The sequence below is a fragment of the Acomys russatus genome, chromosome 11 (assembly GCF_903995435.1).
Source record: "Acomys russatus chromosome 11, mAcoRus1.1, whole genome shotgun sequence".
Classification (NCBI taxonomy): Eukaryota; Metazoa; Chordata; class Mammalia; order Rodentia; family Muridae; genus Acomys; species Acomys russatus.
Window position 1 is genome coordinate 40276603 of NC_067147.1, and position 70016 is coordinate 40346618.

The following is a 70016-nucleotide window of genomic DNA, read 5'->3' on the forward strand; positions in this document are numbered from 1 at the left end:
CTCTTGCAGAGGCCCAGGGGTTCAATTCCCAACACTCCCATGTGGACCCACAGTCATCTGTAACTCCAATCCAGAGACTCTGACACCCTCTTCTGACCTCCCAGGATACCAGACATGCACGTGGTATGCAAATAAATGTGGGCAAAACACTCATACATGTAAAAGAAATCTCTCTGAGGTACCCAATGACCCATCCAAAGAGTCTTAAAACGTTGACTGGGTCCTAAGTCACTAATAAAGGCATTAACATATGAGTTATAAAACGTCATTAATTAAAAATGAATTATTCCCTTTACTGTGGTTAGCATGTGTGGAAGTCAGAGGACAATTCTCGAGACTTCTTTCCTTGCACCATGAGTCCCAGGCATTGAAGTCAGGTCATCAGGCTTTGAGAGCCTTAACCCATTGAGTTCTCACTGGACCTTGATTATTTAAAATTGTTTTCTACTATGAAAGTGAAAGAGACTATAAAACAAATGAGACATTTGGCATTGTACTTTTGTGTGTGTGTGTGTGTGTGTGTGTGTGTGTGTGGTCAGAGGAGAGTAGTTGGGAGTTGGTTCTCTCCTTCCACTATGTGCATCCCAGGGATTGAACTCAGGGCGTCAAGGCTTGTCAGCAAGTGCCTTTTAGCCACTGAGCCGTTTCACTGGGCCAGTGTTTTTGATACTATAAACCACTTAATGTCAAAAGTGATAAAAACCTTTTCAACATGTGGTCTCAACTTAGCCATCTTATCTCCCAAAAGCAAATGTCAAAGTCAACATCAAACATTTTAAGAACTCCTGGAATTGGGGATGATTTAATCCCCTGGCCCTTATGAAACTCAGTCTTGGTGGCAGACTTGACACGTTTAACAAGTTTTTGAATGAATTTCCTTGATTTACTATGTAACAATAGCTCAATAAGTGTGAGTTTGAGATGGTAAATACATGATTTTTCAAGTCTTTCACCTACCATCACAGGGCACCAATCCAGATATGTAGGCAATGGAAATTTTAACATTACTTGGTACAAATCTACTTAGTGTGTCTTAATGACATTAAAGAAGCCATTTCAACAGTGGCATTTGTCATCAGCACTACTAAGAAACACAAAGAACTGAGGTATCATTGAAGCCCCAGTGCCAATACCCACAGCCAAAGCTTAAGAGAAAACTGGCAGTCCTGTAAACTTCCCCTCCTTCCTTCCTATTAAAACAGAACCTCACGTAACCCAGGCTGGCCTCAGACTTGTCAGGGCAAAGGATGACCTTGAACTTCTAGGCCTCCTGTCTCCACTTCCCAAGTGGTAAAGCTACAGGCATGTGTTGCCATGCTCACTTCATGCAGTGCTCGGGCTTGAACCCAGGACCTCATGCATGCTAGGCAAGCACTCCAGCATTTGAGTTACAGGCTTCCTGGCCTCAAATGGCTTTCCATTTTCAAGTTTCTTCGCTTGGCTGTAGTCCAGTAAGACAAACGGATTTTAGAAATATCCTCTCCCCCCACCCTCACCAGGGCATATTACAACTGCTACATTCCCTATTGTGGATTAATTTACCATCAGTAAATGATTTTGCTATTAAATATACCACTAAATATGGGCTGGAGAGATGGCTCAGTGGTTAAGAGCACTGACTGCTCTTCCAGAGGCCCTGAGTTCAATTCCCAGCACTCACACGATGGCTCACAACCATCTATAATGTGATCTGATGCCTTCTGGCCTGTAGGTGTACATGCAGGCAGAATACTGTCTATATCATTAAATAAATAAAAATACGCTACTATATAACCAACTTTTACAACAGAATCTGAGTTTAACTTAAATGTTTCCTGAGGAAACAGGCTAATTTTCACTCATTTCCACCATGTTTTCCCTTCAACACAATCCTTGATACACACCCAATTTGGCAGCTTATTATTTTGTATGCCTTTTAAAATCTTTGAGGGGCCTGAGATAGCTCAGCAGTTAAGAGCACTGACTGTTCTTCCAGAGGACCTGGGTTCAAATCCCAGCAGCCCACACGGCAGCTCACAGCTGTCCGTAACTTCAAGATCTGACAAGCCTTACACAGACATTCCTGCAGAACACCGATGCACATAAAAAAATTAAATTTTAAAACCCAGAATCTTTGAAAACGTGGCAAGTGCTCTACAAACTAGACCGAATGCCGTACTACTACAGACATAAAAACAATAGACATTTGCCCGTTTTTCACTTGGGGGAGTCGTTTTGCTTTTTCCATTTTTGGAACGGAGGTAAAATGATTAGTAAACATGGCTGGAGCTCTTTGATGGGGGAGGGGCTTCAGCACAGCGGAGGGCCTCAGGAGCACAAGGCCTGCCACGTGTCCAGGGGCCACGACTGGGATACCGTTAACTCCGCAACCATCAGGGATGAAATGCTTCTCAGCTGCCATGTCTTCAAGCGCATCAGAGTTTAACTTACAGAAGCCTCCTCTGAGACGTGCCGCCTGGGAGTCCCGCGGTCCCTATTCAGAAGCTCAGTTCACGTGAGCACAATGACCTGGCCGGTGTCAAGTCTGGCTATTGTGTTCCGTGGCTTCCCAAAGGCACACACACGGCCAGCAACAACAAACCTGTCTGGACCTTAGTCTGGGGACAGCATGAAATCAGAAAACATGACTACTCACCAGAAAATTGTCTCAAATGCTCCTTAAAGCAACACATACAAGCAACGGGTTCCGTCCATCTCCAAGATGGCTGCCGGTGGTAGTCATTGCAGACCAGGTTCCCGTTCGAGAGCCTGGCATGCAAAAGGGAACCCCAAGTCTACGAACATGGGAGTTTTACACATCTTTAGTCCATGCCGCTTGGAGCCGTTTCTTTACATAACAGGCCGTTTGAAAAAAAGAATCCTGGCCAGCAGTGACCCAGGCGAAGGATTCTTCTGGAAAGCAGCAGGCATCATAGCACATCACTTCTTCCCGATAAGACTTTAATTTCCAAGAACCTAGGCTGCCCTTAAAAAGTATCTGTTTTCTGGGTGTCGTGTGAAATCCTTAACCTGAGAATTCCATACTCCTGTGCTTAATGAGAATGCCCCTGGGTAGTAAGTCAGCATAATATGTAGCAGAGAAACTGAACAAGGAAAATTAAAACTTAGTGACATTTAATTAGAAAAGGACCAATGATTTCATGTTTCTTTTATTAAAAACTACAACAAATTTTTAGTAAAAGGCACTAAAAGCTGCTTTAAAATTGTAAAAAGAAAAATAATCAGATTGCAATATAGCGAGGTTAGTATTAACAATGGCATACATGCTCAGCTTTAGAGGACTCTTACATAGGCAATGTTTAAGAGATCTCCAAAGTCAGCCAGGCAGTGGTGGTGCACGCCTGTAATCCCAGCACTCGGGAGCCAGAGGCAGGCGGATCACTGAGTTCAAAGCCAGCCTGGTTTACAAAGCAACCCCAGGAAGCCAAGGCTAACACAGAGAGACCCTATCTCAAAAAAACAAAAACAAACAAGAAAAAGAGTTCTCCCAAGTCAGTTACAATTTTAATCCTGGCAAGGTGGTTTACGCCTACCATCCCAGCACTCCTGAGACAAAGGCACTGCATGGCTGCTGAGATTCAGGCCAGCCTGAACCACAGTGTAAGACCACATTTCAACAGTGTTTGGTTTGGCTGTTGTGTTTTTTTTAATTAGACATTTATAACTGGAGTTAGTTGGAGCAAGGGATTAGACAGGAGTGTTTGGCTCCTCTTCACGCCGTCACGGTTCTGCAGAAAAGTCCGGCTTCTTTTAAATCCATCCAAAATGGCTGAATTATTAGACACCAGGCTCTGCGTCCTGAAGATATTAAAAAAGGACAGGATTACTGTCTTCAAAAGGGGCCCAGAGTGCCACTCAAGGCACTGCAGTTTCATCTGTCAGTCTGAGGCTACACTAGCACACTTAAATCTAAGATGACCTTTCAAAACCCTAGTGAACTTTTACATGTGAAATGCCACACAGTAGCACTCCCAAATATTTGCCAGGTGCTTTCTGATCATCAGATCTCAAACCCGTATCAGTTCTCAGCTAACGTGCTGGCCAGAATCAACAAATGCCCTAACGGAATCAGTTTTGATAGCTTGTATAGTTTCTTGTTCAGAGTCACAGGAGGGACCATCAGCTCTTTCAGTTTTCATATAGACAATGTCCTTGTCCTGGGAACAGTGAGCTAGGTTCTTATTTATCTAAGCACATTTGTCTTGCTGCAGCACATCTGTTAAGTGTGTCCCTTCCCACCAAGCTATGTCCTCGGCACAGCCGGTAATTTGATGCTTGGTTTGGAGGGGCAGTTGTTTGTTTGCTTTTGTGGTGCTAGGGGTTGAGCTCAGGGTCTCATCCACGTGAGGCAGGTACTCTACCCTTGAGTAGCTCCCTAGTCCACGTGCGTGCGACTCTGAATGCCACACTTCTTTGACAGTTAAGAATGAATGAGTCAGGCCGGGCGTGGTGGCGCACACCTTCAATCCCAGCACTCTGGAGGCAGAGGCAGGCGGATGGCTGTGAGTTTCAGGCCAGGCTGATCTACAAAGTGAGTCTAGGACAGCCAAGGCTACAGAGAGAAACCCTGTCTCGAAAAACCAAAAAAAAAAAAAAAAAAAGTCTACGCTATGTTCTTCTGTTCAGCTTGTCCCTGTTAATTTTGTTTCTAGTTCTCCTTAAAGAAAGTACCAACTATGTCCTGTTCATCTGGCCCTGACACCAACAGTAAGAACCACAGCACAGAGTTGATGTTCAAAGGCTATTTTCCTTCTCCTTCTGAGTATCTGTAATAATTATAAGCCTCTCAAGAAAACCATATCGTAGCTGGGCATAGCGATACACGCCTTTAATCCCAGCACTCAAGAGGCACAGGCAGGCCGATCATGGAGTTCAAGACCAGGCTGGTCTACAAAGTGAGTCCAGGACAGCCAAGGCTACACAGAAAAGAAACCCTGTCTCAAAAAAAAAAACAAAACAAAACAAAAAAACGGGCTGGAGAGATGGCTCAGTGGTGAAGAGGATCCAGGTTCCATTCCCAGAACCCACATGGCAGTTCACAACTGTAACTTCAAGATCCAACACCCTCACACAGATATACATGCAAGCAAACCACAAATGTACATGAAATAAAAATCAATAATTTAAAAAACCAAAAAAAAAAAAAACAACAATAAAAAACCAAGATAACCATATCATAATCAATTAAAAAAAAAACTTGCTGGGGCGGTGGTGGCACACACCTTTAATCCCAGCACTTGGGAGGCAGAGGCAGGTGGATCGCTGTGAGATCGAGTCCAGCCTGGTCTACAAAGTAAGTCTAGGACAGCCAAGGCTACACAGAGAAACCCTGTCTTGGAAAACAACAACAACAACAAAAACCAAAAACCTTGGGACTGGAGACTAGCTCTCTGCTCATGCAGGTGACCTGATTCAATCCCAAGTGCCCATGTCAGGTGGTTCACACGTACCCGTAACTTCAGTACCAGTGGATCTGAGGCCTCTGGTCTCTGAGGGGACCTGTACTTAATGTACACACCCCCACATACAATATATATCATTAAAATTACAAATACATACATCTTGGGCCAGAAGAAGTTGGGCCAGCAAGATAGGCAAGCATTTAAAAGTGTGTGTTGTGCAAGCCAAATGTTCTGAATTTGATAGCCAGACCCCACATAAAAAAGCTCCAGGCCCTTGAGAGGCTGTGACACCAGCAAGTCTTCCTGGGGGGAGACGGGAAGTGGGGACAGGAGCTTGTGAACACAGTGCAGGAGCAGAAACAAGAGGGACCCCTCCTCAAGGTGGAAAGAGAGAACATGACTCCCCCAAATCCTCTTATTTCCACATGAACACTGTGTACACACACCTGTGGAAACACACAAAGCAAAATAATTGGAAAAAGAAAAAATTCTTTGTGGAATTGGATAGACCAGTGGTTCTCAACTTTCCTAATGCTATGACACTTTTATACAGTCCCTCATGTTGTAGTGACCCCAAACCAAAAAATTATTTTCATCACTACTTCATAATTGTAATTTTGGCTGGGCGGCGGTGGTGGCGCAGGCCTTTAATCCCAGCACTCATGAAGCAGAGGCAGGCAGATTGCTGTGAGTTTGAGGCCAGTCTGGTCTACAAAGTGAGTCCAGGACAGCCAAGGCTACACAGAGAAACCCTGTCTCAAAAAACCAAAACCAAACCAAAACAAAAACAAAAACACCATCATTGTAACTTTGCTACTGCTATGAGTCATGATGTAAATTAAGTATCTGTTTTCTGATGGTCTTAGGTGACCCCTGTGAAAGGGTCATTTGCCCTGTCCCTACAGGAGACCTCCAGGTTGAGAAAGGGATGGTTCAGGTGTTAAAAGCACTGGCTCCAGCTGGGTGGAGGTGGCAGCGGCAGACAGAGCTCCAAGTTCAAAGGCAGCCTGGTGTACAGAGTGAGTTCCAGGGCATACAAGGCTACATAGAGAATCCCTGTCTTGAAAAATCAAAACCAAAGCAACCAAAATTAAAAACAAAACAAAAAAACACTGGCTCCTCTTGCAGAGGACCTTAGTTTGGTTCCCAGTATCCATAGAACAGCTCACAACCATTTATAACTTAAGGGGATCTGATGGCCTCTTCTAGCCTCTGTGAGCACCAGGCACGCATGTGGTGCACAGACACATATGCAGGCAATGCGTCGATACATATAATTTTTCCTTAAAAAAAAAAAAGCTAGAAAAAAATAACCTTTTCAAAAATAGCCAGGTATGGTGGCCCACACCTTTAACCCCAGCACATGAAGGCAGAGGCAGGAGGATCTATGAGTTCGAGGCCAACCTGGTCTATATAGAGAGAGAGTTCCAGGACAGCCTGAGCTACACAGTGAGACTCTGTCTCAATAAACAAACAAAAATAAAAAAACGTCGAGATAGGTGCGGATGTGACTCATGCTTGAAACCCTAGCACTGAGATGTCATGTTGCTGTGGCAAAACAACGTGGATGAAAACAACCTAAGGGAGAAAGTTTACTGGGTCAAAGTTCAAGGGCACATGATGATGCTATCAGGGCAGCGAAGGCTTGAGACAGCTGGTGACACTGTGTCCTGGAGGCAGTCAGGGAACAGAGTGCTCAACTCACTTTCTCTTGTTTTCCATTTCATCCAGGAGCCCAGCCTGTGGGATGGTGCGGCCCATGGTTGGCATGGGTGTTCCTATCTCAATTAACCTAATGTAGATTGTCTCTCACAAGTTTGTCTCCTAGGTGATAATGTTAACCATCATATCCTGAGCTACACAGAAGGGTCTGCCGTGTATACTCAAGGCAGCTTGGGTACACAAGACTTTTTCGAAACTCTGAACTAACATCTCACCTCCCCCAGCCCCATCCCCAAAAACCTTGGGAGGGTAAGGCGGGGAGGTCACAAGTTGGAGGCTAGCCTGGCCTAGCTCTGGCACAGGACTAGAGTTCTGTTCCCAGCACCTTCACTGGGTGGCTTTAGTGCCTCTAACTCCAGCTTCAGGGCATCCAAAGCCAGCTTCCGGCCACTAAAGGAAACCTGTACACACATGGGCATATATTACACACATGCTCACATTAACAAAATGTAATGCAAAAAACCACAAAACAAAACAAAAAAAAATCAATCTCAAGATAGCTGTGCATGTATCAGTTGCAGGATAATCCATGATAAACCGGGTGGAAACGGACACATGGCTGTGAATGCCTTGTTAAAAGATTTGCCTATATCTGTGGGAGAGTATTTTGTCTGCATGTACATTTGCACGCCAAAGGATGGCACGAGGTCACACAGGGATACAATTATACAGCTGTGAGCCACCATGTGGTTGCTGGGAATTGAACTTGGGTCCTCTGGAAGACCCAGTGCTCTTAACCTCTGAGCCACCTCACCAACTCCTAGGAATTTTGTTAAAATACTTGTAGTTGTGCTGAGTGTGGTAGTGCACACCTTTAATCCTAGTATTCATGACACAGATGCAGGCAGATCTCTGAGTTCGAGGCCAGCCTGGTCCAAAGAACAAGTTCCAGAGTAGCCAGGGCTACACAGAGAAACCCTGTCTTGAAAAAAGAAAGCAAAGGCGGGGGGGGGGGGGGGAAGCAATAGTATCATTACAAAATTTATAAAATACCTTAGGGAATGGAAAGATTGTTCAGTGGGTAGACACTTGCCAAGCTTGATAATCTGAGTTCTGTCCACACCACCCACACAGTGGAAGGACAGGACCAACTCCTTAAAGCTGACCTCTAATCTCCACACTTTGTTATAGAACTCACACACAAAATGTTGTTTAAATTTATTTACCATTTAGGGTTTTGGGGGGATGTTGAATCCAGGCTGGCTTTGAACATAGCTATGTAGCCAAGAATGATCTTAAACTCCTGATTTCATCTCTCAAGTGCTGGGATTAAAGTCTTGTTTCCACATCCTGTCTATGCAGTACTGGGCTTTGTGAATGCCAGGCGTGCACTCTACCAGCTGGGCTACAATTTCCAATACTTTGTTCTTAAATATATCCTAAGTCCATATTCTGTTTGTCACATGAACAATGTCATTTAAACAAGTGAGGAGAGGTTAAGCACATCCTTTCCTTAACACATATAGATCCAGGAATAGATGAGAAAACTTCCAAGTCTATGTTCTGAAAGTGCTTTGTTTTCTTTTCTAGTTTTAGAAATAATTTCCAGCAAAAATTTGGTTCCCAATAAAAAGGAACTCATAGCCGGGCGTGGTGGCGCACACCTTTAATCCCAGCACTTGGGAGGCAGAGGCAGGTGGATCGCTGTGAGTTCGAGGCCAGCCTGGTCTACAAAGTGAGTCCAGGACAGCCAGGGTTACACAGAGAAACCCTGCCTCGAAAAACCATAAATAAATAAATAAATAAATAAATAAATAAATAAATGAATAAATAAATAAGAAAAAGGAAGCCATAGAGTCAGTTTTCTTTAATGATGAGACCCCTGTAGGCCAACCACTGTCCAGGGCATGCCCCACTCCCTAGAGTAGTTGGGCAGCACAAACTAACTTGATGGGGGGAAAGAGGAGGAAGAAAAGAGAGGAGGAGGAGGAGAGGGAGAAGAGAAGGATGTGAAGAAGGAAGAGAAGGAGAAGAGAAGAGGAGGATGGAGGAGGAGAAGAAACTGAAACTTAAAAGTTAGGTGGGCCGGGCATGGTGGCGCACGCCTTTAATCCCAGCACTCGGGAGGCAGAGGCAGGCGGATTGCTATGAGTTCAAGGCCGGCCTGGTCTACACAGGACAGCCAAGGCTACACAGAGAAACCCTGTCTCAAAAAGCCAAAAAAAAAAAAAAATTTAGGTGGGAGGCATGGTAGCACTCACCTTTAGTCTTAGCACTTGGGAGACAGAAACAGGTGGATATGAGTTGGAGGCCAGCCTGGTCTACAAAGTGAGTTCCAGGACAGCCAGGGCTACACAGTGAGACCCTGTCTCAAAAAACAACAAAAGTTGGGTTGGGTAGGGTAGAGAGAGAGGAACTGGGGGAAGGACAGTGAACATGATCAAAGTGAATTGCATAGGCCTGGAAGGAGATGGCTCAGCGGGTAAGAGCACTGATTGCTCTTGCAGAGGGTCTAAACTCAGCTTTCAGTACCTACATAGTGGTTCACAATCATCCATAACTCCAGTTTCAAGGGATCTGATGCCCGCTTCTGACTTCAGTGAGCACCTGGCATGCATGCAATGCACACACAGATATGTACTCAGGCAAAACCCCCATACATGTACAAATAAAATAAATCCCTAAAATATGTGTATATTGTCTGAAATTCTCAAAGAATTAATACAAATAATTTTGGTTTTGGTTTTTTGAGACAGGGTCTCTCTGTGTAGCCTTGGTTCTCCTGGACTCACTTTGTAGACCAGGCTGGCCTCGAACTCATGGTGATCCACCTGCCCCTGCCTCCCAAGTGCTGGGGTTACAGGCCTGTGCCATGGCCACCAGCTCCAAGTAGTTCTACAATATGCAACCTCATTGTAACATGATACAATTTATCCATCTCCCGCCTTCCCCCACAGTCCCCCCCTCCCCCCGCAACACACCCACCCACCAAGGCTGTTCGAATTGTCACACGGGTTTTTCCCCAGCTTTCTCTAGGAAGCTCCACAAACCCAGAATCTACTAACTGCTGCAGGAATAGCTAGTGCATGGCCCCTACGCATCCTTACCTCGGGGAATCGATCCCGCTGTCTCCTGCCATGCTGTAATTCTCTGTCCCTTCCAGGTGACTGTGCTCTCGCTGTGGCTCCTGAGCCAACACTGGCACATGCGAGGTGTTGAAAAGCTGTAACTTGTCTGTGAGATGATCTTTGACTTCCTTATTTGGAGGGAGCTGTCCCCAGCCAATTGGGTGGTTCCCCATGTCACCAGGAGAATCTTGCGGGATCTCAGCCCCAAAACTGGTTTTCCTGGCAGCAGATCTCTCAAGTAAGCTCCCAGCAGCAGCAGCAGCAGCAGCAGCAGCAGCAGCTGAGGCCTGGATGTGGGCAGTGGTGGCTTCTCCTTCATAGTTAAAACCAAACGGAGTCCCTGAATTCAGGCCAGGGCTGTCAGTGAGATCAGGCTTTGGGCCTTCCTTTGCATTTGGAAACCACCCAGTGGCCTTGTACCAGGGATTCCTTTCAAGCGCCAGGGGCTCACACCTATGGGTTTTGCTGTCACACTCTGTCAGGGCTCTCCCTGTCACCCTTGGTCTTCCCAAATGATTCCACTTGACTCCACCTGCAAAGGAGTACTGAGCGCGTTCAGGCAGTGTGCAACAGAAGTCATCAGTCTCAGAGACGTCATCGTCCTCTAGATACAACGAACTGCAGGCCCCGTCATCCGCCCCGCTGTCACTTTGATTCGAGGCCACCTCATCATTGTCAGAAAGCCCTTCTTTTTCCATATTCACAGTCTCTGCCTCTGGGACAAATGCCGTTGTGGTTAGCTCTTCTGAGTCACCATCTTGTCTTTCATGTGTCCTCAAATGGTTTGCACCAACCGGGCCATCTAAGAGGTCAAGGTTTTGGAACTGGTGCAGTGTCTCAGCCACTGCTGTATTTGCAGAGGATTCTGGGTCTAATGTGGAGGGACTTTGTGTGGGCAGGACCTGCTGCATTTCTTTGGTCCCCAAGAACATGTCCCAGTCAGAATAGCTTTTCCTTAAGATGTCAGGGTTGACCTTGCTTCCTTCATCATATACCCCGCCTCTCAACATGCTTTCCCTGAAGGAACAGCACCAAGGGTGCCTTGGCCAGACACTACATGGAGGATAATCTACTGGGCCCCCTCTGAAGTCGTCACTGACAGGATGTACAGGAGCCTCTGTCACACGCCTGGTTTCAGCTTCCAGTGTATCATGGCATTGCTCTGAATATGGCGGTTGCGTTTCACCATCAAAGGCTCCCGAAGGTTCTGAAGAGCCCGCCCTCTGGAAAGGCCTTTCCTCTGGCCCGATGGGACTAGGTTTCAGACCACGGGTTTTCTGAACATTGTGCCTTTTGGATCCTGCATGTCCTCGGAGATACATGCCCTGGAAAGGATTACTGATGTGCTTTTTATAAATGGCGTGGGGGCCTAGCACAGCTGGACTCCCACTGTGCAACCAATGAACTCCTTCACTGGAACTGTTCATCATTCTGGGAGCAGGCTGGGCTGCAGGGACCTTGGGGTGCTTTTCCAGTCCAGTGCTTTCTGGCTGAAGCTCACTTCCCTGGCTCGATGCTCTATGCCTGTCCCTATGAGAGCAGCCCCGCCTATGGGGCTTGGCAGACGGGCCCCCCCTTTTCCAAATTCTCTCTTTCGAAGAATGCTTATGCCTGATTGTCAGGACATCAGTGGACGTGCCCTGGCTATTATATTTTTTCTGTTCTTCATATTTTTGCATTAGGATGGTGTGTTTGGTTAAGTTGTCAACAGTCAGCACAGGGTTAATTCTTTTGATTATTGCATGTTCCACATCTCGGGGGATGTTGCCGACGCTGTCTTCATCTCGGACAGGCCACTCCTCGGGTGGGAACTGCGCAGAGAAACTGCGATACTCTGCTTTAGGCTTTTGTTTTCTAGATAAACCGCGCCACAAGAACCCAAAACCAAATCTTTTGCCTTTGTCTTTGGTGTATGGTAACGGTTTGGGGCTCGCACAGATGTGGGTGTCTTCAGATGCTGAAACTACCTGGTTCTTTGTCGAAGTTGTGGGGTCCTCAAGACCTTCCTGCTGTTTTCCAGTCACTTCTGCGGCAGTCAGTGGGTCCTTAGAGTCCTGTACATTTGTATCAAGGAAACACTGACAGGATGGACAGTGAGAAACATGGGCCTCGCTCTCCTGGGCCAGCTCTGCACAGCAGCCCATGCTCACCAGATAGGTGACAGAAGTGGGCCCCGAGCACCCTTCGTCTGACAGAGGCGCTCTATTTCCCTGCATGGGTGTATTTGTACTGAAATAAGTGCTCGGTGTAACTATGAAGTAGCCTTCCCCAGTGTGGTAAATCTTCCTCTGTTGAATTAGAGCCCCCAGTGCGCTGTAGAGAACATCTGAGGGTGGAACAGCAACACCTAGAAAAACAAAACAAAACAAACAAAACAAAAACAAGTGAGATCAGAAATTCAGAATGACCACATATTTGATTAACAAACTTGGAGCTGATTATATGCAATACATGCTATTAAAATGCTAGCCGGTCAGATGGCTTAACAGGTAAGGGTGCTGCTTGGATGCAGGCCTGGCAACCTGAGTTTGATGCTCAGTCCCACAAAGTATCAGGAGAGAACAAGTCCCAAGAGTTGTCCTCTAACCTGTACACATGTGTACACACATGTACGCACGCACACACGCATGCACTTTTTTAAAATTAGAAGGAGCTGAGGATAGTGATTCATCTCTGTAACCTCAGCGCTCAGGAGACAGACACAGGAGAATCACCACAATATCACCTTGGTTTATATATTGAAAATTAGGCCAGCCTGAGCTACAGTGAGACCCTATCTTAAACAAAACAACCCAAAAACTAATATGTTATTGCTTTAAAAATTACATGTGTTGGGCTGGAGAGATGGCTCAGAGGTTAAGAGCACTGCTGTTCTTCCAAAGGTCCTGAGTTCAATTCCCAGCAACAACATGGTGGCTCATAACCATTTATGGTGAGATCTGGGGCCCTCTTCCGGCATGCAAGCAAAACACTGTATACATAATAAATAAATAAATCTTTTTTAAAAATTACATGTGTTATCTGTATTACCAGTATTATCTGAAGGCCTGGCTAGCAATCAAGACACAGACACTTGTTATATTTTAAAATAGCCTTAGTTAACCTGGGGCAGGGCAGATATCAACCCTCTAAACTACCTCCCATAGTGGGGCAGGCATGGGACCCCTGCCTCGATCCTATGCCGTCTGCTTCCAATAACTTCTATCAAGCTACCTCCCATCCATAATCCCAAATAGTTGCTAATATTCTTGATCTGAGCCGAATTCTCCATCCACGCCGGCCATGTGCTTCTCCTCCAGCTAACCCATGGTGGCCTTCCTCTCTTCACTTCAGGTCTCCTTCTCTGGCTGGCAGTATTACTTCTTCCCAGAATTCCTCTCTCTCTCCTAGCCCCACCTATCTCCTGCCCTGCCCAGGTGGGATGGCTTTTTATTAAAGCAAAGCTGTAATTAGCATCAAAATACACCAGACCATGCCCCAACAATATGTAATTATAATTAAACTCCAAAACACTATATAAGTTGGTCCTCATAAAGACATATGGATAGGCTAGTGGTGATCTTTTTTCTAACTCTTGAAGTTTGTCCTTATCGGTGTGAGCTACTGATCCACACTGAGTTGCGTTCACAGGGTTGTCTCTGCCTGGCAACTATGGCTCGGCTTGGGTTGATATCCTCATCTGTAACACCAAACTCTCCTTTAAATGCTCCTCTGGGGCTGGAGAGATGGCTCAGAGGTTAAGAACACTGTCTGCTCTTCCAGAGGTCCTGAGTTCAATTCCCAGCAGCAACATGGTGGCTCACAATCATCTATACGTCCTCTAATGCCTTCTTCTGGCATTCAGGTATACATGTAGATAGGGCATTCATATACATAAAAAATTTTAAATGTTTTTCAAAAATTAAAAAACAAACTGGGTGGTGGTGGCACACGCCTTTAATCCCCTAGCATTCAGGAGGCAGAGGCAGGTGGATCCCTGTGAGTACAAGGCTAGCCTGGTCTACAAAATGAATCTAGGACAACCAAGGCTACACAGAGAAACCCTGTCTTGAAAATAAAAAAACAAAAAATTAAAAATAAGTAAATGCTTCTCTGTCTCCAGCACTAATTCCTCGCTCGCCCAGTCTTTGGTGGTTTGCTAACAGCTTCTCCCTCTTCAAGGTCTTGAGAGGACTTCTTTAATGGACTTACAATCCTTAAAAATCCTGTTCAGTTTTTCTTTTTCTAGAATTTGCGAGTTAGCACAGATTTGGAAAGCTCACAGGACTCAGTCTCTCATGGCCATCCAGCTTAAGTGCTTTCACACAGGAAAAGAGCTCTTCACCAGTGCTTTCTTAAGGTCTGTTTCAGAAGACCTGAATGCTCTGATCTCTGATCCTACTCAGGGCAACGTGGGACCGTCAGAGACCCCGCTGTCCACAAATAACCGCACTTTTAGATATGCGTGCAATTCTGCATAGGCAGCAATCAGCTTAACCTGCCCAATGAAGGCCTTTCCAGCTAGGATAGTATCCTTTTCCAGTTCCAAGAGTCGTGTCAGGAACCTAGTGTCTAATTCACCTACAATGAGCTGCACGGCTCCTGCCTTGACAACAGCGTTATCCATCTAGTTCTATGTTGGGAGGTGGAGAGCCTTGGTGGTGTTGAAGCTTTTTGTTATCCGCTGTGTTGCAGCTTGCTAAGGCTTTGTCACCAGGTGGCAGATGAGGCCAAGTGCTAATTTGAATGTGGTGTTCGCAAGAAAAGGAGTCTGTTTTTTGTCTGATTGGTTGCTTTAGTTTTTCAAAATAGGGTTTCTCTGTGTAGCCTTGGCTGTCCTGGACTTGCTTTGTAGACCAGGCTGGCCTAGAACTCAGAGATCCTCCTGAGTCTGCCTCCTGTGGGAGAAGTTTTAAGGGTGAATGTGTTTGATTCACTGGGGCTAGGAGTGCCAGGGATATACTTCATCTACATTTTTTTGTTGTTGCTGTTGTTTTCAAGACAGAGTTTCTCTGTGTAGCCTTGGCTATGCTGGACTCACTGTGTAGACCAGGCTGACCTCGAACTCACAGCGATCCACCTGCCTCTGCCTCCCGAGTCCCGGGATTAAAGGCGTGCGCCACCACGCCCAGCTACTTCATCTACATTTAACAGCACAGCTTTATCATGAGAGAGGGAAAGCAGTACTTAATTATCCTATGAGTTGGGGGGTGGGGGTAGAGTGGGGGGTGGGGGGGAGGGAGGGACTCCAGGTGTGGTCAAAGGTCATTGGTTGATCGCCAAGACACCAAGACACCTCAGTGGCATAGGGTAGGTGTTTCCAGGAATTCCCAAGTGCACACTGAACAAGTTTCTTATCAGGAAAAGGCTATGTGACTCTCCTTAAGAGAATCTGGGGTTGCCTAGAGCAGTCGGAGAGGGAACCCAACAGAGAAAGAAGTTCATCATCTTGTACTGAGCTCAGGGGCTACCCAGAAACGCCAGGTTTCCACCTTAACAACAGGGTCCCACACTGACTATCACCAGATATAAATCAACTTAAAATTTGAAGATTCAGTAGGAAAACAATTGCCTGGGTTTAATCCCCAACACTGAAAACAAAACAAAAAACTATACCTTGAGCTGGGCGTGGTGGCGCACGCCTTTAATCCCGGGACTCGGGAGGCAGAGGCAGGTGGATCGCTGTGAGTTCGAGGCCAGCCTGGTCTACAAAGTGAGTCCAGGATGGCCAAGGCTACACAGAGAGACCCTGTCTAAAAAAACCAAAAAAACAAAATAACAACAACAACAAAAAAACCCTATACCTTGAGAAAGTATTTTTGATAAACAAATATGGAAAAAAAAATCTAACGAGAGCTATATAAAGAATATACAAGCCAAGGCTACACACAGAAACCCTGTCTCAAAAAAAATAACCAAAAAATAATAAAGTTTGTTTATAAATAGAAACCTGTTGACTCTGTTTCTTAGCAATTAAACTTTATTATGTAACCCAACTAGCTTATAAAAGAAGGAAAAAGGTTAAAGGGACGAAAGAGTGAACCTTCCGGTAGCCGTTCCACGGGACGGATCTTTAGGTGTCTCTCTGGCCGGCGTGCTGATCCAGCTTGTCGCTGCCCCTGCACGCTCTCCCCGCTCCCGACTTTGTTATTCTCTCTTCCCCAACTCCTTCAGTCACGTGGGAAGGACCGGCTCCTTCTCCAGGTGAGCGTCCATTAGAAAGACAATAGTCTAGGTGGGGTTCCCAGGTCTGTTTCCTGAATTCCAGACCCAGGATGGCTCCACTCAGTCTGTCACAAGGTATTCATGGGGTGCCCCAAGGGTAAAGCCCGCCAAGACTGCTCCCACCTGTGACAAAGCTTACTCCTTCCCACAGAAACCAAACACAATGGAATGAATACAAGTGGTAAAAACCAGTTACCTGGGTAATGCTTCATCAAGTGCTCTGAGAGTGATTCCTGCGTGACAGTCGCTTGAGCTGTGTTCATATCAGCTATAGCACAGCAAAGAACTTCAGCCAAGGGCACAAAGCAACACTGGGCTATGGGACTCATTTGCACCGGGAGGACGTCACCTGGATTGGAGGTCAAAAACAGAGTAGGTGACAGATCCGCCATAGCATGAGCCATTCGGAATTAGTGGACAGAGAACAGTTCAGAGACTGAGGGGGCTGGTGGGCCTCCTCAGACTGCGTCGACAGGGTGTGTTCAATGGTAGAAACTGTAGAAGGCAAAGAAGGTTATGTCATGGTCTCTTTTTGATGTCTGTCAGAGGTCAGATATTGCTGTTCGGCGGTTCACATTTTTCAAAAGCATACTTCCATGGCAGCTGGGAAGCCCTGGTCCAAAGTACAGCATCATTTGCACCTCAGGTGTAGATAAACCATGCCAATTTCTGCAAGGTATCAGGCAATGAATGATCTAGTAGTGTATATGGAGTTCTGTATACCAAAGCTAACAGTTGATAACATTCAGGGCTGTAGATGGAGCTCAGTTTGTAAAGGGTTTACCTAGTATTCACAAGACCCAGGGTTCAAGGACCAATATGGCATAAGGAGCATGGTGGTTCACACCTGTAATCCTAGCTCTGGAGACATGGAGGGTGGAGCATCACAAGTTCAAGGTTAGCCATGAATATGTAATGAGTTTGAGGCCAGCCTGTTCTACTTGAGACTCCATCTCAAAAACAAAAGTGGATCTAGACCACTGGTAGAGCATTCGTCTACCATGCTCATCTCCTTAGGCTAGGCCTTAGGCTCATCTTGAGGTACTTTATATACACTAAGAATAAACTAATGTGAGGAGGTTCCCAGGAGTCTGTGGGGGTGACCCTAGCTGAGACTCCTAGAAGCAACAGGGGATATGGAGCCTGAAGTTGCCATCTCTTGTAGCCAGGTAGGACTTCCAGTGGAGGGAGAGGAACACCAACACAACCCATAAAATCTTTGACCCAAAATTTGGCCTGCCTACTAGAAATATAGGAATAAAGATAAAGCAGAGATTGAGGGAATGGCCAGCCAATGATTGGCCCAACTTGAGTCCCATCCCATGGAAGAGAGCCAACCCCTGATATTAATATTTTTATTATTATTATTATTATTAGTTTTTCGAGGCAGGGTTTCTCTGTGTAGCCTTGGCTGTCCTGGGCACACTTTGTAGACCAGGCTGGCCTCAAACTCATAGAAATCCACCTGCCTCTGCCTCCCGAGTGCTGGGATTAAATGCATGCACCCCCATGTCCGGCCTCCTGATACTATTATTAATGATACTCTGCTATGCTTGCAGACAGGAGCCTAGCATATCTGTCTTCTGAGAGGTTTCATCCAGCAGCTCATGGAAACAGATGTAGAGGCCCACAGACAAACAATAGGTCAAACTCGGAGTCTTGTGGGAGGAAGGATTGAGGGGCCCAGAAGGGTCAAGGACATCACAAGACCTACAGAGTCAACTAAGCTGGACCTATGGTCCACAGAGACTTAACCACCAACCAAAGAGCATGCATGGGCTGGATCTTAGCCTCCTACACATATGTAGCAGATATGCAGCTTGGTCATCCTGAGTCCCCTAACAACTAGAGCCCGGGTGGGGGCTATCTCTGACTGTCGTCTGCCTTTGAATCCCTTTCCTCTAGCTGGGCTACCTTGTCTGGCCTCAGTGGGAGAGGATAAACTTAGTTCTGCTGTGACTTGATGTGCCAGGGTTGGTCCATGGGAGACCTCCCTTCTCTGAGGAGAAAGGGAGGGGGGATGGGGTTGGGAGTGTTGTGGGTTCCTTTCTCTGCGATCTGCGAGGCTGGGCTGAGAATCTGGTCACAGAGTTTTCTTCAGCCTTCTGTAGGCTAGTTGAAGAGGGCTCTGTCCTGAGAACCAGTCACAAAGAAGGCCTTCTGTGCAGGGAGGGAACACAGGGCAACCACATTCAGCTGGGATTGAGACACAGGAATCCTAGTCCCTTCCAGAGGGGGATCGGAGCCTCTGGCTTGTAAAAGGCCAGTTAACCGACCGCATTTAATTAAAATAAAGACATTCAAGAGTCAAAGAACTTGACTTTAGGGGGGCTGGAGAGATGGCTCAGAGGTTGAGCACTGACTGCTCATCCAGAGGTCCTGAGTTCAATTCCCAGCAACCACATGGTGGCTTATAACCATCTATAATGTGATCTAATGCCCTTTTCTGTCATGCAGGCAAGCACTGTATACTTAGTAAATAAATAAATCTTGAAAATTATTTTTTAAAAAAAGGAACTAGACTTTAATTCACTAAGCTTAATGATAAAAGAAAGACAAGGACAGGCAGCTAAGGGGGCGAGAAATGGGGGAGTGCATTCGCCTTTTTTAACTAAGGGTACCTGAATAGCAGGAGACACTCCCAGGACACTTACTTACTGGGGCTTGTCTCCTGGGCACCTTTGATATGCTTTCTTCAAAGAGCCAGCTTTTGACACCTTTTGTGGGGGTTAGGGTCTGCAAGGAACTAGCTTTGTTTTGTTTTGTTGTAATTTTTTTGTTTTTCGAGATGAGGTTTCTCTATGTAGCCTTGGTTGTCCTGGTCTTGCTTTGTAGACCATAGACCAAGCTGGCCTTGAACTCACAGCTATCCACTGACTCTGCCTCCCCTGAGTACCCAGCTGGAAAGTTTGGGTTTTTAAAAAATACTTTATTTTAGGTGCTGTATCTGCATGTACACCTGCAGGCCAGAAGAGGGCAGCAGATCTCATTATAGAAGGTTGTGAGCCACCATGTGGTTGCTGAGAATTGAACTCTGGGCCTCTGAAAGAGCAAACTGCTCTTAACTGCTGAGTCATCTCTCCAGCCCCCTGAAAAGTATTTTTTTTAAAAAAAAAACAGGGTCTCACCTATGTTTGGTTAGCTGGCATAGAACTCACTATGTAGACCAGGATGGCCTAGAACTCTGAGATCCACCTGCCTCTGTCTCCTGTGTGTTGGGATTGTGTACATCACATCCAAAGGGATTTGGATTTGACTTAATTTTTTAAGTAACAATGAAAGCAAAGAACAAGTTTTCAAATGATCACATCTTGAAAGTTCACTTTGAGGGGAAATGAAAGGCAAAGTGATGGGTCTCAGCCGTTCACCTGCCAAGACAGACAGCACTTAGTAAGGCCAGTCCTTGGAGCTGGCAACCTTCAAATGGTGACTAGATATTAGGCATCTTTAGGCCTTTAATCCCAGCACTTGGGAGGCAGAGGAAAGTGGATCTCTGTGAGTTCCAAGCCAGCCTGGTAAACAGAGTGAGTCCCGGGACAGCCGAGGCTACACAGAGAAACCCTGTCTCAAAAAAAAACAACAGAATGGTGACTAGGAGCAGTCTGCTGAGGAACGGCTTTACACCAGCGGTTCCCAACCTATGGGTCTTAACCTCTTGGGGGCCTTTCACAGAGGTTGATATCAGGTAATTATATTACAGTAAATAAAATTAGCAACATTACAATGTTATGAATTAGCAACAAAAATAATTTTATGAAAGCCAGGCACCGTGGTGCATGCCTATAATCCCAGCACTCGGGAGGCAGAGTCAGACGGATCGCTGTGAGTTTGAGGCCAGCCTGGTCCACAAAGCAAGTCCAAGATAGCCAAGGCTACACAGAAAAACCCTGTCCCGAACAACAACAGTAATTATTATTATTATTTTATGGCTGGAAGTCACTACAACATGAACTGTATTAAAGAGTCGCAGCATTAGGAAGGCTGAGAACCACTGCTTTAGATGAAGACGTTAGTCCTTGCTCCCTGGTGCCTAAACCCTTGGAAAGCCACAGAGCTGAGTTGTTGAAGGTGGCGAGGGCAAGGGGCTGAGAAAACGTGACTTGCTCTTGGAGTGGATGACAGCTGCTTAACAACAGAGCACGAGGGGCAGGAGTGCTGCCACTTGGTACTCATTCGAAAGACCAGGGCTTGGTTCCCAGTACCCACATGGTGGCTCACAACCACCTGTAACTCAAGTTCCAGTGGATCCAACGCTTTCTGACTTCCATGGGCCCCTGGCACGCATGTGGTGCATATGCACATGCGCGCAGGCAAAACATTCATACACCTAAAATATGTAAATCTCAAAAAACAAACAAACAAACAATCCAATGCAAGAGGAGATCTCATCAAAGAGGAAAAGCAGAGGTTCTCTGTGAGGACAGAAAGCCCCAGCCCCATAAGCCTCAGGTGCAAGCCATCAAGAAAAATACCCAATACAAGAATCAATGCAATCCTCATCAAAATCCCCATGACCACATCAAAAAACAAAACAAACAACCTAACACTCAGGAGCTGGGTGTATTTTTAGAGTTTCTCTGTGTAGCCTTGGCTGTCCTGGACTCACACTTTATAGACCAGGCTGGCCTCGAACTCAGAGATCCTCCTGCCTCTGTCTCCCAAGTGCTGGAATCACAGGCAAGCACCATGACGCCCGGCTCTAAATTTTTTTCTTAATTAACTTAAAATGAATCCAAGGCCTTGAAAGGAAATCCAGGCTGGCACTACCTTCCCCACCTCCATCCCTGGAGTTCCGGGGCTACACATCAATGCCTGCACTGTTAAGTTTTAATCTAGGGGGTTACAAGTTGGGTTTTAAGGTTCACCAGACACCGCATTAGCACATATGCACAACAGAGGAAAGTGTTCTTGAGATTTGGAAAGCATTCACATCCGAACATTCCTGTGTTGTCCATACAAGTTTTTCACGGCATTAAATTCTATGTAACACGCATCAGAATTCTTCATGTTTAACACACAAACCTCCAGGGCATTGGGGCCCTGCACAGGGGTGCCGGTGGGTGACACACTGCTAGGCCCTCGGCCAAGGATCCATGCATTATTGACATCCAGATGGTTTAACGGAGCCACCGGACCTCAGCTAATTACCTGGATTCAGGAAATCCGAGCCCATCTCTTTGGGGCCTCGTATTGAATCCTGCGGTGGGAAAGGCTGCTTCCAAGTGCATTAGAGATGCCAGCAGAAGGCAGACAAAACAGCCTGCAGATACATTCGGGTTTAATAAAAGAGGATGTTTGCTCAGAGTAACCCAAGAAGAGCTCCTGATTTCAAGCTGTTCTTTTATCCACCACGTTTTTTTTTTTTTTTAACCTTAAAATTAATCCTGACCTGATTTTAAAAAGCAAGCAAACAAGCCCAACCAGCCTTTTTGTAACAACATGCTCCTCATCGGAGATGACGGCCTATGCACAAAGCTCGGTGGCTTTACATGAATGATTAGGTCTGCCGTGTTGTAACTTCAAATAGGTTCAGGGGGGAAAAATCAATCTGAATGGAAATAAGATCAAGAAAGGTCTCAGTCCCACAAAGCAAGCCCTCTCTGTCTCTCCCTTTCAGTAAGGGAAAAAAAAAAAAAAAAAAACACAAACGCTTCACAGCTACAAACCAAATAATGACAGGATTCAGAGCTAGTGTAGATCTAAGCAGCAAAGTGTCTGCCATGAAGGGGAAATGCTTTCTCCAGCACAGTACAGCAGATCCGGGGTATAAGGGTGCTTTGCCTTAGCGGTTTCAGAAAGAGCAACTGAAGGTTAGGGGTGTACCTTGCCTGGCATGTAGGAAGCCCTGGGTTCAGGATGATTCATACCTATAGTCCCAGCATTGGGGGGGGGGGGCGATTTCAAGGTCATCCTCTGATACATAGCAAGTTCAAGGAAAGCCTGGGACACGTGAGACCAAATCTCAACAAAACAAAACAAACCACCCGAGACTAGAGTGTGAACTGTGAGGCAAGTGTTTTCACTGGAAAGAAATGGGAATTGGTCAAAGGGGGGACAGCATCCACTGGGGGAGGGGTCAGGGTGACAATGATGGACAGCAGTTTTATCATGGGCTCCAGGCCATGACAGTCAGTCAGCTCTTGACTGCCGCAATTGTGGAGCCTTCAGAGTTGACACCGCACACGCGGGCCCTTCTCTTGCTATAACTCCCTGTGTCCCAGTGCCAGCAGGAGGTGTTTAAGCTGGGACCGATGGAGAGTCTGCAGTGGAGCACAGAAGGAGTTAGCTTCCGATATCCGGGAAGTTCAAGTTTGACAGCGGAGTCCACTGAACTTCTCTATTGAAGATGGGGTCCGGGGTTGGGGGTGCTCAGAGTTCAGCTGATTCAGTTCACCTCCTTCTGGCTGCGGGAGGTCGGGGTCTAGAACAGCAGAAGTTTCTTTCCAAGGATTTCAAACCCAGAGTCAGTAACACACTAGGACCCAGGAGGGCCAAACTCAATGGATCTGCTCCATGATGTAGGGGCACCTCCCAATTATTTTTTTTTTCCAGTCCATATTTATTCCATCTCATAAAGTGTCTCACTGGTCTTGCGTGAACCGGTTCAACATCAAACTGAAGGAAGCGTCAAGTCTGCTCCTGAAGGGTTGATTTCCCTCATAGCCTGGTGACGCTAGCGCTGACACGGAACCTTGGCAGTGCAAAACAGCTGGTAATTTAGTGTAACCAAAAAAGAAAGGATTACCAGGCAATGGTGGTACACAGCTTTAATCCCAGCACTCAGGAAGTAGAGGCAGGCAGATCTAAGTTCAATGCCAGCCCTATCTTGGTAGAGGTGGGGTGGGGTGGGCAAGGTTTCACGTATCCCAGAATGCTTTCAATCTTGATATGTAGCCAAGGATGGCCCTGAATTCCTGATCCCTCTGCCTCCCAAAATGCAAGGATCACAGGCATGCACCGCCACACCCAAAGATTCATGCACACAAAGCAAGCATTCTACCAACTGAGCAGCATTCCCAGCCCCAAAGGATTACTCCTGACGTCCTAGGCATCCAGGACCCATCAGCCTTCTCTTCCTCCTCCACAGCAAAGCAAGTGGCCCTGGCCATAGACTTGACCAGAGTGACTCCAATATGGTTAAACCAGCTCCCGCACAGGCTCTAGTGGAAGATTTCTGCAGGGGCTGACATTGTCCCTAACCATGCCTCAGGTGACCCTGTGGCACCAACTACCTACAGGCCCATGCCCAGCCTGGGGACTGCTTAGCCACATAATGGACCAATCTGGCAGCCGGCTAGAGGATAAGCTACAGAGAAACACAGCCGTCTGGGGTGCTCCAAACACAGAGTATGTATGGGACATGGGTCACCAGCCTCCTTCTCTTCAAGCAATGTATGGTACAAATATCAAATGCCAGTTGAGTGATAGACAATCGATGCCTTAGACAAATGATGGCGGAAAGCCAGGGAAAGTCAGGAGGCCTTACTCAGTGCCTCTCGGGCTCTATCTTTGCCCCCTGTAGCCACCACCATCCTTTTCTTTTTTGCAGGCCTCTCCTCTCCCATCTTTCCCATGTCATCTTCATTTCCAATAGAGACACAGGTGGGTTTCTGCCAGGAGGAAAAGGTGCTAGCAGCTCAAACCAGCTGGCCCTCAGCAGGAGGCCAGGCTAACTGATGTACCTACCATCAAGGCTAGCACCAGCTGGCCCTTAAGCACTGGAACAAGCCTTGTGTGAGTGCTAAAGCATTCTAGGAGGCACAGAGGTCAAGGCCAGACTACATTACATAGTCAGGCCTGTATCCAAAACCAAAAAAAACCCCAAGAGCTCAAGCAATAACTTAGTGGTTGAGCGTGTGTAGAACATTCACAAGGCCCTGGAATCCAGAATCAGGACAGTGAGAGAGAGAGAGAGAGAGAGAGAGAGAGAGAGAGAGAGAGAGAGAGAGAGAGAGAGAGAGAGAGAGAGAGAGAGGAGACCACAAACACAGGCAGTGGTGGCACACACCTTTAATCCTAGCAGTCAAGGAGGCAGAGGCAGGCAGATCTCAGTGAGTTTGAGGCCAGCCTGGTCTACAGAGCGAGTCCAGGACAGCCTGTCAGGGGCTGGGGTTATCACCACACATTCTAGAGACCAGAAGTCTGAGTGTTTTAATTCTTCTTGCTCTGGCTCTCAGAGCCAAACTCAAAGTAAGTGTTGGTTGGTCTAGGCTATTTCTAAAAAAAAAACCTTGAGACAAGATCTTATATAGGCCATATACTGCCCTCAAACTTGCTATCTAGCCAAGGCTGGCCTAGAACTCCTGGTCTTCCTGGTATGTGCCACCATGCCCAGCTTTCAGTCTGGTCTCTTACCTAGAAACCTCCATTCTCTTTGATTTGTTTTCAGTTTGTATCACTTCTGCTACTAGTTGGAGACATTTCTCTTGTTTTTTAAGAATTATTAGACCGAGCTCATCTCAGCAATGCATAGGAGTCTCTCAAATGGAGAGTCCCTCATGTCTGTAAAATCCCTCTGCCATGCCAGGTTCCAGGGTACAGGATGTAGGGGTCTTTGGTGGACCATTCTCCCCATCATCTCTGGTGTAGGGACAACCAGCTAAGGGGAGGGGGCTGTAAATTTGGGCTATAGACAGGTCTCAGTGGTTAAGAGAGCTTGCTGTTCTTCCAGAAGACTCAGGTTCAATTCCTAGCACCTACCTGACAGCTCACAACCATCTGTCACTCCAATTCCTGAAGATCAGGTACCCTCTTCTGGCTGCTGAGGGTACTGGGCATGCAAATGGTACACAGACATGCCTACAGGCAAAACACAATACATATCTAAATTTTTTTTTGTTTTTGTTTGTTTGTTTTTGGTTTATTTGAGACAGGGTTTCTCTGTGTAGCCTTGGCTGTCCTAGACTCGCTTTGTAGACCAGGCTGGCCTCGAACTCACAATGATCTGCCCACCTCTGCCTCCCAAGTGCTGGGATTACAGGCGTGCGCCTGGCTTAAAATTTTTAAACAATTAAAATAATAAAACTCTTTATAAAGTGCCCCAGTTCCCACATTTATCTCCCCAAAATGTGCACATAGTCTGGCTTTCGAGGCAAGCCTGAGACAGATCCTGAGGTGATACTCTTTCCCAAGAGGTCCTGGAGGCCACACAGGGCGGAGCAGCTCTCCTTTAACCCAGTTCTCATTGCTGTACGTCATGATTATGAATAGAAAACATCACTGGGACCAGCAAGATGCCTCAGCAGGCTAAGGTGCTTGCCACCAAGCCTGACAACCTGAGTTTGATTCCCTCAGCACCACAGGGTGGAAGGAGAGAACCGACTCCTACAAGTTGTCCTCTGACCTTTCTTAGTTATGCTGTGTGGCCCCAAGCACACCCACACACGTACACACATATATGCACACATGAAATAAGTAAATGTACCTTAAAAATAAAACACGGTCTCAAAAATAACATTGTACATAACTGTGAAAGACAATCTAGTGCCAAATTGTTATTTGAATAATAAAAGGCCCACATAACTTTTATTAAATGCTGTCTTTTCTATCTGCTTAGTCCTCACATTTAAAATGAGTCCCACTGGGGGATGGGGTGAAAGACTCCAACCAGGGCTTTGGGGTTCTAATCTGAGTCCGCTGTGTGACCCCAAGTGACTACAGCTTTTCTCTGGTCTTCTCACTTGAATATTATATGTGTGGGACTTGATAGATCAGCGCTTTTCAAACTGTTTTGTAGAACATTATGTGAAATCTAAGGGGAAAGGCTGTTGGGGCTGAAGAGATGGCTCAGCAGTTACGAGCATTGGCTGTTTTCCCAGAAGACGTGCTTCTGTGTGTGTTGCTGCTGTTGTTTTGATTCTTGGCGAAGATCAAGTGCAGAGAACCAGTTTGATTCCCAGTGGCCACATGACAGCTCACAGCCATCTGTAACTAAAGTTTCAAGAGATCTGCTACCCTCTTCTGGCATCTAGGTGCATTGCATGTACATGGTACAGATACACAGGAGGCAAATGCCCATATGCATAAAATAAAAATAAAGGTTAAGGGGAAGGAGAGATGGCTCAGCAGTTAAGAGCACTTGCTGCTCTCCCAGAGAATCCAGGTTCAATTCCCAGCACCCACGTGGCAGCTCACAACTCTGTAACTCCAGTTCCAGGGGATCTGACACCCTCATACCAATGCACATAAAATTAAATCTTTCTCTTTTTAAAGGTTAAATTTTTTTAAAGTCAGAATTTCTATCCCTGGATGTCTTGGAACTCACTATGTAGACTAAGCTGGTTCAGGAGTCCTCTTGTCTCTGCCTTGAAGTGCTGGGATTAAAGGTGTGCACTATCACACCCAGCAGGATTTTTTTTTTTTTTTAAATCTTTTTAAAGAAAAGTCCTGGGCCAGAAAGATGGCTCACTGGATAAGGCATTTGCTTCTCAAATGCATCTGGTGGGTTGAATTCAATTTCTGGAACTTTAGAAGCAGAAAACAGACCCCACAAAGTTATCCTCCACACATGCACTGTGGCATGCACCCCTCCCTCCCAATAATATTAAGAAAAGAAAAAGTGTCCCACGGTGCCACTTGGAATCTCAGTGACAACGGTTAAAGGGCTTCTGGCTGACTTAGCTCAACAGCTCCCGGCCGTAAGGAGCTGTTGTGGTTGGGATCGTAACCCCAAGGGAGGTCTGGCATACCTTTTTGTGCAGCAGCGACCAGCTGAAACCTCCATGACACTGCATTCTATGATCTCGTGCCTCTTTTCCAAACCCTGGAGCCTGTTTTCTCCACTCATTCCTATGTGGCAGTCTTCTCACACTGCCGCTGAAGGCTAACTTAAATGCTGTGCCACTATCTCCATGTTCCTAGATCCCAGAAGCTGGGGATACATCGCCCTTCATGAACATCTCTGAGATGCAGGGAGTAGCCCCTGCAGTCAGCATGAAGGGCCGAGACCACACCTTACCCGGCAGATTATTTATTGAGTACCTATTATATGCCAGCTGCCTATGAATGGGACACAGTACTTGCCCTCAGGGAACTTTTGAGTGTAGGAAGGAACAGTGGAGGGAGGCAAGTGTAGGCCAATGCGAGGGCTACAGCATCCCACCCCAATGCTCTTTTCGGGACATTTGGAGATGCCCGAGAAGGACTATCATGAATGAAAAAAAGAAGCAGACACATTCCTGTTGGGCTTTGGGTGCCAAAGACAGCATGGGAAGCAGCCATGGCTTCACATCCTTCACTTTCATTTCCTGGGTGATCTCAACTGTTCAGCAAAAGAACAGTATCTGCTGGAAGGCACTCCCTGGGCCAATACTTGACAGTACTGAAATAAGGCTGACATATGTCAGCTCTTCATCAATTCTATAGTCTTTACCTTTTCTTCCCAAATTAGTGCCGTTTCACCTGACCAGCCCTTGTTTGGCAGCATCATTGGCACCCTGGGGTGCTGTTTTTTCTTCTTCTTCCTACTGCACATTACTTAAGTGTACATAAATGCTATCTCTTGGTCAATCCTGACTTTTTCCAGTTCCCAGAGCCTTTTGACGAGGCACCAGTCCTGACCATGGCCCGGTTACCTGAAAGGAAAGACGTCAGGCTGTGCAAGCTGGCCTTTTGTTTTTGTGAGATGTACTTCCGCAGACCGGTATTTCATTGGTTCGTTCAATACGTTTCCAAGTCCCCACTCACTGTCAGTCTGTAATGTGGACCCAAGAGAGGTCTATTATACTCCATCCTTAGTGGCACTTAAAACCTGCAGGCCTGTGACGTGAGTTTGGCCAAGGAGATCTAAAGACGCTTACACCCTTCCTTCTTTCTTCCTGCTTGGATTTTTACTTTGTTTTCAGATCGGGTCTCAGGTAACCCTGGCTGGCCGTGAGTCCCTGGTCCCCCTGCCTCTGCCTCCTGAGTACTGTGATTGCAGGTGTGTGCTGTCACACACAGCCCTGCTCGGATCTTAGGTAGGTGCAGCTGTCTCATGACTAGGAGAAAATAAATTGGAGGTCAAACAACCACCCACTCAAGAAGGTAAAGCGGAGAGCAGAAAGACAAGAGCGCCCAGGTTTGGGGCAGCCTGGCTGAGCTGTGCTTTATGCCAGCCTACCGACCTCTAAGCCTCTTGTTGTAGGAGGCCAATCTACCCTCTGTTTGTACAAGTCATTTGGGGGGGGGGGTGCTTTCTAAAATCCCACAACAAAACTCTTCTTCAACCCAAAGCTCCCCACTCAAGGACCATCTGCATGAGTTGTCTCTTCGTGGTTTCTGCTGTAAGTAGTGTGTGCCAAGGGCTGGACTGGAGCCTCTGGGTTTGATCTTATATAGAACATTTCATTAGCCCTTTCAGCTGCTGTCTATAGAAGAAATCTTTGGCTACTGATGTCCAAGCTGACCAACAGACACTACGAGAGGCAGAAAAGCTGTGCCCTCAACTAGCATTGCAAGTTTGGAAAGAATTGGTAAAACTCTTCTGGAAGAGATTTCCTTGCTGCATGTAGAAATCATGGGAAATGGGTATCTAGAATTATAGCCCCGAGAGGCAATACACTACCCCCAGGAAGTGGGGGCAAATAGATCTAACGCCACTTGTACTTCAGGAGGGAGGAAAGCCTTGTCAAAGGAAGTTGCCTGGCTCCTGAATGAGCCTGGATTCTCCCTGACTCCCCAAGTCTCTGTGGCTGGGTTTGCCTGGGTGTAGGTTATGCCCAGGGGCGAGACCTTCTGTTACAATGAGGCCTGGGCTCTGTGGTGACAGGAGCTGGGAAAGGCTGCACTTTGCCTCATGAGAAAAACACGATGCTACCTCTTCCTCCAGACTACGCACGCTCGAGGTCCACCACAAGCCTTGCAGAGAGCTCCTTGTCTGCTCCACGTGGTCACCCAAAACAATAAAGGGAGGAGCCGGGCGTGGTGGCGTACGCCTTTAATCCCAGCACTCGGGAGGCAGAGGCAGGCAGATTGCTGTGAGTTCAAGGCCAGCCTGGTCTACAAAGTGAGTCCAGGATGGCCAAGGCTACACAGAGAAACTCTGTCTCGAAAAACCAAAAAAAAAAAAAAAAACAAACAAATAAAAAAAGAAGCCAGGGAGGGGGGCTCACAAGCGCCATGTCCCTTCTTCCCTTCTGTGGGACAGCTCCACCTGCTGGCCACTTTCTTTGCTGGTCTCTGCACCATGGTGGTTCAATGTGGAAAGCACCGTTGGGTTTTGTATCAGTGGTCACGCACACATTGTCCAGACTGTCTGCCTAACCCCAGGTGCTTTCAAACGGAATACAGACTCTTCTGGCCTCTGAGATTTTTAAAAGACAAAAGCCAACTCGGGCATGGTGTTGCAGCACTCGGGAGGCAGAGGCAGGCAGATTTTCTGTGAGTTCAAGGCCAGCCTGTTCTGCAGAGCTAGTTCCAGGATGGCCAGGGCTGTACAGAGGAACTCTGTTTCAAAAAACTAAACAAACAAATAAATAAAGCTACTCTGGGAAAGCAATTCCTATTAATGTAGTCTCACCGAGAAGTATTTCTAGACCATGAAAACTTTAAAGACAAAGACTAGAGATGGCTCAGTAGCTAAAAGCACTGGCTGCTCTTGCAGAGAGCCGTGGCTCAATTCCTAGCACATGTTGACTTACAGCTACCTGTAAAGTCAACTTCAAGGGCTCTGACACCCTCTTTTTGCCCTCAGCCAGTACTGTGCATGTCCGGTACACAGACATACATGCAGGCAAAACAGCCATACACATAAAATAATATTTCAATTTTTAAAATATAACTATATAAATGAGTCAACACCGTGTCTTCAGCATGCCAAGCAGAGTCTGAGAGAGATCCACTTTAGGGGATCCCATGTTTAGAAGAGCCTGAGGTCCAAATGCCTTTGAGGCCATCAGATTTTTGCTCTGACAGTCCTTTCTTCTTCAGTGGCAGCTGCTGCAATGTCTCCCCTGTCTCCCTATCAGATAGGGTAGACAATAATTCCCTGTTAGACCTATAATCTCTAAAGATGCTATCCATCCTATCCGCCTTCCTCTTTCTCATATTAGCTACTTTATTTAAGTTTGGAAAAATCCCCAGGAGCAATGGCCTTATGGCCTTCAAAAGCTCGAGTGCTAAGATTAGGGAAATCTGGTCCGTGCTCTTTTCTAGCTGACTGATGTCTTAAATGTTGAGCCCCAGGCACGTGGCTGTTCTTGATAATCCATCAGTGATGAAGGTCTGCGAGACTATGAGGGGGTTAGCTCGGCATACGCAGCAGCTAGCATAACCTGACTAGTGAAAACTCTTCCAATTGGCCCAATGGCAGTATCACCCTCTACACCCAGAAGTGGGGCTAGAATCCAGGTGTCCAGGCTGTGGAAAGGCAGCCACTGTGCTGTGTGGCAGAGCTCCTCTATGGAGACAGGGCGGAGGACAGTCAGAGGAGGCAGAATTCTCCGTGTGACTGTAGCACTTAGCGTGGTGAGCCTCCCAGTGATCTGCTGAGGAGGATTTTACTGAGGACTCACATGACTCCAGGGAGCCATGGTAATGAGGCTTTTTTGTCGAAATTTGTATGTTTTAAAGACATAAAAAGTGCAGTTTTTCAAGACTGCAGGTTCCCTTGAGCACAGATTAAGACTGTTTTGTGCTCCATCTTCATCTAAGCATATGAACTGAGAATACCCACCTGTCTGGACGCCCCCCCACCCCCCGCCGACCCCGTCCCTCTGGGAGGAAAGTGGCAAGTGTTTGCTCAGCCACCTCAACACACTTCAGTCTGTTCCCTCAAGGTCATCATTGAAAAACATCAAATGCGACGAGAAATGTTAAAAGGGACCACTATAGGTCAGTGGCTTCCATTGTTCTTAGTGCCCTGGGAGCATCCAGAGGTGTGGGGGGGGGGGGCGGGAGGGGCAGAAGAAGAGAGACTGTATCCTGGCAGAATCTCTAAGGTCCATCAACATTTACCTGACCTCTTTGAGACCTGGGTCTCTAACTCTCTTCCAAAATAAACTCTTTCTTGATGAGTTTTGGCCCAGAGGAGTTCAACATCTTTTAAAAGTCTGCTTGCTTCCAACCTCATTACTTCTCTTGGGCCCATTCTTTGTCTTGTGGCACCTAAGACCCACATGCTGCACTAACAAACTAGCCCCTCCCCCAGGGCTTCCCATCTATATAGCTCGTCTTCACACCATCGACCCTGTGTCTGGGTCCCTCCATCACTTCCTCAGGCCTTAGCTAGCAGCCCAGCTCAGGCACAGCAGATCTAAGCCAAGGCTCTGAGGCAAGCCAGAGCAGCACAACTGCAGGGGCATGACTCTTGCTTTCATCCTGTTTTCAACACGGATGAAAATATTTGGTACTAAGAGCCTGATCTTTGAAGAGTTGGCCTTTATAGAATGTTCCAGAAGGCATAGGATGCTCAGCTTATTTTACAACCCTCTAGGGAGAGTCCCTGGTGAGATTTCCAAACTCAAAACATGTACTCACGTTTCAAGGAAAAGTGAGTCTGGGGACTTTAGGGCCACCAAAGCAGATGTGGCTCCTGGAGAGATACGTTTATATTCCACAAGGTTAGAGAAAGAAGGCAGGGCTTTTCCATCCTGTCTCCAAATATCAAAGGTTTCTTTTCCTCCCTCCTTTTAGAACTGAAAGCAGTGGCCTCTTTATCCTTCATGAAGTCAGAGAAAATCCATTTTCTCCATCCCTCCCCATGAGCCTGACTATTCAAACTGGAGGGTTTTCTATCTGGACTTTATCCGGCCACTCCCGGGGTAAGCCTTAGGGTGAGAGGATGCCTCCCCAAGTGTGATTACTTACATATTATTTTCTCTCACTAAGGAAACCATAAGAAGCCTGTTTCTGATCCACAACGCCCTCTGCGTTCAGATCAAAATGAATAAAGCCCAAGTTATAGTGGGGAGAAGGACGATGTCTTGTTTTGCCAAGTGGTTTATGAGAAAAGAGACAAAGCCCTGTGGGTGCGTAGTGGGACCTAGGCAATACTCATGCAAACTGGTCTGGCCCCATGGAAGAACTGGCAGGGCTGTGGGCCAGGTCTCTTGCACTGTCCAGGAGACCTAGAAATCCTTCAAGGCCAACTTCCAGTGCTGCTCTCTCAAAGTCCAGAGGGAACCAAGGTTAACTAGTAGCCACGTCTAGAGCAGGGACAAGATTGCAGAGCCAAGATGCCACAAGCACATGGATGCCTGTGTGGTAAAGTCTTAGCTCTGCAAAGCTGAAACAGACAAGCTTTCCTGTTCAGTGAGCAGGACTCAGACTCTGAGACTGGTGAAGGATGCTCTACTGCTGTGAGAGCTGGTGGCCACTAGGAATCTGTCTGGGTAGCGCACAGCCACCCACTGAAAGGGCTGTCCTCTCATAAGGCACTGAGGATTAAGCCTGGTGGGAATTTTAGCAGAGGCCGCCAGGCAAGCAAGGTAGAATAGGCAAGAGTGTGGCTCCTCTGCCCTCTGGGTAGACTGATTTAGGACTCAGGTCTCCCATGGGGCAAATGTCCTTGCTATTGACTTTCTGTGTTTGACCTTTCTAACTTGTGGGGTTTGGTAATTTGTGCCTTTTCTGCTTCTGGCAGAGGTCACTCAACAGTCTGATGCCATTATGACTCCAAGCACTCGCCTTCTTGGCACGGTGGTGCACCTCAGAAAGGCAATTTATTATCATCAGTGTCCCTATCACTGGATCACATATCCGCACTGAAGGTCATGGGTGGGCAGAGGGTAACAGAAGGGTACTTCAAAAGAGTGCTACAAACTCAGAATTCTGCTCTCGGGGCTCAGAACCCGAAGTAGCTCTCTCTGAGAAAATGTTTGAGCCACAAAATCGTGCAAATGAAGAGGTTCAAATCCTTGTATTCCCCTTAACAGCACTATAGGAAATAGCCTATACTAGTGGGGCTATGCATATCCAAAAAGCCACCGAGTATCTGAAAGCTGCCACTTTACAGAGCTACGTGGTCATTTTGGCACAACAGCAGGGATGTGGGTAGATGTATCCAAAGGCCTCTGTGTCGTTGACCCTTGTCAGTGACCAAAAAAAAGCGACATTTTTGCTGCACAATTTAAAAACATAGAGAATGGGACAGAAGAGACGGGTCTGCTGTTAAGGGAACTGGCTGCTCTTCTAGAGGACCTGGGTTCAATTCCCAGTACCCACATAGTGGTTCACGACTGTGTTTAAATTCGGTTCCAGGGGATCTGGCACTTTTTTTTTTTTTTTTCCTGGCCTCTGTGGACACCAGGCATGCACAGTGTTGCACAGAAATACCTGCAGGCAAAATACTCATACACAGAAAAAAAATTTTTTTTCTAATCAAAAAGACAGAGTAGGGGCTGGAGAGACGGCTCAGTGGTTAAGCATACTGACTGCATAGTGGCAGTGCTGGCGCACGCCTTTAATCCAAGCACTGGAAAGACAGAGGCAGGTGGATCTCTGTGAGTTTGAGGCCACTTTGGTCTATAGGGCTAGTTCCAGGACAACCAAGGCTACACAGAGAAACCGTCTTGAAAAACAAGACAAAAAACAAACAAAAGCACTGACTGCTCTTCTAAAGGACTCAGGTTCAACTCTCAGCACCCACATGATGGGCCCACAACTGTAATTCCAGTTCCAGGGGACCCAACACCCTGACACAGACACGCATATAGGCAAAATACAAATGCATATAAAATTAAAAACAAAAACAAAAAAGGAAAACACTGAGTAATGCTGAACTTAAGACTTTGAAAAGCCTTTAATCCCAGCACTTAGGAGGCAGAGGCAGACAAATCTTTGTGAGTTTGAGGCCAACCTAGTCTACATAGTGAGTTCCAGAGCAGGCAGGGCTATAGAGAGAGACTGTTACCAAAGCAAAAAACAAGGGCTGGAGAGATGGCTCAGCAGTTAAGAGCACTGCCTGCTCTTCCAAAGGTCCTGAGTTCAATTCCCAGCAACCACATACATGGTGGCTCACAGCCATCTATAATGAGATTTGGTTCCCTCTTCTGGCTTACAGTTGTACATGCAGGCAAAACATTGTATACATAATAAATTTTTTGAAATCTCAAGAAAAAAAAATTAAAAACAAAACAAAAAGCCAAACAACAATAAAAGGCTCTGGAAGAACATTCTCTGGTACTTGAAATATACCCTGAGGAGCAAAACACCCAACATGTGTCTCATACTCCCCAAGCCACATTGAGATGGCCTGCACAGAAAAGGACTGAGTTGTCCTTATACCCCAAGAGGGCTCACGGGACAAAGGGCAACCCAGAAGAGACTGGGAACACACGTGGGGCCCAGCACTTGGGAGGCAGAGGCAGGCAGATCACTGTGAGTTTGAGGCCAGCCTGGTTTACAAAGTGAGTCCGGGACAGCCAAGGCTACACAGAGAAACCCTGTCTCGAAAAACAAAAAACCAAAAAAAAAAAAAAACAAAATAAAGAGCGGGGGTGGGGGGAAGGTCTGAGGAAAGCCTGCAGCCCATAAGCAACCCTTCTATACATAGATCTGGAGAGAGCTGTGATGGCACACACTGCAAAGGGTACAAAGAGCCAGGGACACGTTACACCTCTAGGGGTAGGTAGGGGTCACTGATCTGTGTTTTAGAATCTGCTCCTTGAACCCTTCCAGACAGAATATACAGGACCTTGCCGCCACGGCCCCACCCCCACCCCACTGCAACCGCCCTTCTTCCTAAGGCAGCAGCAAAGACAAAGGAAAATTAAGGAATTGTGGGAAAGGAAAGAAGCCCTTCACTCGGCGGGGAGTCAAATAAGTTCAACATGGCTGGAGATCACGTGCTGATTACCGACAGCTTCCGAAGGTGACTCAAGAGTGCGAAGAGCCACGGCTGGAAAAGAATGGCTCAGCGGTTAAGGGCACTGACTGCTCTTCCAAAGGACCTGGGTTCAATTCCCAGTACCCATGCAGCAGCTGTCCGTGGCTCCAAGATCTGTCACCCTCATACCAATGGACATAAATTAAAATTAAATAAAATACTTAAAAAAGAGTGCGAAGAGCCACCAGAGCCTATACTTGTTTAGAGCCAGAACCGATGTGACCTTTGAACTGTATTAGCAGTCCTCTCTCATGCCTAAACCACCCTACAAGGTCACTTACAAAAGGAAATTCCTTAGGGTGAGCTAGCTGGATGTGGTATAAGGTTCCCGCTTGGGAGGCTGAGGCAGCAGGACTGGCCTGAGTTGTACTTTGGAAAGGCTTTCAACAATAGCACAAGTCTGTTGTTAAGTATTTCTCAGGTTTGTTAGGGTTTGAGATAGGGTCTCTTGTAGCCTAGGCTACCCTTGAGTTCTGTATGTAGCCAAGGATGACCTTGAACTCCACATCCTCCTGCCTTTACCTTCCCAGTGCTGGGACCACAGCCATGTGCCACCTCACCTGGTTTATGAATTGAGGACTTCATTCATTTTCGGCAAGCATTCTTCCAACCGAGCCACGTGTGTGTGTATGTGTGTGTGTGTAAAACATATTTTTAAAATTTCACTTAATCCTTGAATCTGATTGTAAATTATATCTTTTTTTTTAAATTTATTTATTATTTATTGTATATGAGCACTTTGTCTGCAGAAGAGGACATCAGATCACATCATAGATGGTTGTGAGCCATTATGTGGTTTCTGGGAATTGAACTCAGGACCTCTGGAAGAGCAGGCGGTGCTCTAAACCACTGAGCCATCTCTCCAGCCCGTAAATTATATCTTTTAAGCAATGTTCCAAGGCCCCAAAATCCTGTGTTTAGCTCTCAGCGCACACTTATGTCTTGCTTCTATCTCTGTTTTTTTGTTTTGTTTTATTTAAGTAATTTATTTAAGTAATTATTACATCTCACTTGTTATTCCCTCACTTGTATCTTTCTGTTCCCTCTTCCCTCCTTCTTTCACCCTATTCCCCTCCCCTAGGTCTGTGACAGACCTCCCCCCTCACCATATGATCACAGCCTATCAGGTCTCATCCTGGTAGCCTGCTGAGTGCTACCAGACCTCTCCAGCAAGGGGAGGTGGTCAAACAGGGGTCACCAGATTTCATGTCAGAGTCAGTCCCCACTCTCCACACAACTGTGGAGAATGTGTTGTCCATTGACTAGATCAGAATAGGGGGGTCTGGGTTTACTGCATGCATTGTCCTTGGATGGTGCAGTAGTTTGAGCAGACCCAGCTTGGGTACAGATCCACCATCCCTGATGGTCTTCTTGTAGGTTTGTTTTTGGTTCTTCGAGACAGGGTTTCTCTGTGTAGCCTTGTCTGCCCTGGACTCGCTCTGAAGACCAGGCTGGCTTCAAACTCACAGCAATCTGCCTGCCTCTGCCTCTCAGGTGCTGGGATTAAAGGTGTGCGCCACGATGCCCAGCTCTCTGTCTCTGTTTAATAAGCCCAACTTTGCTGCATAATGACTAATCCTGAAATTCTTTGTGAAGCAAAGTCACGTTGAGGGGGTTGAGGGGCTTAGGGGGTCCTTCTCAGAAGCCAAGGGGCTGCATCACCTCTCTGACGCTGACATGCTTAGCACCCTCTGCCCACTGCAGATCAAACATCATGGTTAGACTGTGTGTTGTGGTCAGAGGGAGCTAAAAGATCTCCTGGATGGTACCTAGGCAGTAATCAGAAACACTGCTTCATGTATGAAAACACCTAAAGACCAAGCGGCTTGTGGTGTGCTCCATGGGCAGTGTCCAACAGTGAGCAATACTGCACAGGAAAGGGTTAAAAATGTTGCTCATTTCTGCTGGTCATGACTGCTCAGCCTAGAAGGCACTAAGGTTGACTTCAACTCATTAGCCTATTGCATGAAAGAATTTGCTGCAAATTTTTGCTTGTATGCCAGAGCAGAATCTGCACAAATTATCAGCATACCATCCAGCAATAAAGAGTATGCCTTGACCTAGGTTAACCCAGTAACTTGGGGAAGCCACAGGCTTTTGTTTCATTTTGAGGCAGATTCGCTCCATGCAGCCTTGGCTGACACTCTGAGCTCATTGTGTAGACCAGACTGCCCTGGAACACACAGAGATCCACCTGCCTTTGCCTCCCAAGTTATGGGATTAAAGGCAGGCAGCGCCACATTATTTGTATAGTAATTCATTTAGTTCCTGTCTTAATTAGGGTTTCTATTGCTGCGACAAAACACCATGATCAAAAAGTAGGTTGGGGTGGGGGGAACGGTTTGTTCGGCTTATACTTCTACACTGTAGTGCATCATTAAAGGTAGCCAGAGCAGGAACCTGGAGGCAGGAACTGATGCAGAGGCCATGGAGGGATGCTGCTTAGTGGCTTGCTTTAATGGCTTGCTCAGCCTGCTTTCTTATAGAGCCCAGGACCATCAGCCCAGGGATGGCCCCACCCACAGTTGAAGTTTCCTCCTCTCAGATGACTTTAGCATGTGTCAAGTTGACATAAAACTATTCAGGACAGTTGCATTACAGGTTTTTTTTTTTTTTTTTTTTTTTTTGGTTTTTTCGAGACAGGGTTTCTCTGTGTAGCCTTGGCCATCCTGGACTCACTTTGTAGACCAGGCTGGCCTCGAACTCACAGCGATCCTCCTGCCTCTGCCTCCCGAGTGCTGGGATTAAAGGCGTGCGCCACCACGCCCGGCTCTCATTACAGGTTTTAAAGGTAACTCTATATAGTAAACGAAATTTGTTGAAATGACTAGAAATAGAAGTCTTGGAGAGTGAGGCTGACTGATACCATGGCAGTACAGTTAATGCCATCCTGCCTCTGGAGTTTTGCAGTCACTAGCTGGGTAGGTGCCATCTAAGACTAACCCACTGCTGATTAGAGCCTAGCATCTATTGACCAGATCAGAACAAAACAGCCAATGGATGAAGACAGGCAGATCTCTATTAAATCCAAAGCCAGTCCGGTCTATAATAGGGAGTTCAGGGATACATAGTGAGACCCTGTCCAAAAAAAAAAAAAAAAAAAAAAGGGGGCAACAGAGTGGCTTATTGTGACAGTCAACTGTGGAGAAACCCAAGGGACAGAATTGTGTGCCACAGACAAACGAGCTTTGTGTTTCTGCCAAGTTAGACAACCCTTAATACATCTGTCAGAAACCTGAGTTCCTAGAGCCTTGGAAAACTCTGCTGCATAGATGGAGAACTCCATAGGACTCCCTGAGCTTTAAAGGTGTGTATTTACACTGCCAGAGAACAGGAGGCTCAGAAACCGCTCTAAGTCAAAGAGCAGGAGGAAGTCTGACCTCTGGAGAGATGTATTTACATTCCAAAGAGGTATAGAAGGAATCCAGAGCCTTCTCATCTGGTCTCCTAACAGCAAAGGTGTCTTCCCCAGCCCCCTCCCCTCCCCCACACCTCCTTCCCCTACCCCCATTTAGGAAGGGAAGAAGCAATAGCCTTTGTTCTGTGTATAAGCTGAGAAAGTGGCTTGTCTTTCCTGTGTGGAGCCACATCCAGCCACCTCCTGAAGAGCAGTTTCCATCTGTTGTTCACAGTGTCACCCCAGGAAATTTGTATAGTAACTACCTTGGTTCCACTTCCAGAGTATCAGTGTAAGAAAGCCAAGGGCCCCACTCCTCAGCAAAACAAATCTGGTAGAAACCCATTAAAAAACACATAACCATTTATATTACCTGCAAACTGTGGGAGGGGCTTGGGAGGGGACGACATTAAATGGTTGGGCAGGTGAAGGCACTTGCCACCAAGCCTGCTGACCCGCATATATGCCCAGAACCCACATGGTGGAAAAAACTACCACAAACTGTCCTCTGACCTCCATGAGTTCAAATGCCCTGGCATGTACATTCTCCACCCACCCACCCCCCGCCATAGTAAATAAATAAAATTTTTAAAAATTTAAGTATCTGGAAATTCCTCTATAGGTATATGCCAGAATTAAAACATATTCAAAGATGTTTACTTGCCAAGTGGTGGCGGCACATGCCATTAATCCACACACACAGCAGGCAGAGGCATGGGGATCTCTGAGTTTGAGGCCAGCCTGGTCTACAGATAAAGTTCCAGGACAGCCAGGGCTACAGAGAAATTCTGTCTTGGGGAGAAAAAAGAAGGAGAAGAGGAAGAGGAGGAGGAAAAGGAGGAAGAGGGGGAAGAAGAGGAAGAAGGGGAGGAGGAGGAAGAAGGTTTACCTTGGGACGGAAGAATGAATCTGTGGCGACTGACCTCTGACCTGTCCCACACAGACTCTGCTCCAGCCTTCGCTTCCTCCCTCCAATCCTACCTATATGCATTAGTCACTTTGATGTAACTGAGACCAAAAGTTCCTAACTCAAAGGGAGGGATTTCTTTCAGGTTAGAGTTTCATAGGTGTTGGTTGAGAACAGAGATGATGGCAATATAAGGTCAGATCCACCCACAGGAGTCTCTGCATCCCCTCCAGCATCCTACTCCACCCCTAGACTTCCCACATTGTCCTCCAGGGTCTACATCCATGCCTTTTCCTCAAGCTATCAGATTTAGCATGAGTACCTCAATGAGTTCACTGAGTCTGGCCTTGACTACAGAAGAGTGCAGGCCTAAGCCGGTAGGTACCCTGCCTCCCTATCTGCCATCGTACAGGGCTTCACTACACTGCATCTATCTTTTCCTCTCATACCTTTCTCTGAGTGAAAGCTGTACCATTCCCAAGTTGGAACAGGAAGCACATCCTCTCTCCAAAACCAACCAGTCCTGTAGAAATGCTTGCCAATGAGAATTATCTAGATGAACTCCAGGATACAGAAATTAAAAGAACAGGCATGAAATTGAAAGAAGATATGAGAAAAAAGCTCAATGAAATCAAGGAAAAAAAACTTAGAGGATGAGTGGGAGCTGGAGAGATGGCTCAGAGGTTAAGAGCACTGGCTGCTCTTCCAGAGGTCCTGAGTTCAATTCCTAGTAACCACATGGTGGCTCACAACCATCTATAATGTGACCTGATGCCCTCTTCAGCACTGTGTACATGATAAATAAATAAATAAATACATCTTTTAAAAAAAAAAAGAGGATGAGTGATGCCCAAGACTTGAAAATGTTATTCAATAAAAAGAAACACTGAAGAAGTCTTAAACTGAAATGAAGGTAGAACTGAAAAACCCAGTAGGCCAACTAGAAAACTCAAAGGAAAGCTTCACAAGTAGAAAGAATCAAGCAGATGGCAGAATATGAAATCTCAAAGATTAGATTATCTAGACCAAAAAAGCAAGGGACACAAAAACAAACAAACAAACAAACAAACAAACAGGAAGGGAACACATAGGAAATATGAGACACCATGATAAAAGCAAGATTTCAAATTATGGCCATAGATGAAGGAGAAGAATCCAAAGTCAATGACATAGACCAGATCTTCAACAAGATCATAGAAGAAAACTTACCCAAACTAAAGACACATCCATACAAAAATAAGAAGCATATAAAAGCTGAGAGTACTGGTGCACGCTTTAAATCCTAGCACTCAGGAGGCAGAGGCAGGTGGATCTCCATGAATTTGAGGCAACCCTGGTGTACATTGTGAGTACCAGGAAAGTCAGGGCTATGTAGAGAGACCCTGTCTCAAAAACAAAAACAAAAACAAAAAGTACACAGAACATCAGACAGATAGAACCAGGAGAGAAAATCTCCACAGCACATCACAGTAAAACACTAAGAATACAGCTAGCCTGTAAAACAAAGAAAAAACAATCCTACACGATAAAAGAACGTCTGGGGGTATCGTCACCCCTCTTCTCAAGTTGTATAACAATAATAACAACAAAAGCTGCATGGGGTTGGCATAAAAACAGACACACTGATCAATGGAATGATCCAGCCATAAATCCACACACCAGAGGACACCTGAGTTTTTTTTGATAAAGAAATGAAAAATATACACTGGAAAAAAGAAAGCATCTTCCAACTAATGCTGCTGGTCTAATTGGATGTCTGCATGTAGAAGAAGGCAAACAGATCCATATCTATCACCCTGCACAAAACCAGATACAAACAAAACATCCCCCCCCACGCAAAAAAAAAAAAAAAAAAAAAGCACACGCCTTTAATCGCAGCATTCGAGAAGCAGAGGCAGGCAGATTGCTGTGAGTTCCAGGCCAGCCTGGTCTACAAAGCAAGTCCAGGATAGCCAAAATAACAGAGAAATCCTGTCTTGAAAACAAACAAACAAACAAACAAAAAACAAAAACAAGAAATGTTCCTCATCCTTAGCCATCAGGGTGCAAATCAAAACAACGTTGAGATGCCATCTTACACTTGTCAGGATGGCTAAGATCAAACACAAATGGCAGCACATGCTAGTGAAGATGTGGAGCAAAAGGAACACTCTTCCATTGCCGGTGGGAGTGCAAACTTCTAGAGCTGCTTTGTAAGTCAATATGGTGGCTTCTTCAAAAATTGAAAATTGATCTCAAGACCCAGCTATACCAATCCAGAGACATATTCCCATAGGACGATCTATCCTATGACAAGAACATTTGCTCAACTATGTTCATAGCAGCTTTATTCATAATATCCAGAAACTGGAGACAATCTAGATGTTCCTCAACTGAAGAATGGATAAAGAGCTGGGCGTGGTGGCCTGAGTCTTTAATCCCAGCACTGGGGAGACAGAGGCAGATGGCTCTCTGTGAGTTTGAGGCAGCGTTAGTCTAGGTCAACCAAGGATGTTCACTCTTTTTTCCCTTTAATCTTTTTTCCCTTTTGTGTAAGCTAGTTTCTAATGGTATGAGGGAAGATTCAAAATTCAAAGGTACAGAAATGCTGTTTCAGGGTATCAGCAAAGTTGCAACTACCGTTGTAAAGCTCTTTCCTGCCTTGTACTTAGAGGGAATTCTCTCTTTTTTTCATTGTTCTCTTATTGTATTTTATTCTTAAAAGGATTAGAAAAAAAAAGCTAATAACATTAAAAAGCCAGAAGGGTCAGTAAATTCTATCTTTAAAAAAAAAAAAAGATTATAGATTTGACTGGACAGATGAAAAGACTAAGGAAAAAAATGAAGGGATGGGAAAGCAAATAGAATTTTTGGTGATTGGGAGTGATAAAGGACAAAAAATAAGAGAGACCGGAAAGCCAGAAAAAATTGGAAGAGTCAATAAGCTCTATCCTTTTGGAAAAAAATTACTGACTTGACTGAACAAATGGACAAAATACAGAAAAACTGGAAAGGCTAGAAAAGCAGAAGGCACCTTTGGTTAAAAAGGGTGGAGAAGGTCAGAAACCAGAAGAAAAAGAAGGCAAACAGATCAAAAGGTCTTTGGAGGAAAATGTCCTGGTGAAGGACACCTCCAGAGTCGCCCAGACACCTTCAGCTTTTCCAGTCACTGTAAGATATGTGCCTGCGCAAAATGGTGCTAAGGGTTACGACGAAATAGCCTGGCGTCCTGTAGACAGGATGGATTTAAAACATTTTAAGAACTCTGTCATCAAATATGATATGCACTCTGCCTTCATTAAACAAATGTTAAACAGCTGGGCCACGCAGAATAGACTTGTTGCCCAAGATTGGAAAATTTTAGTTTCAGCGGTATTGGAAGCAGCACAACAGTTACAATGGTTATCATGGTGGCGAGCAGAGGATGTAAGAATAAAACAAAAAAAATACGACAAAGGGAATAAATATTAATAGAGATCGATCAATTGCTTCGTAAAGGCCAATATACTAACTTAAGAGAACAAATTCAAGTTAAAGTTAGAGTGAACAATGTCATAATACAGCCTTGAGAGCTTGGGAGCTGGTAGAGGAACCTGGGAAAACAACTATTCCGTTTACTAAAGTGTTCCAAGGACCTCTGGAACCCTTTACAGAATTCTTGCAGAGGTTAGGCTCTGCTATGGATAGGGTGATGCCAGATTCTGACACCAAACAGGCATTAAAACTTATCATGGCAGCCGGGCGTGGTGGCGCATGCCTTTAATCCCAGCACTCGGGAGGCAGAGGCAGGCGGATCGCTGTGAGTTCGAGGCCAGCCTGGTCTACAAAGTGAGTCCAGGATGGCCAAGGCTACACAGAGAAACCCTGTCTCGAAAAACCAAAAAAAAAAAAAAAAAAAAAAAAAAAAAAAAACTTATCATGGCTTATGAGACTACAAATACTAAATGTAAGAGGGTGCTTAGACCATTAAAGGAAAGAGGCGCTCCATTAGATGACTGGGTAAAGGAGACAGTTAATAGTAACTCTCAGAAATATCAAAATAATATTGTGGGACAAGCTTTAGCCAGAGAGCCCAGATGTCATAATACTCAGTGCTTTAATTGTGGTAAAATTGGTCATGTGCAAAGAAACTGTGGAGATAGAAGGCGCAATAACCCAGGAGAAAACGTAACTCGTAAGAGAGAACAAGGAGGTTCTGGTTATGACGGTAATGAGGTACCAAGACTCCCAGGGTACTATAGTCGCTGTGAGAAAGAAAAACATTGGTCTCAGGATTGTCAGTCTAAGAGAGATGTGCAAGGCAATATCTTGCCGAAGGAAAACGGCAGGAGGGGGCCATCGGCTCGGGCCCCCATAAACATGCCAGCTGAATTCCTTTGGCCAGTCCAGAAGTGACAAACCCACAGGAAAACGGGAACTGAGTATTAGTGATCTAATGCATGCTACTGAAGGCAGTGCAGCCTTGGATCTGGCTTCAAATATGTCTCTTACCCTATCTCCCCAGGTTGAATGTTACAAATTAAATCCTGGTGTTTTCAGTCCTTTGCCTTCAGGCACAGTAGGAATGGTTCTGAGAAGTTAGCTGACTTCTCATGGTTTTATTGTACATCCCGGTATTATAGATGGAGATTCTAAGGAAAAAAATAAAAATCATGGCATGTGTAAAAAAGGAGATAAAAATCAATGCCGGGAATAGAATTGCTCAACTCCTATTGTTTCCTTACATTAAGGGCAAAGCCGCTCCAGTGAAAAGGACTGATGTGTTAGAAAGCACAGGGACACGTGTGTTCTGGCAAACAGTAATTAATGATCAGAGACCTAAGTTAATTATACAATTAAATGGTATTAAAATAAAAGGCTTGGTGGGACAGCGGAGCCGACATCTCAATCATGTGTCAAAAGTCTTGAAACCAAAATTGGCCACTTAAAAAGGTTTATACAGAAATTGTAAAAATTGGTAAGTTATCTCAAATAAAACAAAGTGTACAACGGCTTGAGTGTGTGGGACCAGAAGGGCAGACAGGGAGGCTGAAACCCTATGTGGCTGACATTCCCATAAATCTGTGGGGAAGAGACCTCTTACAACAATGGGGTACTCAGATTACTATTCCTACAAATACTGAGATAAACAATGTTGAAACTAGGGGTGAATTGGTACACGCTTCTGGGGAAGAGATTAATGTAAGTGATCAGGGGCAACCACAAGCTATGCCCACTGTCCAACCTCAAAACTCTTCAGGTTTAGAGTGTCAAAATTTACAAGAGGGGCCACTGCTAAGATACCAACAGCCCTGTCCCTAACATGGATTTCAAACAGACCTGTATGGCAGGAGCAGTGGCCTTTAACAAAAAAAAAAAAAAATATTACAGATGCTTCACTGTTTAGTAAAAGAGCAGCTGGAGGCTCAACACATCAAAAACTCTTCCAGTCCCTGGAATTCCCCGGTGTTTGTGGTGGAAAAAAAAAAAAAATCAGGTGGATGGAGAATGATAGCGGATTTGAGGGCCATAAACAAGGTGATTCAACCCATGGGTTCGCTTCAACCTGGAATTCCTTTGCCTTCCTTGCTACCTAGGTCTTGGCATATAATTACAATTGATTTAAAAGATTGTTTTTTCACCATACCTCTGCATGAGAAGGACAGGGAAAGGTTTGCTTTCTCAGTACCTACTCTAAACAGTAATTCTCCAATAAAGAGATATCATTGGAAGGTACTTCCACAGGGAATGTTGAATAGCCCAACTTTATGCCAATATTTTGTACAACAACCTTTAGAAATAATTCGTAGTTTCCTCAATCTATCATATACCATTACATGGATGATATTCTGCTAGCTGGTTCTGATCCTAGTGTTTTTAAAAAATTGTTTCAAAAAGCACAAAAAATTCTGCCATGCTGGGGATTACAGAGTGCTATGAAAAAAATACAAGAGGAGATTCAATTACTTATTTAGGCTATAAATTAACTGAACAAAAAATTCGACCATAAAAGGTACAGATCCGTAGAGATCAATTACAAACTCTTAATGACTTTCAAAAAGTATTGGGAGATATTAACTGGTTAAGGCCTACAATCAGGTTAGCTACGTATGAGTTAAGTAACTTGTTTCAAACATTGCAAGGGGATTCAGATTTAAATAGTCCTAGGTGTTTAACCGCTGAGACAAAAAATGAGTTGATTCTGGTGGAACAAAAACTTCAAAAGGCATATGTGGATAAAATTGATCCTGAACTTGGTTGCATTCTGGTTATTTTGCCTTCAAAACATTCTCCTACTGGGCTTCTTATGCAAAGGGAAGACAGGATCATAGAATGGATATTCCTGACAAATAAACAAAACAAAAAATTGAAAACATACATAGAAAATATTTCTAAATTTATTACAAAGGAAAGATTAAGGTTGCACCAACTGTCAAAAATAGACCCGGCGGAAATTGTAGTGCCTCTTACTGATTCTGAGATTATGTTATTATGGGTAATTAATAAAGATTGACAAGGGCTGGAGAGATGGCTCAGTGGTTAAGAGCGCCACCTGCGCTTCCAAAGGTACTGAGTTCAATTCCCAGCAACCACATGGTGGCTCATAACCATCTGTAATGTGATATGGTGCCCCCTTCTGGCTTGAAGGAGTACATGCAAGCAGAGCACTGTATACATAATAATAAATAAATCTTTAAAGATTGACAAAACGCTTGTAGTAACTATTTGGGAGACATTAACAATAGATACCTAAATAATAAATAAATCTTTAAAGATTGACAAAACGCTTGTAGTAACTATTTGGGAGACATTAACAATAGATACCCAAAAAGCAAAAGAACTAATTGGAGCCTTCCAAGTATTGTAAAGAGGTCACCAATCTCAGGGGCACCCACCTTCTTCGCTGATACAAATAAATCAGGTATGGCTGGTTATAAAGTCTGATAGAATAACTAAGGCGATTAAAAACCCATTTACATCAGTTCAAAAATCATATGCAATCCTTATGGTATTGTTAGATTTTCCTAAATCTCTTAATATAATTACTGACTCTCAATATGCTAAAAGTTGTTTTGCATATAAAAACTGCTGAATTTACTTCTGATAACACTGAATTGAGTACATTATTTATAGAACTGCAACAGATCATCAAAAACAAAAATTATCCCTTGTATATTACTCATATTTGATCCCATACAGGTTTACCAGGTCCATTGGCACAAAAAAATGAAGAGATTGACACATTATTGATAGGTAATGTATTCAAAGCCTCAAAATTTCATAAAAAACATGTCAATGGTAAGGGGTTAAAAAAAGATTCTCACTTGACAACAAGCAAAAAAAATAATGTGTCCTACATGTTCCTTATATAGTCAAATACCTGCTGAAATTAACCCTAGAGGTAACCAAAGAAATGAAATTTGACAAATGGATGTGTTTCATTTTACAGAATTTGAAAAAATGAGGTATGTGGCGCACGCCTTTAATCCCAGCACTCGGGAGGCAGAGGCAGGCGGATCACTGTGAGTTCGAGGACAGCCTAGTCTACAAAGTGAGTCCAGGATGGCCAAGGCTACACAGAGAAACCCTGTCTCAAAAAACCAGAAAAAAAAAAAACTTATTAAACAAAAGAGAAGGGTAAAGACACCCAGGGACTGAGTAAATAATTCTTTGTTAACTCTAAGTTTTCTTAATGTTAATGATAAAGGGACGTCAGCTTTGGAAAAACATTGGGTGATAAAAAAAAACTAAAAAGCTGAGACAACCAATATTCTACAAAGATTTGTCGAGTATACAATGGAAACCTACAATAGTTTTGAGATGGGGTTGTGAGTATGGGTGTGTTTCCACAGGGAATAAAGAATATGGCTACCAACCAAACTTACAAAGATTAGATCTGACCATATATATAACAAGTAAATCTTAAGAGCTACCTAGTTCTTACACTTGACATTGTTTCATACAGCTTGGAGAACTAATGCCCTCTTCTGGCCTGTTGGTGTACACGCAGGTAGAGCCCTGTATTATTTACAAAAAACAAGACAACACTAAAGACAAAACAGACAGCCTGGGTGATTTAACGCCAAAAACATGCCTCTGGCACCTCGAGCAAGGTGCCTCAACTGATCTTTCCTTAAAAAATTATATATGTACTAACATACCTATACTAATGATCTCAAAAACAAAAAACAAAACAGGACAATGATAAAATCGGACTTCTGCCTCTGACATTACTGCTTCCTTCAAAAATTACACACATATTAAGAATAAAACGGCTAGCCAAAAGGATCGATCCCAAAAAGACTAAACAAAACAAAAACAGATACAGCTAGCTTTTCCAGCGCTTGACCAATATATTTTTCTAGGGTACCCAAAAAACATTTTTCTCCTAAACAACATAAAGTAATTTTGAAAACATGACGCCCCCATTCCCAGTAGGTGGGGTGGATGTTTTTGGTGAGTTACCAATACTTATTTTTGCCTAAGGGGGTTAGTTACAATTAATAAGAGTTTCATTTGGGGATTTCTTCTATCTTTCTTTTCTTTCTATCCTATCTAATATTTTTAAAAAGGTAATGTCTTATAAAAAAAACTATTAATAATCTGTTCAGGAAGATTGGGGATAAAAGTTGGTATTTAGTTACCTAAAAATCTTACTAGATACTAACTTTGTCATAGACCAGGTTTGTTTAATTTCTTGTTTATGTCTTCAAAGGAATAGATTGATAACTGTAAGAATAGATAGAGAGTTGGTCTTCAAACTCTTCAGAGATTCACAGAATATGGCATTTAATGATGAGGGCTTTCCTGACAGAGACATCTGCTCCTGGCCACATCTCCGTATACATCATTGAAGATGGGGGCTTCAATAGACGAGGGTAACAGAATGGTCACTGGACTGAGAAACTGCTCTTATCTCTACTGCTGCTGACAGGCTGACTGTCTGCAATGATCAACAGTGATGCTGGAAAGTTGACTGTCCAGCTTTGAAGAGACTAGATGGACCTGTCCGTCGAATTTCCTGCTTCAAAAAGCAGTTTGTTGGATGTTTTGGACCGATAAGGCTGAAGACTGATTGCCCCAATGATGGAGAGAATCCGGTGACTGTCCAAGCAGTCTGCTCTCTCTGTCCTATGCACACCTATAAGTTGCCCGCCAGCACTTCCTTTATTAGATAAAATTTCCTTCTAGGGTCTCTGATGAGATTAAAGACTAGATAGCCACAGTGTTACTAAAAGCTTTAGTTTAAGAATTAAAAACACATTTATAGATTGATAATTGCAATTTCTCATAAAGGAAAAAGACTCAGGTTAACAAGTATAAAAGGACTTGGTTATGTACTTGATACCTAATGATTCTGTATATATGTATATTTGTGTATATAGTTTGTTTTGTTTTTTTTTTTTTTAAAGAAAAGGGGGATGTGTGGGAAAGATTGTAAGCTTTTTCACAGGTGAAAGCAGTCTTTGCCCTTGGACACACCACCTTGAGATAGACTGGGTGGAGCCATCCTGGGTCTGGAATTCAGGGAGCAGACCTGGGGACTCCACCTGGACTATTGTGTTTCTAATCGACCCTCAAAGGGAGAAGGAGACCACCCCTTGCACATAACAGATGGGAAAGCAGAGGGGACAGAGAGAGGAGCAACAGGGTCAGACCAGGCTAGAGCGCATGTGGATTGGGAAGAGGATCAGCGAACAGGCTGGACCAGCGCTCAGGCCAGAGACACCTAGGGACCCATCCCGTGGAACGGACACCAGAAGGTTCAATCTTCTCTCCCTTTAACCTTTTTTCCCTCTTGTGTAAGCTAGTTGGATTGTATAATAAAGTTTAATTGTTAAGAAAAAGAGCCAACAGAAAAACAAACAAGAATGAATAAAGAAAATGTGGTAAACCGGGTATGGTGGCCTGCACACCTTTAATCCCAGCACTTGGGAGGCAGAGGCAGGTAGATCCCTGTGAGTTCCAGGCCAGCCTTGTCTACAAAGTGAGTCTAGGAAAACAATGACATCATGAAATTTACAGGTAAATTAGATGGGGAAAAAATCTGAGCGAACCAGGCCTGGTGGCGCACGCCTTTAATCCCAGTAATCGGGAGGCAGAGGCAGGTGGATCGCTGTGAGTTCAAGGCCAGCCTGGTCTACAAATGGAGTCCAGGACAGCCATGGCTACACAGAGAGACCCTGTCTTGAAAAAACAAAACAAAACAAAATCCTCAGTGAGGTAACCCAGACCCAGAAAGACAAACGTGGTATGTACTCACTCTTAAGTGGATATTAGCTGCAAAGTAAAAGACAGTCATGGTATAGTCCACAGACCTAAGTAACAAGGAGCATCTGACTGGAAAAAAAAAAAGGTCTGGGGGCTGGAGAGATGGCTCAGAGATTAAGAGCACTGTCCCTGCAACCACATGGTGGCTCACAACCATCTATAATGTGATCTGATGCCCTCTTCTGGCGAGCAGGTGTACATGCAGGCAGAGCATGGATACACAAATCTTTAAAGGAAAGGTCTAAGGACACTATCTGTTTTCAATATGTACCACGAGGTCATGGTGATAAAGGGAATGTAGTATTGGTGAAAAGGATAAAGGAATAGAAAAGCCTTGGGGTGAGGGTGGGGAGGGAGTCTGGAACCAGAGCTATAGTGGTGGTCAACCATGGGTGCTGCAGCCTCTGGGTGGGGCCCAGTAGATGGTGAGAGAGGCTAATAGTAGAAGAGACCATGACTGCTGGCAAGCCACATGACACAAAAGGAGGATCCCAGCAAGCTAGTAGAACCTCAGATCGGGCACGGAACAGGGAAGTGGCTTCTTTGTCTGCACAGAAGGAAGTTCCGTCAGGTGCTGGCAGGCCTGGCACCTCCCTATAGTGACAGCAGGGGGGTTGGCTGCCCCAAAGGCTGTATAAAAATGCTTGCTGCTGCACAATAAAAGTAGATCTGTACTTGATGCTGGTTTCCAGAGTCTGTTTCTTAGGTTGGTGACTCTGTCTTCCTCACCCCATCTTAGACCCCAGTTCCCATAGTCAACCAGTACAAAACAAAGCCAAGGTTGTTCAAAAAGAAAAAAAAGTGAAGGCGGGCGTGGTGGCACACGCATTTACTCCCAGCACTCGGGAAGCAGAGGCAGGTGGATTGCTGTGAGTTTGAGGCCAGCCTGGTCTACAAAGTGAGTCCAGGACAGCCAAAGCTACACAGAAAAACCCTGTCTCAGAAAAAAAAAGTGTGTACATGTGTGTGTACACCAAGTGTGTGCTGTGTGCCGCAGAGGACAGAGAGCTGTCAGTTGCCATTTGGGTTCTAGGACCTGAGTCCTCCAGAACAGTCAGAGCATTTAACTGCTGAGCCATCTCTCCAGGCTCAGGAAATGATTCTTGAACAAGTGAAGATATAGAAAAAAAACAAAAAGAAAAACAAAACCCTCATGAGCCTGGACTCACACAAAATTCAGTATAAAATCTACCATAGATCTAAGTAATAAATCTAAAGTGCCAGGCGTTGTGGCACACATCTATAACCTCAGCACATGGGACGCTGAGGCAGAAGAATCTCAAGTGTGAGATCGAACAGAGCTACACAGGAAAACACACACACACACACACACACACACACACACACACACACACACACACACAGGACAAGCTGGGCGTGGTGGCGCATGCCTTTAATCCCAGCACTCGGGAGACAGAGGCAGGCAGATCAATGTGAGTTCAAGGCCAGCCTGATCTACAAAGCAAGTCTAGGACAGCCAAGGCTACACAGAGAAATCAATCTCTCTCTCTCTCTCTCTCTCTCTCTCTCTCTCTCTCACACACACACACACACACACACACACACACACACAACCCCACAGGACAAAGGCTGATGCATAGCTTAGAGTGTAGGGCATCTACTTAGAGTAAGGTAGGTGTTCCATTCCAAGCAAAATCCGGTCCAAGTTTTAAATCTCAGTTGAGCCCAGTTTGTCACTTTCCTCTGTATTGTTTTCCTGGGTTTTGTTTGTTTGTTTTTTAGAGGTTTTTTCGGGAGGGGGGGGGAACAGGTTCCAAGACAGGGTTTCTCCAGGCAGTGGTGGTGCACACCTCTAATCCCAGCACTTGGGAGGCAGAGGCAGGCGGATCGCTGTGAGTTTGAGGCCAGCCTGGTCTACAAAGCGAGTCCAAGACAGCCAAGGATACACAGAGAAACTCTCAAAAAATCAAAAAAACAAAAAAACCCAACAAAACAAACAAACAAGACAGGGTTTCTGTGTAGTCTTGGCTGTCCCGGACTCGCCATGTAGACCAGGCTGGCCTTGAGCTCATAAAGATCCACCTGCCTCTCTCTGTCTCCCTAGTGCTGGGATTACAGGTGTGAGCCACCTGCCACCCCACCTCCATCCCACACCCCACCCCGGCCTCTGTATTGTTTCAGTGGGTTCCAGCTATCTTTCACTGGGGGAGGGTAGGATCTAGAATACCCTTGAACTCCTTATGTATTTGAAGATGTCCTTGAACTTCTAATCCTATCTCCACCAGTTCAGGGATTATAGAAATGTGCCAGCCACCACACCTGGTTGTGCAGTGCTGGGATTAAACCTAAGGCTTAAAGAACACTAAGCAAGCATTCTACTTACGCCACACAGCTAGCTTCTTGGGGTGTTGTGGTGGTTGTTGGGTTTATTTTTGTTTGTATGTTTGTTTTTTTGGTTTTTCGAGACAGAGTCTCTCTGTGTAGCCTTGGCTGTCCTGGACTCACTTTGTTGACCAGGCTGTCCTTGAACTCACAGCGATCTGCCTGCCTCTGCCTCCCGAGTGCTGGGATTAAAGGCTTGTGCCACCACGACCGGCTGTGGTGGTTGTTTTAATAGACACCGCAGGCTGCCCTTAAGCACACTATGTAGCCAAGAATGACCTTGAACTCTGGATCCTCCTGCCGCTACCTCTGCCATGCTAGGATTACAGGAGTGACTCGCCAAGGCCTGGCTCCTTTCCTTTTTATCTAATCTGGAACCCCAGCTCACCGGCTGCTGCTGCCCATACCCAAGGTGGGTCTTCCGTCCTCAGATAATGCTCTCTGGGAATATCCTCACAGACAGGCCAGGAAGTGTCTGTGGCTGGATCCTCAACCCAGTCACGTGAACATGAAAGCTTAACCATCAAATAAATAAATACCAGTAAACACAGGGACCAGGCTCAGAAACACCATCCTATCCTAAGCTGAGAGCAGGGAGCTGACAGCAGCTGTTTTTGTCCTTAATGCCAAAGGCATGATCACTGTGACTCTGACAGCCTCCCAGGGAGAGAGAGGGCCTGGCCTCTGAGGAGGTCTGAAGGCTTAGAGAAATGAGGCAAAGGACCAAGGCCAGCCAGACCGGGTAGAGCATGCTGGTAATGCCAGTACTCTGGGAGGCAGAGGCAGGCTGATCTCCGTGAGTTTGAGGCCAGCCTGGTCTATAACTCGAGTCCAGGACAGCCAGGGCTACAGAGAGAAAGCCTGTCTTGAAAAACAAACAAAAAAAGGAAGAGCTGGGAGGACTCAGGTGGCTCCCTGGGTAAATGTGCTTGTAACTTTGCCTGATGGCCAGATTTTAATCCCCAGGACCTACAGGATGGAGAGAAAGACCCCTGGCAGTTATCCTATGACCTCCACAAATGCACTAGAGTATGCATGCAGACAGACTCACACCCACAATGGTTTAAAACTTTTTAAAAAATGACTGGGGGGGGCAGCTGGAGAGATGGCTCAGTAGTTAAGAGCACTGTCTGCTCTTTCAAAGGACCCTGGTTCAATTCCCAGCACCCACATGGCAGCTTACAACTGTCTGTAACTCCAAGATCTGACATCCTCACACCAATGGACATAAATTAAAAAAAAAAAAAAAAAAAAAAAAAAGACTGGGGACGAAGCTCAGCGAGTGCCAGCATGCCAGCATGTGCAAAGCCCTGGGTGCAACCTCAGAAAAATGGAGACTGTGAATGAACCAACAAAGTGTGTTTGGTGTATGCATGCAGGCAGCAGGTGTGTGTGTATGTAATGTATATATGGGTGTCAAGGCTGGAAGTCAATATTAGGTGCCTTCCTCAACCACTCTTCACTTTTTTGTTTGTTCCATTTTTGCTTTTTTGGGGGACAGGGTTTCCATGAGCGGCCCTGGCTGTTCTGGAACTCACTCTATAGATCGGGCTGGCCTTGAACTCAAGAGATCCACCTGCCTCTGCCTCTGCCTCCAGGTGCTAGGATGAAAGGTATGTGCTACCAATACCTGACCCAGTTTGCTTGCTTGCTTGTTTGTTTCTATTTTTATTTATTTTTGAGACAGGGTCTCACACTGTGCTAAGCTGCCTGACCAACAAACTCAAGGGTTGCCCGCCTTTCCTATCAGTCCCTGTCTGTGGGGTCTCAGAGCAGCCCCTGGGGCTGTGCAAAACAAAAGCCATACCCCTGCCCCCCAACCCCCACTCCTAGACACGTGGTAACTCAGTTGGGAAAGCAAACCAGCTGTCTCCTAACAGCTTCTAGAATTCCCCCTTTCATGAGTTAATATCATTTGCTACTAAAAGCAAACAACAAAGCCCTCTCGGCCTCGGGCACTAAGGAGGCAGCTGTCTCCTGCCATCAGACTGAAGTTTCACTACCCTGCTTTCAGGAAAATACTGAGCAGTCTCCATCGTAGCTATGCTCTAATGAGAAAGAAACGGTCTCTAAGCAAAGTGAGAAAGAAACAGCACAAGCCCTGGAGGAAACATGACCCCTGCAGCCTCCGGTTTAGCTGTGCCCTGGGACCCAAGCCCCTCCTTACTGCAGCTCACCATGCTGCAGGCTTCTTGTTTGTTTGCTTTGCTTGCTCATTTAATTATTACTGTGTTGGGGTGGGTGCCAGTGCTGCCATGGCCTCACCGGGATCACAGGCATGTGTCACCTCACCAGTCTTCCCCTCCCCCAGTAGGCCTTGAGAGACTCTGCAGGCTCCAGAAGTCAAGAAAGCCCCCTGAGAGCACAGCTGGGTAGAGGAAGACTGTCTACCCTCAGTCCTCTCCCTGCATTTGCAGTGTGAGCTGTCAATCACTACACTCCTTGGGCCCACATGTCTTATGCAACAGTGCATGAGCCTTCAACAAGATCCAAATCAGCATCATAGAGTCAAATTGGCCTTTTGAGTACCTTTTTAGTAGTAAACTAGAACCTGCAGCTGTCCCCAGCAGCCCTTCCATTGAGCCCATTTTGGCTTCTGGAAGTCCATTACTGAACAGACTTCATTCATTTCCTTTGATGAAAAGCACCTTCTCAGCACACACCTTTAATCCCAGCACTCGGGAGGTAGAGGCAGCCAGATCAATGTGAGTTCGAGGCCAGCCTGGTCTACAAAACGAGTCCAGGATAGCCAAGGCTACACAGAGAAACCCTGCCCTGGCCTGTAGGGTTTGACTAAAGCTCGGGAGGAGTTTCACCTGTTGGAATGCAAGACACAAAGAAGGAGAGCAAGTCTGACTGATCGAGCTCTCAAATTTTATTAGTCAAGCAGCAGCTTTTATAAGTCAGAAGGCAGGGAGGCATGTTGCTATAGCAATCCAGCTGCATGCTTTTCTCAAAACACAGGGAATTCCAGGCAGGGTCATGAGGTCCTGCCACACAGGGTATCTTGCTCTTTCCTCATCTAGCTTTGGTCTAACTGCTAAGCCACAGCAGGGTCGCTCCATCTCTATCTTTAGGCTAAGTGCTGACCCACAGCAGGGTCAGCTAGTTTCTGGTTTCTGGTGAAAGGGAAGCTCTGGGAAAAACAGAGACTTAGAGGTGCAGGCTCTGACAAGATAGCTGAACATTGGCCATGTGGCCTATTGTCCCCAGCAAAACCCTGTCTCAAAAAACAAAACAAAACAAAACAAAAAGAAAGAAAAACAAAAGAAAGAAAGAAAAGCACCTTCTCTCATGGTTACTGCCCTCTGAGGCCCTTAGGTGGCCCAAGGGCTGATGACTGGTGACACTTTATTCATGTGACTCTGACATCTCAAGCTAGACAGTAATTAGCAATCCTATTCAAAACAAAAGCACCCCTCACCGCCCCGTGTGCATCCATCCCTAGGTCAGACAGCTCTTCCCCAGGCTGACGTTGTAGCTGGGTTGGCAGACTGCTTGACTGGCATGCACAAAGCCCTGGGTTCAAGCTCCACAAACAAGGCACAGGAAGTAGATGAAGGAAGGACCAGTTCAAGGCAACCTTGGCTACACCGCCAATTTGAAGCCAGAATGAGCTGCTAAATTAGACCCTATCTCAGGAAAAAAGAAAAAGAAAAGGAAAGAAGGAAGAAAGAAAAAGAAGAAAAAACTCTCAGTGGTTGAGAGCACTAGCTAGTCTTTCAAAGGCTGCGGATTCAAGTCCTCATGCCCACATGGTGTCTCAGGCCCCCTCCCTCTTCCGGCCTCCAAGCATACCTATGTGCACAAGATGCACAGACATATATTTAGACCCCCACACACATAAAATAATCCTTATTTCCCTTTTTTCTCTTTATAATTTGTGGGGCTGGAGAGATGGCTCAGAGGTTAAGAGCACTGGCTGCTCTTCCAGAGGGCCTGAGTTCAATTCCCAGCAACCACATGGTGGCTCACAACCATCTATAATGAGATCTAGTGCCCTCTTCTGGTGCACAGACATACATGTAGACAAAAACACTGTGTATATAATAAATATATAAATCTTTAAAAAAAAAAAAAGAAAAGAAAAAAAGAAATTGTAAAAAAAAAAATAATAATTTGTTTATTTTTATTTTGTGACGGTGTCAGGTTACCTGGAACTGAAATTAGACAGCTGTGAGCTGCCATGTTGGTGCTGGGAATTGAACCCGGGTCCTTTGAAAGAGCAGACTGTACTCTCAACCACTGAAGCATCTCTCCAGCCCCAAATAAGTCTTAAAGCAAAAATAACCAACTAAACAAAGATCCCGGGTCCAGAGGGATCCTGTCCAATTACAGAAGGAAACTGCCACAGACAGGAGAAAGGACGAGTGTGTGTATGGGCTACGCTGGCCTGGGCTGCCCAGAGGTCACTATTCCCGAGCAAGATCACACACAGCATCAGGGGTCTCCAAAGTGAGTCCAGGACAGAAGGCTACACAGAGAGACCCTGTCTCGGGGAAAAAAAATTTGGTGGTGGGGACAAGAAAGAATGGAAGAAAACGAGCCGGGCGTGGTAGCGCACGCCTTTAATCCCAGCACTCGGGAGGCAGAGGCAGGCGGATCGCTGTGAGTTCGAGGCCAGCCTGGTCTACAAAGTGAGTCCAGGATGGCCAAGGCTACACATTGAAACCCTGTCTCAAAAAACAAAAACAAAAAAAAAAAAAAAAAAAAAAAAAAAAAAAAAAAAAAAAAAAAAAAAAAAGAAAGAATGGAAGAAAACGAAAAAAAGTAGGAAGAAAGCTAGAAAGGAAGGAGCAAGAGGATTCTTTCTCGAACCAGAGCCTTACTTAAAGTGCCCTCTTTCCTGCCACCAGGAACACGCGCGCTCCTGGCACCTGTCGCTGTGACCCGGGCCGCTACCGGCCACGCGCCAGGTCCTCCACCCGCAGGCCCGGTCCCTCACTCACCCACCGCGGTGATGCGGAAGCCTCGGGGCGGCCGCAGGGCTCGGCGCCGCCAGGCATCCCGCAGCACCTGCACGCAGGGCTGGGGCGCTCGCACCAGCAGCACCCGGCGCTGCAGCCAGCCCAGAAAGGCCAGCCGCGAGGCGGCGCGCGCCAGGCGTGCGTTCCAGAAACAGCGCGCGTTGGCGCGGCGGAAGGAGCGGAACAGCGCGCGGCCGCCGGGTTCCCTCGCCGCCTGCCCGGCCTCTCGCGGGCTCAGCACCAGCGCCAGCGAGCACGGTGCCAGCTGCACCGGACGCGCCATGCCGCTCGCCCCAGGGACTCGAGCTTTCTGCGCCACCCAGCCTGATGTCCCGGGAGCCGGCTGGCTACGGGGAAGGCGGGGCCGGAGCGGGGCGCGGCTTCCCAGGGCGTCGCTGTCGCTTCCCCGGGCGTCGCTGTCGCTTCCCCGTCCCCACAGCAACTAGAAGAGCCAGGGCATCACCCACCCGCAGGGCCCGGAGGACCCAGGTCGCGCGTGGGAGGTGACCCAGGTTTGAGCCTCTACTCGGCTCCTGACCTATCAAGCCAGTTCTCCGGCTTCTCCGGTCTTGGACCTGGCCAGGCTCCTGATCTCGCGGCAGAGTTACAGCATGATTTTCAGGAGTTCTAGGGTCTGTCTCCTCCCCTAAATATATCCCACTCTTTTGAGAATTTTGAGGAAAAGCAGTGTTGGAGAAGTGTCAGTAATGGCGAGAGGAGGTAGCCCCCACCCTGATTAGGATCTGCGGATTCTGAGTCGGCACTCTATCCTGCCCCCAGGAGCCCCAAAGGGTGAACTAAGAAAGGCTGTGATCTGTCCCTGCAGACTGTGGCCGGCGTCGTCTCAAAGCGATAAGGACCAACAAGCTAGGCTGGAATTGAGGCTATGGGCCCCTGAGGAAAAAGATCGATTGGCCTTACACCCGACACTCAGTACTACAAAGAGGAAGGTGCTTCGGCAAGACCTGAGGGTCACTTCAAACTTCACACTCCCTTCTCAATCATCAATATCGATATAATAATTGGGGGTGGGGCGGGAAGAGGACAAAGGCAGAGACTCTTATGTTGCCCAGGCTGGCCTCAAACTCATAATCCTCTTGCTCGTGCCGCCAATCCTAACCTTTATCATTATGAGACAAGCCATATCCCTGTGCATCGTAAGCAGAGATGGTATTACTAACGATAATCTTTAATCCCCAAATCCCAGATGCTCTAAGATATTTTTTTGAGAACTAACATGACTTCACCATTGAAACACACAGACACACACACACACACACACACACACACACACACACACACACGTCAAGGTTGTATATAAGGGGAATGAAAACGAATCAAGTAAATTGTGTGTTTAGACCTGGGACCCATCTCCAGCATGGCTCATTAAGTGTATCCAAGTATGCCAGCATCTAGGGAAAAAATGTGAATTCTGGACCCAAGCATCTTGGATAGGATTATATCTACAGCGTGAGTGCCTGGTACCTGCTTGCGAATGTTCATGTCTGAGTGCAGGTGTGTGGGTGTCATGGTACCGACCGAAGAGCTTTAGCTTCCAGGGTCAGACCACTGGGATTACAGGCTATAACAAATTAAATACGCACTATATATATATATTTTTTTGTTTTGTTTTGTTTTGTTTTTTGTTTTTCGAGACAGGGTTTCTCAGTGTAGCCTTGGCCATCCTGGACTCACTTGGTAGACCAGGCTGGCCTTGAACTCACAGCGATCTGCCTGCCTCTGCCTCCCGAGTTCTGGGATTAAAGGTGTGCGCCACCACGCCCGGCATACACACTATATTTTATATACTATTCTACTTCGATTTGCATGGGTTTGAGGATTCAAACTCAGACTCCCATGCTTCACAACAAGAGCGTTTAGCCGCTGAGCCATCTCCTCAGCTGTCGCCCTGTGTTTCCTCCCTTTACTCAGGCAAACAGAAGTTTTAGGCCTAGACAGGATCAGGCAGCTGGCTGTCTTGCCCAGTGCTGCCCCTGACGTCCTCAAGGTAACAGCACGGGGCTAGCCACTATCTCTCTCACTTCGGGAGAAAATTCATCAGACATGTTGAAATTCTGACTTTTTGATGGTTACAAAGACACGGAGCCTATTGCCAAGGTCACTGTCATTTCTCATGTGCTCTACTGAAGGAGCAAAAATAAAGTAATTTGATTTGTTAAAAAAAAATAATAAGTACTTCCCAGCCACTTGGGTGGTATGAAATGGAGCCAAGCAACTGCTGAGTCAGGCTTGTGTAAGATAAATGACTTAATCTGCAGTTCAAGTAAACATGTGAGGCTGCCATTAGTGTTTCACATCTGAGCTCATCTTCAGTGAAGACGATGCTAGCTCTCGGCTGAAGCAGTCTCACAGACAGTTTCTCCTCTGACTCTATCATGACATTCACCTGCTACACCAAAGTCATGTTCCTGTGTGCCTAATGCTTGGAAATGAGATTTTTTTTTTTCTCCCCCGTGAGGGGTCCTCATCATGTAGCCTTGGTTGGCCTGCAAGTCACTACATAGACTAGGCTGGCTTGGAACTCAGAGATCTGGCTTCCTTCCTCTGCTCCTGATCCCGAGTGCTAAGATTAAAGGCCACCATGCCCAGCCCAAAAACCTCCTGGGCTTGAATCTCCACGAACCAGCATTATCTACGGTGTCTCCTCTATAATCAGGATGATGACAATTTGTATTTGCTTTCAGTTTACTTTATGCATAGAACCATGTTATATATATATATATATATATATTTTTTTTAACCTGTGATGTAATTTTATCTGCAAAACTAGTCCACTGATAGGAGTATTCAACTATCTCTCTCTCTCAGACAAAAGCTCAACAAGTTTAGGCAGATGGTCCATGAGGACAGCGATCATAGGTGATGACGGAGGGTTCTAGCATCATGCTGTATACCTGCACTCATGCAACCTACACACAAACATGCACACACATAATTAAAACAATAAAACATCTAAAAAAAACCATAAGTGGGGATCCAGCTCAGATGGTAGAGTGTCTTGCTTTGTGTTCACAAGCCTGGGTTCAACCCCCAGAACCCTACAAACCGGTATAGGAGTGCATGCCTATAATCCTAGAACACAGGAGGGAGAGGCAGGAAAATCAGGCATCAGAAGTCCAGTGGCCATCCTTGGTTACATAGTATGCTTGAAGTTACCCAGAGATATATAAAAACTCGCCTAAAAAAAAAAAAAAAAAAAAAAAAGCAACTAAAGCAAAGCAAAATAAATAAATAAATAATACATAAATAAAAAGTAAGCAACTGGTTAACTGAAGACGAAGAACCAGGAAGAAGGAGAATACATTACATGGGAAAACTGAGCCCCAAGGCAGGAAGTTCTCCAGCGTCCTTGCACAAACAGCAATATTGTAGAGAGGAAAGAGAGCCTCCTTGTCCACCTTAAGGAGCACATTGGTAGTCAAGTCACATTTGAACAACAACAAAACAAACAAACAAACAAAAACCAAAGCCCTGGGAATTCTGAGTTTGACGGGCTGGGTTTGTTTCCTGCCAGACTTATCTGAGCCAAGAAAGACCTTGAACTTTTTGTTTTGCTTTTCAAGACAGTTTCTCAGTATAACCCTGACTGTCTTGGAACTCATTCTGTAGACCAGGCTGGCCTCAAACTCAGAGATCCACCTGCCTCTGCTGGGATTAAAGGGGTGCACAACCACCTCCTTGTCACCAGGAGCTTTCTTCCCACTTTTTAGGCACTGTGTAGCCCCCAACTCCTATCCAAACAGTCATGAGCAAACAGTGACATGTACTATCCCTGCCCTAAGCAAGCTTCCATTTCTAAAGTATGACAGGTAAAGCTTGGGGCTAGACTGTGTTTGGCCCAGAAAACTCAACCCGAGGGAAACATTTGGATGTGCTGCGCGATAATGATTGTGGATGAAGTTCATTTTGAATGCTCATATCTGCGTTGGTTGAAGTAGGACATTGAGTGTCCCTCACACGTGACTCCATCATCCCTTCCCCTCCTAACAGACATCAAGGACACTGGGCTCTGGATCTCCTGAATGTGGAGCTACAAAGGTTGTGAACTGTCTCATGTGGGTGCTGGAAACTAAACCTGGGTCCTCTGCAAGAACAGAAGAACAGCCAGTGCTTAACCACTCAGTGAGCCATTTCTCCAGGTCCCTTTCCACTCTTTTTTTTTTTAATTTATTCTTGTTACATCTCAATGTTTATCCCATCCCTTGTATCCTGCCATTCTTCCCTCCCTCCCATTTCCCCCTTATTCCCCTCCCCTATGACTGTGACTGAGGGGGATTACCTCCCCCTGCATCTGCTCATAGGGTTTCAAGTCTCTTCTTGGTAGCCTGCTATCCTTCCCCTGAGTACCACCAGGTCTCCCCCTCCAGGGGACATGGTCAAATGTTAGGCACCAGAGTACGTGAGAAAGTCATATCCCACTCTCCACTCAACTGTGGAGACTGTTCTGACCGTTGGCTAGATCTGGGTAGGGACTTTCCACTCTTTCACCAGGTGTTATCCTACAAAAACTAACAAGCCTTCCTGACACATCCAGGAAAGCTATCATCTGCTCTCCAGCACACTGTTAAGGCCATGGCCTGTAATCTGCAGCTCCTGATCTATGCCTGCCCAGTGCTGGGCATGTTGATTCATTGGACCTGAATCAAATCTAATTATTACTTTGTGTAAGATGACACTTTTTGTTTCTTTGTTTGATTTTGGTTTTTGGAGACAGGGTTTCTCTGTGTAGCCTTGGCTGTTTTTCTCTGTGTAGCTTTGGCTGTCCCGGACTTGCTTTGTAGACCAGGTGGGCTTTGAACTCACAGCGATCCACCCTCCTCTGCCTCCTGAGTGCTGGGATTAAAGGTGTACCCACCACACCTGGCTCTGTTGTTGCTGTCTCATAGCCGGCTGTCACCACACAAAAGAGCACTTTGCGTTGGGGAATCCATTGCTTGGTAAGTGTCAAAAAACCCACTTTGTCCGCCAGACATGGAAAAATAGAGCAGAGGTAGACAGCCAATTAGTCTAGAAAATGTAATATCCTTCTGGAAATTTTCTCTGAGTCCCCACAGATGCTTACAGGTGAGCGTTATTGGTACCGTGTGTAGCCACCAGTTTCCCTGGGACTCAAGAGCACCAGTTACTGAGAGCTCTCCACATGAACCTTGGTCAAGGACCTATATTCAAGGGACAGTGAATTCTCAAAGCATGTTTTTTTAAAGTAAAATTTTCTTTTGCTTGAGGTGGGGGAGGGCATTTGTAAGCAGCCTAATTTTATGTTAGAGTAGCTAAAAATGCACTGAAAGTAAATTTATTGATTGATTTTTAGGGTTTTTTTTCTTTTTTTCTTTTTCAAGACAAGGTTTCTCTCTGTAGCCTTGCTTGCCCTGGACTAGCTTTGTAGACAAGGCTGGCCTCAAATTCATAGAAATTGGCTTGCCTCTGCCTTCTGAGTGCTGGGATTAAAGAAAGGCCTCTGCTACTACGCCTGGCAGTTTACTAAATAAAATTCTGTAATGAATCAAAATAAAAATTGGGAGGTGTAGTGGTTTGAATAAGAATAGACCCCACAGGCCAGCCTGGTCTACAAAGTGAGTTCAGGACAGCCAAGGCTACACAGAGAGACCCTGTCTCGAAAAACTGAAAAAGAAAAACTTAAAAGATTTTGGCCGGGTGTGGTGGTGCATGCTTTTAATCCTAGCACTTGGGAGGCAGAGGCAGGCAAACCGCTGTGAGTTCAAGGCCAGCCTGGTCTACAAAGGGAGTCCAGGATAGCCAAGCCTACACAGAGCAATCTTGTCTTGAAAAACAAAAAACAAAAACAAAAGAAACCAAATAAGTGAATGGTGAAACAACACTATAGTGTTTGGCCCTTTTCTTCTCTGTTCATGCTCTAGACACAAGAAGCTTTTTGCCACGTAGGCTTCGGCAAGCCAGGCTCTCACCATGAGGTCCCTTGATGGAGGGTGTCCCAGTCTTCCGTGACTCACACCAATTCCACTGTTTATCATTTACCTCCTCTGTTTTAACTATTCTGTTCCCACAGGCAGGAAACAAACTAAGGGACCATGTGAGGCACTGAGGAAACATGTGAGCAAGAAAGGAGGGGGCGGGGAGTGGCCACTAGAGTAGCAGCAGAGCCGTTTCCCATCAGTTAAACGAAGTTAGATTTTTGTTTTTGTTCTCTTTCTCGTTTATGAGACAGGGTCTGGCTGGCCTCAAACTCTTAGAGATCCACCTATCTCTGCCTCCCAAACGGTGGGATTAAAGGCGTGTTCCACACCTGGCTAGTGTTTTCTTTTTCTTAAAATTTATTTATGATTGTTGTTTGTCTTTTGGAGTCAGGATTTTTCTGTGCAGCCCTGGCTGGCTGTCCTGGAACTCACTCTGTAGACCATTCTGGCCCTGAACTCAGAGCTCTGTCTGCCTCTGCCTTCCAGGTACTGGGATTGAAGGCGTGCACCACCAACACCTGTACACTTTTAAGATTTATTTTTATTTTCCACTAGGCGTCTGCACCTGTATGTAGGTATGCGTGAGTGAAGATGCTCTAGGAGGTCAGGATGAAGTCACAGCTGTTGAGAACTGAACTCCAGTTTTTTTTTTTCTGGAAGAGCAGCAAATGCTCTTAACCGCTGAGCCATCTCCCCAGCCCTACGATGTGTTTTCCTTTTGTCCCAGTGTGGATTGAACTTAAGGCCTGAAGCATGTTAAGCAATGGCTTCTCTGCTGAGCGTATCTATAGATTCCCAGTATGGCTGGCTTGGGACTCTGTAGAACAGTCTGGCATCGAACTCATTTGAATTTGGGTTTTGAGGCTATTTAGCAAAAGGTGTGAGATCTTTCCTGAACCTGCATGTAGCCATCTGTGGTACTGCACCATTTGGTGGGTAATATACATTTGCTGAGAGTAACTTACATTCAAAAGTTCATCCCCAACAGTATATAGGAAGCGTTTTTAGCTGGGCAAGATAGCATGGAGACTACTGCTAGGGGCAGTTCAACACAAAGGGATTTCTGGCTTTGACCCGACCAGCTTGGACTTCCAGTTCTCCTGTGATTTAAGTTCGAGTGTCAAGACAATCATCGTTAAACCACAGTTGCCCAGCATGAGCAGATCTTGGTTCAGTTCAGGACTGCAACGAATACAGGAGAGGAGATAATTTTTTTTTTTTTTGAGAGGAGATAATTTAACATGCCAAGTTATTCACTTAAATCTACATCCCCTGAACTCCACACATGGACCCTTCGTTAGATTCCTACCCCTTATGGGGACAGTGACAGTTCATGTACTTAGCCACTGTTCTATGGGTACATTAACTGAGGAACCGCTCTCTCTCTCCAACTGTAATAGAAACACGCTTCTGACTTCATTCTTTCAGGTAAGAGCATCCAAGGACATGATGGCTGCCTTTGTAAATGTCACCCTAGTTAAGCAGATAAAGATTATCTCCTAGGAAACACGACTGGCCTGCTGTTTATTGAAGGAGAAATGTAAGGCAGGCATGGTAATGGATGTCTGTAATTCTGGTATTTGAGAAATGGAGGCAGGATGGTCCATTTTTGTTGGTTTTGTTTTGCTTTTAGGTCATCCTCCACTACTTGAGACACTGTATCAAAAGAAGCAAGAACAAAGGGGCAGGTGTGGTGAGACACACCTTCAGGCCCTGTGAGTTTGAGAATAGCTTGGCCTACAAAGAAAGTACAAGGCCAGTCATGGCCATATAGTGACAGCCTATTTCAAAGAAAAAATATATCAGTGTATCACTGATATATTTAATATATCACTTTAATATATGCTATATATATCAAATATAGCACTTGAGCACTATTTTAGATGCCCATGGACCTCTGTTTGGCCTTTAGTACATACCTTTTCAAATATTTTTCTGTTATGAGTGTTTTGCCTGCATGTGTGTCTATGTACCGCGTCTTGTCAATGTAGGTGCTAGGAATTGAACCTGGGTCCTTTGCAAAAGCAACTAGTACACATCTTAACCACAGAGCCAGTGCTACAGCTCTCTCACTTATTTCTCCCCTCACTTTCTAAACTCTATGTGTAAGAGTGCTCTGCATGTCTGTACTACATGGATGGTGCTGAGGAAGGCAAATGAGGGCATCAGACGGATCCTCTGGAGCTGAACTTAGTGATGGCTGTGAACTGGGAATTAACCCTGGGTTCTCTGGAACCAGGCAGTGCTCTTAACTGCTGAGCCATCTCTCCAGCCCTTCAGTGCTACACACGATAATATAATCTCAGCATTCAAGAATTAGAGGCAACAGGTCAAGCTTGAGGTCAGCTTGGGCTACAGAGACCCTGCCTACAAATAAATATGCTTGCTAATCAGCAGATAGAAATGGGAGTGCTGCTGAAGTAGCACTGAATGCAAATATCTAAAGACATCTGGGGTCCTGGGCGATTGAGAAGAAATCTGAGCAAGCCTAGGGACAGAAGTGGATGCAGTGCCGAAGGCTGCTGTTAGCATGGGAGGAAGCACACTGTATCACACAGTCAAGTCTTTGCAGTGATGACTTGTCAGCTGGTTCTTGTCTGGAAATAGCAACTCCGAGATTAAACACCCATCTCCTAGAAACAGGGATGTCAGGCAAGCGAATACATTTCGAGTGTTTGAAACTGGCAGAAACCCCAGAATAAAGTAACAGATGGCTTCAGTAAATGGCACAGGCGTGGCCCAAAGATGGTACTCTTTTTGCCTCATGGAAGGATGGTTTCAAGTAGGTTTTCCCATTAAATATTTACATTATAGACAAAAACAGCAAGTGGAGGGATCTTTTTTTTTTTTTTTTAGTGTGTGTATGTAGCCTGGCTTACAATTGTTTATGTATCTGAGAGACAAAATGAATGGCCATTAAATATTAATCATACATGATAGAAGTAGATTCTGTTCCTGATTAAAGTAAAATAAAAGGCCAACAAGAGCTAGTAACATGCAAACAGACACAAGATCTAGTAAACAGAGTTGGAAGCCAGGCTCAACGAAGGACCACCTTTACAGCTTACAACCATTTAGTGATGTGAGGTGACATTTATCTGTGTCCACAAGAAAATATATTTGAGGATTATGACTGAAAGCTTATTGTTAACAGGTACATCAGTTTTCCAAATTCTAACACGACCTTGCAAATGAAAACTCGTCATAGAAAACTACTTTAAGGGCAACACGTTACTGGTTTATGACCATGAACCTTTAATCCCTGCACTCAAGAGGCAGAGGCAGGTAGGTCTGAGTTGGAGGCGAGCCTGGTCTACAGAGTGAATTTTCCAGGACAGCCAGTTTTGAAACCATCCCACCACCATCAAACAAACAAACAAACAAACGAACCAGAAACAGCATCAAAATGAACCTAAGGCCAGTTGTGGTGGTGCACGCCATTAATCCCAGCACTCTAAAGGACAGCCAGGGCTGTTACATAAAGAAATCCTGACTTGGAAAACCAAATAAATAAGATACACTTTAAAAAAATTGATGTAAGCCGGGCGTGGTGGCGCACGCCTTTAATCCCAGCACTCGGGAGGCAGAGGCAGGCGGATCGCTGTGAGTTCGAGGCCAGCCTGGTCTACAAAGTGAGTCCAGGATGGCCAAGGCTACACAGAGACACCCTGTCTCGAAAAACCAAAAAAAAAAAAAAAAAAAATTAAAAAAAAATTGATGTATTATTATGTACAGTGCTCTGCCTGCATATACACCTACATGCCAGAAGAGGGCACCAGACCACGTTACAGATGGTTATGAGCCACTGGGTGGTTGCTGGGAAGTGAACTCAGGATCTTTGGAAGAGCAGGCAGCACTCTTAAGCACTGAGCCATCTCTCCAGTGTGAGTGTTTTGGCTGCTCTTCCAAGTGACCCAGGTTCAATTCCCAGCACCCACAAGGCAGCTTACAACTGTAAAGTTCTAGGCAATCTAACACCTCCCCTAACCTCTGTGGGCACCAAGCAAACATGTGCACAAATGTACATGCAGGCAAAACAAACTATATATATAAAACATTAAAAATGCTTATAGACTCCAGTACTAGATTTTGAAATTAAATATTACTAATAACAAAGAGGGCTGAGGACAGTGTTGTACTGTTGTAGGTTTTGTTTTATATATAAACATGTTTTTGTTTTAATCCTAGGTGTGGGATATGGGGGTGGCTCCGGCTTGTCCACAGCTGATAACTGCCTCCTGAGAGGGCACGTGATGTTTGTCGGGGGCGGAGAGATGGGGAAGAGCACGGTCTTTGTGTGTGGGGATAAATGCCAGCCCCACAGGGAGACTGGGGTAATCAGACAAAGAAGGCTGCAGGTGCTTCCCCCCTGCTGCTTCCGGTTGCTGTTGATGCAGTCTGACAAGGAGCTGGATGAGGATTGACTTGCCCCAAAGGGCCTGAGGACCCCAACCAGCAGGAAGCAGCTAAGGACAACTATGCCCCCTCTCCTCAGTACCCTTCTTCCTCCCCTACTGGAGGATGTTTGGGTGTTGGGATAGACTGAGAATAGGGAGAAAGATTTAAGGAACCCAAGATAAGTATTTTATAAGTATTTATAAGTATTTTATAAGTATGGCAATAGTGCACACTTTAATTCTCGCACTGAGTAGGCTCAGGCAGGACAGTTTCCAAAGCTATTACATCTAGAGTGCGTTATCAGGCCAATCACAGCTATATATAGCAAGATCCCATCTTAACCCAACAGTCTATTTGTACTAAGGAGCGCCTCTCCTCTTTGACAGTTGTCAATGTTTTTTCACTGTGTCACAGAGCTCTGGCTGCCTGGCCTCCGCCTCCTCAGTGGCCACAGTTGTCAATTTCATTCACAGAAGCAGCGCACGTTCTCTTGTACAAGGCTGCAGTTCTTTGCTACTTAAGAGACGGATGAGCTGGGCGTGGTGGTACACACCTTAACTCCCTGCACTTGGGAGGCAGAGGCAGGTGGAGTTCAAGGCCAGCCTGGTCTACAAAGTGAGTCCAGGACAGCCAAGTCTACACAGAGAAACCCTGTCTCTGTGTAAAAAAACCAAAGAGAGACGATGGATGCACTTAGGAGTAGAAAGACTCTTTGCGCTGGATGCTAGGGATTGAACCCAGGCCCGAAAGCAGGCATGTGCCTTCTCAGACGCACCCTCAACTGCACTGACCCTTCTTCTTTTCTTTCGGGTGTTTTACTTACATGAACATCTTTTGTGCATGCAGTAAAGGGCACTGGATCGTTTGGAACTGGAGTTACAGATGGCTGTTAACTACCATGCGTGCTGGAAATGAAAGCTGAATCTTTTAGAAGACTAGCCAGTGCTCTTAACTGCTGAGCCATTTCTCCAACCCCTTATCCCCTCACCCCATACCTTTTTTAATAGGCTTTTTGTTTTTGTTTTTGAGAAAGGGTTTGACTTTCCTGGAATTCGCTTTATAGACCAGGCTGGACTCAAACTCACAAAGATCTCTGGGATTAAAGGCATACTCCACCACTGCTCGCTGAAACAAGGTTTTATTTGCCCAGAGTTGCCCAAATTTCTTTTCTTTTTTTTTTTTTTTTTTTTTTTTTTTTTTTTGAGACAGGGTTTCTCTAAGTTATCTTGGCTATCCTGGACTTGCTATCTTTGTAGACCAGACTGTCCTTGAATTCAAGAGATCCTCCTGCCTCTGCCTCCAGAGTGCCAGGATAAGAGGCACGAGCTACTATGCCTGGCTGGCTCCCACCTCCTCCATGATGAGATTACAGGTATAAACTAATACACTTGGGTTATAGGAGACTGTCTCAAAACCAAACAACCCAACAATGCCACATAAAACAGACATCATACTATAAAAACTTTTATTTTAAGGTTTATATTATTATTACATATACAGTGTTTTACCTGCATGTAGGTCTGCAGCCAGAAGAGGGCACCAGATCTCATTATAGCCGGTTGTGAGCCACCATGTGGTTGCTGGGAATTGAACTCAGGACCTTTGGAAGAGCAGCCAGTGCTCTTAACCCCTGAGCCATCTCTCCAGCCCTCATTACTGTCTTTTACTAAAACAAAACAAAAAATAAAACCCAAAAACTACTGCCTTAAAATACACTTTCAAAGCCAGGCGTGGTGGCGCACGCCTTTAATCCCAGCACTGGGGAGGCAGAGGCAGGCGGATCGCTGTGAGTTCGAGGCCAGCCTGGTCTACAAAGCGAGTCCAGGATAGCCAAGGCTACAGAGAAACCCTGTCTCATAAAAAAAAAAAAAAAAACCAAAAACAAATGAATAAATAAATAAAAATACACTTTTAAGAACTGGGCGTGTACTTGGGAAACAGAGGCAGGCAGATTACTGTAAATTTGAGGTTATTCAGTCCCAGGAGAGAGCTAGAGAGGTAGCTCAGCAGTTTGCTGCTCTTCTAGAGGAGCGGGGTTCAATTAATTCCCAACACCCATATGGCAGCTCATAGCCACCTGTAACTCCAGTTCCAGGGAATCCAGCAACCACTTCTGGCCTCTGTGGGCACCATGAATGTCATGTGTTGCAGAGACACTCATGCAGGCAAATCTATATACAAAAAACAAACAAGGATCTCCTCCCCGCCCCCCAATACCACCCAAGAGAAAGCAATGAAACAAAAAGTGGTTTAGAAAGATTTGAGGTCCTTAAGGCATTTCTTCTGAGAGCCAAATGGAATGGATTCTACTTAGCTTAGGTAAGTGGCTAACAAGGCACTTTATGTTATCACATTCACCTACAGTGACTATTTGACTACTATTCTACCTAAATAAAGTAAAACAAGATATAAACATCTTTTTTTTAATGACAGTGAAGCATTCTTCTAGTTTTTTAAAGTAGGAAACTAATTACCTTGAACAGATTTAATTACTGCTATTTTAAATTTTTTTGGTGTTTGATTTTTTGTTTTGTTTTTTTGGCACAGGGTTTTTCTGTGTAGCCTTGGCTGTCCTGGACTTGCTCTGTAGACCAGGCTGGCCCAAACTCACAGCAA

At 45.6% G+C, this 70016-nt stretch overlaps 1 protein-coding gene and 1 pseudogene across 2 annotated transcripts; both read right to left on the reverse strand.

Moving 5' to 3' along the window:
* Positions 1 to 2640: 2640 nt before the first annotated feature.
* Positions 2641 to 2759, reverse strand: LOC127196032 (uncharacterized; annotated as a pseudogene).
* An 880-nt stretch (positions 2760 to 3639) lies between these two features.
* Positions 3640 to 57328, reverse strand: Stox1 (storkhead box 1). 2 transcript variants are annotated; one of them, XM_051153131.1, is made up of 4 exons: positions 57028 to 57328; positions 16593 to 16745; positions 10172 to 12539; positions 3640 to 3798 (listed from the first exon to the last, which is right to left on the reverse strand). In XM_051153131.1, exons 1-4 carry the CDS (start codon positions 57326 to 57328, stop codon positions 3651 to 3653), a joined length of 2970 nt encoding a protein of 989 aa, XP_051009088.1. In that variant the 3' UTR covers positions 3640 to 3650. The 2 variants fall into 2 exon arrangements, with proteins under 2 accessions (XP_051009088.1, XP_051009089.1); XM_051153132.1 differs by having other exon boundaries at positions 3660 to 3798; positions 12343 to 12539.
* Positions 57329 to 70016: the final 12688 nt, after the last annotated feature.

What these genes read in the sequence shown, in the direction of transcription:
- Stox1 (XM_051153131.1), bottom strand. Translation starts at nt 57,328, where the DNA reads ATGGCGCGTCCGGTGCAGCTGGCACCGTGCTCGCTGGCGCTGGTGCTG. An exon ending in CTTCCGCATCACCGCGGTGG is followed by an intron (nt 16,746 to 57,027) that starts GTGAGTGAGGGA and finishes CCTCCAATCCAG; the next exon opens with GTGACGTCCTCCCGGTGCAA. An exon ending in AGCGGGATCGATTCCCCGAG is followed by an intron (nt 3,799 to 10,171) that starts GTAAGGATGCGT and finishes TAATATCTTCAG; the next exon opens with GACGCAGAGCCTGGTGTCTA.